This window comes from Hyla sarda, chromosome 2 (assembly GCF_029499605.1).
Source record: "Hyla sarda isolate aHylSar1 chromosome 2, aHylSar1.hap1, whole genome shotgun sequence".
Lineage (NCBI taxonomy): Eukaryota > Metazoa > Chordata > Amphibia > Anura > Hylidae > Hyla > Hyla sarda.
Window position 1 is genome coordinate 41,570,042 of NC_079190.1, and position 72,089 is coordinate 41,642,130.

At 44.9% G+C, this 72,089-nt stretch overlaps 1 long non-coding RNA gene across 2 annotated transcripts; it reads right to left on the minus strand.

Moving 5' to 3' along the window:
* Positions 1 to 12,809: 12,809 nt before the first annotated feature.
* Positions 12,810 to 50,056, minus strand: LOC130357607 (uncharacterized). Of its 2 annotated transcripts, XR_008889192.1 has the most exons (4): positions 49,843 to 50,056; positions 47,985 to 48,142; positions 45,229 to 45,289; positions 12,810 to 12,933 (listed from the first exon to the last, which is right to left on the minus strand). It is a non-coding gene; the product is annotated as an uncharacterized LOC130357607 (long non-coding RNA). The 2 variants fall into 2 exon arrangements; XR_008889193.1 differs by lacking the exon at positions 47,985 to 48,142.
* Between the last annotated feature and the right edge of the window lie 22,033 nt (positions 50,057 to 72,089).

Sequence of the window (72,089 nt, forward strand, 5' to 3'; positions counted from 1 at the left end):
GGAGCTCCGCCAGGAAAAGGACCTTGATCTCTGGGTACCTCTCTCCCAGAATCCTCTGCAATCTACTCATGTGCCTCCCGCCGAGGAGGCTATGCAAGTGGATCGGTCTCGCCTGACCCAAGAAGAGAGGTCTCGTCGCAGAGATGAAAATTTGTGCCTGTACTGCGCTAGTACCGAACATTTCCTAGTGGACTGCCCTATTCGTCCTCCACGTCTGGGAAATGCACGCACACACTCTGTTCACGTGGGAGTGGTGTCTCTTGGCATAAATTCTGCCCCTCCACGTCTGACTGTACCTGTGCGGATTTCTCCTTCCGCCAACTCCTCCTTCTCAGCAGTGGCCTTCTTGGACTCAGGTTCTGCAGGAAACTTTATTTTGGCCTCTTTCGTTAATAGGTTCAGTATCCCAGTAACCCGTCTCGTCAAACCGCTCTCTATCTCTTCTGTTAACAGAAAAAAATTGAACTGCACCGTGTGCTACCGCACTGAACCCCTGCCCATGAGCATTGGACTTCACCATGAAAAGATTGCATTTTTTGTTCTGCCCAACTGCACCTCTGAAGTTCTTCTCGGCTTGCCGTGGCTCCAACGTCATGCTCCTACCCTCGACTGGACCACCGGGGAGATCAAAAATTGGGGTCCTTCTTGTCACAAGCGATGCCTCACATCTGCTCCCACTTGTCTAACTCCTGAGGTTCCACCCTTACCTGGCCCTCCCAAGGCTTACCAGGACTTTTCTGATGTTTTCTGCAAAAAGCAAGCAGAGATCTTATCTCCTCATAGCCTCCTTCCTGGTACCACTCTGCCCCGTGGCAAGATTCACCCTCTGCCCCCCCTCCCCATTCCCACTTCTTCTGGAGTTCCTGCCGTAGATGAAGTAACCTGGGATTTCTCCGTTATCTGGAAGGAGACTCAAGAGTCGCTCCCACTGGCCTCGTCTCTTATGAAGGGACAAGCAGATAAAAAGAGGGGGAGACCTAAGGGGGGGGGGGGGGTACTGTTATGCTCCCTGCTCCTCCCCGGAGAACTCGCAGCGTTCTCCTCTCTGCAGCGCCCCGGTCGGACCCGCTGACCGGGAGCGCTGCACTGTCACTGTCCGCGGGATGCGATCCGCGTAGCGGGACGCGCCCGCCCACGGGTCGCATCCCAATTTACTCACCTGTCCCGTTCCCCGGCTGTCACGTCCTGGGGTGCTCGGCTCCGCTCTCTAGGGCGCGCGCTCGCCGGCTCTCTAAGATTTAAAGGGCCAGTGCACCACTAATTGGTGCCTCGCCCAATCAGTGTCAATTTGCTTCCCTGCTCCATCTGTATATAAACCCACTTCCCTTTCCTGTCCTTGCCGGATCTTGTTGCCTCAGTGCCTAGTGAAAGCATTTGTGAGTGCCCTTACCGGTGTTACCAGACCTTCTGCCGTTGCCCTTGACTACGAACCTTGCCGCCTGCCCTGACCTTCTGCTACGTCTGACCTTGCCTCTGTCTAGTCCTCCTGTACCACGCCAGTCTCAGCAGTCAGTGAGGTTGAGCCGCTACCGGTGGACACGACCTGGTTGCTACCGCCGCAGCAAGACCATCCCGCTTTGCGGCGGGCTCTGGTGAAAACCAGTAGCAACTTAGAACCGGTCCACCGGTACGGTCCACGCCAATCCCTCTCTGACACAGAGGATCCACCATCAGCCTGCCGAAACGTGACAGTGACATCACTGTGTATTATCCCTGTACAGTGATATCACTGTGTATTATCTCTGTACTGTGACATCACTGTGTATTTTCCTGTACTGTGAGATCACTGTCTATTATCCCTGTACTGTGACATCACTGTGTTTTACCATTGTACTGTGACATAACTGTGTTTTACCAATGTACTCTGACATCACTGTGTGTATTATCCCTGTACAGTGATATCACTGTGTGTATTATCCCTGTACTGTGACATCACTGTGTATTATCCCTGTACTGTGACATCACTGTATATATTAATTATCCCTGTACTGTGACATCACTGTGTGTATTATCCCTGTACTGTGACATCACTGTGTGTATTATCCCTGTACTGTGACATCACTGTGTGTATTATCCCTGTACTATGACATCACTGTGTGTATTATCCCTGTACTATGACATCACTGTGTGTATTATCCCTGTACTGTGACATCACTGTGTATTATCCCTGTACTGTGACATCACTGTATATATTAATTATCCCTGTACTGTAACATCACTGTGTGTATTATCCCTGTACTGTGACATCACTGTGTGTAGTATCCCTGTACTATGACATCACTGTGTGTATTATCCCTGTACTGTGACATCACTGTGTGTATTATCCCTGTACTGTGACATCACTGTGTGTATTATCCCTGTACTGTGACATCACTGTGTGTATTATCCCTGTACTGTGACATCACTGTGTGTATTATCCCTGTACTGTGACATCACTGTGTGTATTATCCCTGTACTATGACATCACTGTGTGTATTATCCCTGTACTATGACATCACTGTGTGTATTATCCCTGTACTATGACATCACTGTGTGTAGTATCCCTGTACTATGACAGCACTGTGTGTATTATCCCTGTACTGTGACATCACTGTGTGTATTATCCCTGTACTGTGACATCACTGTGTGTATTATCCCTGTACTGTGACATCACTGTGTGTATTATCCCTGTACTGTGACATCACTGTGTGTATTATCCCCGTACTGTGACATCACTGTGTGTATTATCCCTGTACTATGACATCACTGTGTGTATTATCCCTGTACTGTGACATCACTGTGTGTATTATCCCTGTACTGTGACATCACTGTGTGTATTATCCCTGTACTGTGATGTCCCAGTATTCATTACTTCTGTACCATGAAATCATTGTGCATTAGGATAAGTCCTATCACAGACACTATATTAACCATAAGCTTTTCATATTCTGAAATGGAATAATAGCCCATTCCATACCCTTAGGGCCTCATTATTAGTGGTTTCTCTCCTAGCAGACCTGCTGCTTTACATTACCAAATAAGTCCATGGAACCCTGCCGTGGAATACCCCTTTATGTATACTAATTTGTGAAATAGTCTCCTCGCTACCTATTGTTGTGCTTGAAGAAAAACCTTTTTGTGAGCATTATTTTCTATTTTAGAGACAATTAGCAAGATAAGTAATGACTTTATATTGTGAAGCACTATGGTAGTACCGCATGACTTCTGAGAGGCCCGCTATAAGCTTTCATTGACAACTCAAAGAGTCCCTTTTTAATCACAGCTCTTCAATAACCGTCAGTAACCGCGGTGGCACAGCGAAACCCTCGGCAATTACATGATGTTACCTGCTTTTTCACTAATATTTATTTTTCTGTTTCAGATACGTATCCCCGCGGGGCATATTACTCTGCATTACATCTGTTAGTGCCGCAGATGGCACCAGATGTAACTGGAGTGATGGCTCTTCTCCCTGAATTGTGTCTGGATGTGACGTGACATTCAGAAGCAACATTAACATTACTTCCTAGGAGAAATCAGGTGTTTGTTTAGGCTTTTAGATATATAGTCACACATCGTAATTTAGAGAACAGTAGTGACGGTACTTTATATTTTATGCAGATTAAAACAATTAATAAATAAATAAATAAATAATAATTATAGCCCTTAAGCACTTAAAGGGGTACTCTGCTGCTGGACATCTTATCCCCTATCCAAAGGATAAGATTTCTGATCATGGGGGTCCTGCTGCTGGGGCCCCCCTTAATCTCCCGTAGCATCCGACGTTCTAAACAAACAATAGGTTCCTGCAGAAGTGGTGGTGGTGATGTCATGGCCATACCCCCTTGTGGCATCATGCCACGCCCCCTCCATTCATGTCTATGGGAGGGGGCGAGTCTGCTGACACGCCCCCTCCCATAGAGATGAATGGAGGGGGCGTGGCATCATGATGGGGCGTGACGTCACGATCACGGCCTTCATCTCCGAGATTTCTGAACAAAATGTTCAGAACACTGGAGCACCGGAGTACCCCTTTAAGGTAGCAGGGATTTTCCATTATTGCACTTCCGTTTTTTCCTCCTTCCCTTCTAAAAATCGTAACGCTTACAATTTTCCACCTACAGACCCGTATGAGGGCTTGTTTTTTGAGCCACCAAATTTTACTTTGTAATGACATTAATCATGTCACCACAAAACCTTTGGTGAAACCAAAAAAAATAATTATAATAATTGTTGGGCAATATAAAAAAAATTATAACATTTTGTAACTTTTGGGGGTTTCCGCTTTTACGCAGTGCAATTTTCAGGAAACATTACACCTTACCTTTATTCTGTAGGTACATAAAAGTACAATGATACCCAAATTATTATTTTTTTAAATTATAACTTTTTGTGTATGAAAATTAGTATAAAGTTTAAAATTGGCCTCTTCTGACCCCTATAACTTTTTTTTTATTTTTTAGTATGAAGGGATGTGTGAGGTTTTTTTTGCACCATGATCTGTATTTTTTTTCGGTACCATTTTTGTTTTGATGGGACTTTTTATCGGGACTTTTTATTGTTTTGATGGGACATTTTTGTTTTGATGGGACTTTTACTTTTTTTAAACATTTTTAGGGTGTACAAAGTGACCAAAATACGCAATTTGGTATTTGTTTACCTATATAACCTTTACTATGCGGTTTAATTAACATTATTTTTTTTATAGCTTGGACATTTGCACACACGGCGACACCACATATCTTAATGTTTTTTATGTTTGTTTTTTGTTTCCATTATTTTTTTTTAAAAAGGGGGCTCATTCAAACTTTTATTAGGGAAGGTGTTAATTTGCATTTATTAACATTTTCTTACACTATTTTTCAGTCCCCGAAGAGGACTATTACATGTAATCCTTAGATTGCATACACTAAACAATGCTATGCCATAGCAAAGCATTGATCAGTGTTTTCGGCACTCCATTGCTCCAGCCTGTCATGGCTGACTAGAGCATTGGAGCACCGATCGGATGGCAAGGAGGCAGGTAATGGCCCTTTTACCATCCTCTTAGCTGATTGGGACACAGTGTTTTTACCCACCATGGTGGTACCAATCAGCTCCGCTGAACGGCTGGGATTAGTTTTTTGACATTTTAGATGCCGCAACCAACTGATCATGGCATCTAAAGGGTAAATGCCGGGCATCACAGCGATCGGTGATGTCCAGCATTGGCCATGGGACCATCCCCCTGTGATGTGTACTTAGCTCCTGAGCGCACAACATAGAAGGGAGCAGGTGCAAGGTGTATATGTACTCTCTGCGTCCTCTAGGAGTTAAAGTGGTACTCCCCTGGAAAACTTTTTTTTTTTAAATCAACTGGTGCCAGAAAGTTAAACAGATTTGTAAATTACTTCTATTTAAAAATCTTCATCCTTCTAGTACTTATCAGCTTCTATTTGCTCCCCACAAGTTATTTTCTTTTTGAATTTCCTTTTCAGTTTTACCACCGTGCTCTCTGCTGACACCTCTGTCCATTTTAGGAACTGTCTGGAGCAGGAGAGGTTTGCTATGGGGATTTGCTCCTACTCTGGACAGTCCCTAAAATGAACAGAGATGTCAGAAGAGAGCAGTGTGGTCAGACAGAAAGGAAATTTAAAAAGAAAAGAACTTCCTGTGGAGCAAGTAGAAGCTGATAAGTACTAGGAGGATTAAGATTTTTAAATAGAAGTCATTTACAAATCTGTTTAACTTTCTGGCACCAGTTGATTAAAAAAAATGGTTTTCCAGGGGAGTACCCCTTTAAAGGGCTTTACAGAAATTGCACCTATTTTTTACATAGTCCCTTCACTTTCAGACAACAGAATATGCTATAGTTATGTGTGAAGTACAAGTGACAAGAGATCGTTCTATCTGGGTCTCACATCCTCCATTTCTAATCCCTTCTGGCATTTTGGGGCTTATATTAAAAAGAAGAAAAATAAAGCCATTTCTAGCAGACTTCAACCAAGCTTGACCTTGGAGTTTGCAAACCTAAGATAATATTATTTTTTTTAACAACTAAAACAGAAATCTATTGAAGCAGACAGGATTTTAGTCTGTAAACCAGATGGGTCTGGGTTGGCTGACATATAATTTTGTTCTACCGTCAGGTTTAATATTGAAGACATTTATAGCTGTGTATATATAAATAGAACCTCTAGAGCAGATTTAACAGTAAGTCTGACATGTTGTCTTTATCCTGTGGGTCAATACGATTAAAATGATCCCCATGTTTACAGTACATGCTTTTCTATTATTGTACTGCTTTAAAAAAAAAAAAAAAAAAAACTAACTTTTTTGTCATAATTAGTATGTGTAAAATTGCCCTATTCTGACTCCTATAACTTTCTTATTTTTTGTATATGCAGCTGTTTGAGGGCTCATTTATTCGCCATGATCTGTAGTTTTTATTGGTACCACTTGCGTATATGTAACTTTCTGGTCACTTTTTATTTCTTTTTTTTTTTTCATGTTTTTGCACTATGGCTGCCTGATCCCATTCAATACCGCTTTTAAAAGCCCAAAAATAATGGGGCAGACTAACACATTTTTGGCCTCAATTCTAAGCGTCATGTCTGGAGAAAACTAGGTGCTGCTCATTAGCTGCCCAATACTATCACTACAGTCAAGCATAGTGGGGTTGAGGGAGAGCTGAAAGGAGTTCAGAGATATTTTTTATGAAAACCTGATCCAGAGCACTCTAGACCTCACTCTAAACCCAGTGGCAGATCCATGTTCTCCCACATTAGGTAGGCAGCAGTCCCCCACTGCCTATCTAATGTGGGGGAACTGTTGCCTACCTAATGTGGGGAACTGCTGCCTACCTAATGTAGGTAAACTGCTGCCTACCTAATGTGGGGAAACTTCTACCTACCTAATGTGGGGAAACCGCTGCCTACCTAATGTATGGGGAACTGCTGTCTACCTAATGTGGGGGAACTGCTGCCAACCTAATGTGGGGGACTTCTGCTGCCTACCTAATGTGCGGGACTTCTGATACCTTCCTAATGTGGGAGACTTCTGCTGCCTAGCTAATGTGGGGGAACTGCTGCCTACCTAATGTGGGGAATTTCTGCTGCCTACCTAATGTTGGGGATTTCTGCTGCCTAGCTAATGCCAAGCTAATGTGGGGGACTATCTACTACATTCCTGCCTAGCTAATATGAGGACTAACTACCAGGCTTATAGGAGAGCAACCTACTACTTACATAGCTTATATGGGGGTTTTCACACAGGGGACAGCTATCTGGGGGCATTACCTACATGAGGCACTACCTACCTTGGGACACTACCTACCTGGGGGCATTACCTTCCTGTAAGTAACACCTTATTTTCTGTCCACCAACACAAAATACTCTGATAGTGCCCCTCCCGAGACTAGACACTTCATCTGCCACCGCCATAGACTGGGCATACAGTTCACCTTCGAACAAGACAATAACCCTAAGTACACAGCCAAGACAACATAAGCGCGGCTTAGGGACAACTCTGTGAATGTCCTTGAGGGACCCAGCCAGTGCCCTGACTTGAAATCAGTCGAACATCTCCAGAGAGACCTGAAAATGGCTTTCACCAACAGTCCCCATCCTACCTGACAGAGCTTATGCCAATGCAACATTTTTTCCTTTTCAATAAATTGGCAAAGATTTACGGTATTCTTTTTTTTACCACATTATCATAATGAGGTATTAGAAGACTTTCTGAATGCATAGTATCTGTGCATATTAGTAAGTACTCCAATTTTTCCGCATATTTAATACATTTTTCATAACATTTTTCTAAAACCCATCTGGTAGAGTATCACAAAATAATTTCATCATCAGTCATCGCATTCATCTTTTCAGGATGTGTTGAGCCAAGAGGAAATGTAAGGAATCACATGTCTGTCTTCATTTACTCCTTCTACTACTACTACTAGTAACTTATGTACAGAATAGCCCCTACAAGAGTTCAGACAAGAAATGACTAGGCCCCATTTTAAATAATAGTGAGATAAAGACAAATGTTTGAGACAAAATAACTAGACAAAGCATTAGAGTGTCTAGGAGGTGATCTTCTGCATCAAATGCAACAGATAGATCCAGAAGAAGTGCCCCTCTCATTATAAAAAATAAACATTTGACATGTCACAGAGACATGTCAAAAACTCTGGTCGGTCAGAATCTCTATTATGACAGCCCCACCAACCTGTAGGAGTGGGGGGGAGAACGCACTTAAAAGGGTATTCTGGGATTTTTTATTTGACTGTGCTACAGGGGCTGTAAAGTTAGTGTAATTCCTAATATAGTGTCTGTACCTGTGTTTGATGGATGGCCTCGCAATTCTTGTGATTTTTGCCCCGATGTTCATTTTTCATTCTTCACAGGACTGCAGGGAATTGAAGTTAACAGCACAGCATACATGGAAGGGTACTCAGCTGTGTGTTAATGGGTGGGGTGACTGGTGTGTGGGAGGGAAAAAAGTGACCTCTTACTTGCAAACAAGGGATCCTGGGACTTGTAGTTGGAGGGAGGGAACTCCAACAGGAAATATCAATTTTACAAAAAGAAAGCAGCAGTTTTATGGTGGACTTACAACATAGCCATTTAGCCCCAAGGCAAGCATGGATCCTACCTAAGCATGTCCATTACTGTCTGGCAGGTAAGTACTAAAATCACCTTATGTTGGATAACCCTTCCTAATTCTATGTTTTCGTCTAAAGATGCTGCCAGTCAGGGAGTGAAACGCTTAAGAACATGCTTCTCCCTGCTCATTTAACTGATCGATGGAGGTCTCGGCACCCCAACCAATCAAAACTTTTGACGTCTCTGTATCATGTCAAAAGTTCTTTTTAAGGACAGGGACACTTTAAATGTATTGACCATTTGAGTTGACTGGTATGTAAAGTCAGATAGAAAGATGCAAAACGTATACACCAGGTGCGCTAGAAGTTTACAAGAAAAGGAAAGGTTATGTTTTGCATGGAACAAAGGGTCATGATATGAATTATTCAGAACTGGGGGAACCTATTCTTGAAGTGTTTTTTGAGAATACAGTGACCCCTCGACCTACGATGGCCCCAACATTCGATAATTTCAACATGCGATGGCCTCTCAGAGGCCATCGCATGTTGAAGGTAGCATCAACATACGATGCTTTTTTATGTCGGGGCCATCGCATAAACGGCTATCCGGCAGCGCAGACTGCTTCAGCTGCCGCCGGATAGCCGTTTACGGTGCCCCGTGAGCTCTGGTGATGTCTCTTACCTGTCCTCAGGGCTCCGGCGCATCCTCTTCGGGATCCTCTGCATCATTGGCACTCTCCATCGACGTCACCACGTCGCTGCGCACGCCGTCCCGTCATCCAATAGGAGCGGCGTGCGTAGCGACGTGATGGCAGTGACGGCGTGCGCGGATGCCGGGGAAGCAGAGGCCTTACCGGAGCATCGGGGACGCGGCGACAGCGATGGACGGCGACATCCCGGGCAGCGGTGATGAGCGGTGACGGTCCGGAGCGGTGGGGACAGGTGAGTACAACTTCCTCTAACAGTGGTTTTCAACCTGCGGACCTCCAGATGTTGCAAAACTACAACACCCAACATGCCCGGACAGCCAACGGCTGTCCGGGCATGCTGGGTGTTGTAGTTTTGCAACATCTGGAGGTCCGCAGGTTGTAGACCACTGTCCTATACTTTACATTGCACGGATCCTTCAACATGCGATGGTTTCAACAAACGATGGTCCATTTCGAACAGATTACCATCGTATGTTGAGGGACCACTGTACACATAGATGGCCTATTCTTTAGCTAGTCCATGAATTTGAGTTTGTTGGCTGTACGACCACCAAGGACTGCCACAACACCCCTGATTTTAGGATGGGTAAATCTCTGGTAACTTTGGTCTCACACATACAGTATATTTCAGGAACACTTCATGTTACCTCATCCTTCCTGCCAGGATTTACTGGTGACACCATGTTTTCTTACATAAAAGTGCAGTGAAGGCGCATACACCTCCATTAATGCATGAAATCAAGTCAACATAAGAAATATTGTAAAACAAGGTAAATACATCACTCAGAGGCAGATCATTTTTCTTCACTATCGAGACCCACGGGGGCTATCGTTTTCATCAAGTAAACCATTTCATTTCTTAACGCATGACTTGCCTCTCCAATTGCATTTAATGACTTGTATGTTACAAAAATAGACTTGATCAAGACTTCAATTACTGTATTTTCCTGAACAGCCTAAAAATGTATGATATCAAACATTGCCATACTGTAATGTATAATTTATGAAGGTATACCCCAATATAAGTCACTTGGTCCTACCCTTTAATTCTGGATGCTATATTTTACATTAAAGGCTATGGAAATCTTTAAAAAAAACATTTTTTTTATACTTTCTTTGTGTTTATTGTAACATGAAAAAAAAAACACTTTCTCTGTAGGTCTTTGTTAAATGTTTTACTTAGTTTCTTTTCTACAGCCTCTACAGTTTGCTGTGGGTGCTCTGCTTTCTCTCTGTACTTGTACAGCGCCTATAGATTTATTCCTTGCAAACTGCCTTTTGTGTGGTCTTCTCTCTCTTTCCATCCTGTGGGAACTGTCCTTCAAAGCTTCTTTCCCCTTCCCACACTTTCTGGTATTTAATGGATAGCTCCCACCATCACTTTTTTTTCTTTTTTCTGTCCCTGCCTATTACCCATCTATCCCTAACCCCCTCCCTGCCTTAAATTTTTTTTTTACGTATTAAAAAATGCCTGCTGGGGCCGACACTGGGGCCGTCACTGATGCCTGCTGGGGCCGACACTTCCGCCCGTAGTTCACCTATACAGGGTGCCTCCAGCTGTTTCCCCACTGCAACTCCCAGCTTGCCCTGACATCTATTGACTGTCAGGACATGCTGGGAGTTGTAGTGGGGAAACAACTGGAGGCATACTGTATAGCTGAAAACAGTATCTATGATCGCTGTGCACATCCCGCTCCCCGCCGCGCAGCCCGCAAACCCCCCCCCCCCCGTCGCGCCGCTCAACTCACTCCCCACCCTCCTTAGTTCAGCTATTCAGTGTCCCTCCAGCTGTTTCCCCACTACAACTCCCAGTTTGCCCTGACATCTATTGGCTGTCAGGGCATGCTGGGAGTTGTAGTGGGGAAACAACTGGAGGCATACTGTATAGGGGAATGGCCGCACATCCCGCTCCCGCCGCGCAGCCCGCAACCAGGGGGGCCTCGCTGCGCCGCTCAACCCATTACCCCCCCTCCCCCCCAAAAGCACAAAAACACATTGAAAACAGACACAATGTGTCTGAGCCGGGCCTGCCAGGGAGCCTGCGCGCGTCCTCTTCTTTCAAAGCGCTCGCTCCCACCTGTCTGATTGACAGGCGGGAGCGAGCAACTCAGTGAATGAATTCCGACTCATTGCCAGGCTTTAACGAGCCAAAATTCATTAGTGACGTCACTGCCTAATGCATTCGGCCACTAGGAGGGCGACCCCTAGTGGCCGAATTTTAAAGTTATTTTAAACGTTTTTAAAATCACTTTTTTTAATTAAAGTATATTAGAAATATGTTGTAGTACTTAAGTACTACATATCAATTTTTTTATTTTTTTATTTCATGACAGTGCATATTTAACCCCTTCCCCGGACCTGCTGGGGATAGCCGAGTACAGCATTTTGTGAGAGAGTGGAATGAAGAGAGTGGTGGTGGACTTGCTGCTCCATTCTAACAGGAGACTCAGGTCCCTGTTCTCAAGATGGTGGGGATCCCAAGAGGAGAGACCCCCCCAATGATCAGATAGATAGGGGATAACTTTCCAAGATGGAATTACTTTTCAGTTACTTTTACTCTATATGGTATTACACGAATTCAACTCCATTAAAATACTTTGTTCAGCACTGTCTGAATTTTTTTTGTTACCCTCATGCAGCTTTTAACCTGTTTTGACATTTGTGCAGATAGTTTTGTTGTTGCCAGGGGCAAAGTTTTCAGGGTATAGTTATGTAAATGAATCACCGGCAAAGGAAATCTACTGAAATAATGCATAGTGGAGTCAGTTTTAATGTACTACAAGGAAAATGTTAAATACATTTCTGATGTCCTTTGAAATACATATGCCAATTCCAATGTCCCTCCTAGGAGAGAACTTAGAAGCAGCGGCAGGACAAGCTATTTTAGTGCCGAAGGCAAAGTAACTAAACTGTGGCCTCTCACGGGCAATGAGAACACATCCTGCTGATATTACTGATCACTGACTACTTACAGCAAATAACCTTTGTGCAGAATGTCCTGAAGGGGTCCTCTGAAGCTCCTAGACCCAATGCAAAATCTGTAACAGGTTCCTTCACCTACCCTTTGCCCTATATAATACTCCTGTCGTCTTACGTGGCTGAGGGACCTATTGTCCCTATTGGACACCATGTCCCAGGTGAGGCTGCTACCTCTGCACCTTAAAGGGGTACTCCGCAGCTAGACATCTTATCCTCCAAAGTATTGGGGATAAGATTTCTGATCACTGTGGTCCGTCTGCTGTGCCCCACTGTGTCCCCCCCCCCCCCACTGTCTTTGCAGATTTGGGAACATTAGGTAAATAATAGGGGGACTGGGAGAATTGTAGAATATCCAGATACTAGTACATTTAGTCTGTAAGTACCATATTCTAGATAAAATAGTTTCTCTGCTGAGCATTCTGCCTGTCACAGACTTGTATCTGTACGCTGTATGTCGCAGTGCAGAGCTCTAATCATAGTAACAGTCTTGGCCTTGATGATATACACAGCCGCCTGATATCTCGCTCATCCCCGACTGTGAGGACAACACAACATGGAAGCAGCAGATGAGTTTTTATTCCAAGCCGGTTCCCGACGTGTTTCCTAAACTGCTTCATTTATAAGCTAGAGGCAAACTGAGTTTTTCCTTAAAGGAATGTATCATCTGGCTCTGTTTTATCAGATCTGTAAAAAAAAAAATTAGTTTTTACTTATTTCAGTTATAAAATTATTCAGAGTATAAAAAGTTATTATAGCCAAGCTGATATACCAGAGTTGGGTAAAATAAAACTATAGTCCTAAATCGGAAATATTTATCCTAGCTGGAACTCTCGTTTCTAAATGAGGACCCTATGACAAATGGTTTCTGTGGCCAATGGAAGGCATGGGTGGTGCCCATTCAAACAAATTGGTGACTGTGAAATACATGATCACAGTGAGTCTTCTTGACTCTTACTTACAGATGATTTATCTTTCTTCTGTCTATATGCCCTTTGAAGGCCATCTTTCTCCCCAATAAATCCCCTATCACTTTAATGATGTCAAAGAGGTGTGGCACAGTGGTCCACTGTGCCCCTATGATGTCACACCCACTCCCTATTAATTGGGCTCCAAAAGGAAATCCCCTTCAGCAGGCAAGGCATGGAGCCAGCTAATGTGACACGCAGTATGTCTGACAGGTAAGGAATTTGATTCACAGACTCACCGCGTATGCGCTGTGTAAGATTTTTACAAAGGTTGGCATTGACAGGAGAGTCCGGTGTGTCAAACAAGACGTCGGCGGGATATCACAGGGGAAAGGTGTTGTGGCCTGGGGGCACATCAGATGGACTGGCCACGCCTCCTTGACACTCTGGAACCCTATAAAAAAGCTATATTTTTCAAAGGAATAAATCCACCAACAGTTCATATAAATACATAATATAAATCCTGCCACTAATAGCTATTACACTGTGTCAGTGCTTTTATGCACTCAGACTAAGTGACAGATGCATTTTAAAATGGTTGTTGCTATGAGCAGGGCCTAATAATATCATTGTTTTATAGCATCTGCTAGTTTCAATGAAGTTGTCTCGAAATCTGCCTAAGAATTAACCAATCTTCCAGTAATCCTCTCTTTCTTCTCATAATCCCTTTTCATCCTCCCAAAAATCTCTCCCGTCAGTCTTGGAGATGTGCTGAAGTCTCCATACAAGACATTAGCATAATGTAATAATCCCTTCATACTAAGTCTATCACTCTTATTTTATGTGTGTTTTTTTTACTCTATCAGCATTTTCAATGGTTTAACTCATGGCAATAGAAGTGTTACATCCGTCATAGAAACTGCAATGGAAAAAACTTACAAATTGACGTAAAAGTGTTATAGATCCACCAAAGAGTCCACAAACAAGTCATACAACCCATGAAACGTTGCAGATTTTGGAATAGTCCTCGGGAAGGCCCATTGCAAAAAGCTCTGCCTTGCATTATTATTATTATTTTATTGTATTGTTAGTATTAGAATTGACAGTGAACGATTGGGCAATGAGTATTTTGGTCACATCTTTTCCTAGGATCTGTAGCAGTCGTGTGGCATTATCCTTTGACCACTGCTCTAGATATAAATATTAAATATAGGAAAATGACCTGAAATAAATTATGTTAATTGACTGTTGGCAGGTCTATGGTTCCATCCTCTACTTATTTAGGCAATTCATAAAGCTCCAACATATACATAAGTCTGGATACATCCAATGACTCCTAAATAAGCCAAGAAACTAGGCAAATGCCAGTATGGCCCAAAGTAGGCTCATGTGGTTGTGATCATGTAAAGTTTTCTGACGTGTTGAGGGCCTATGTTTCTATATTTCTTTATTAGTTCCATTGCACTGTATTTCTATATGCATACAACAGGGGGTAACTTTTGCTGGATTAGGATGAATTACCTTGTCAAAAGATGTAAGAACACAGAACATGGTCACATGCCTGCCCTTAGCCAATTACAGTAATGCTCCTGCCCTTTGCCAGGGATAGGAGGAGGAGGTACTTCCCTTTAGCAGTGTAGTGTGGTTCTGACAACAGTCAGAGGAGCAGAGAGTGCTCAGCAGCTCATGTTACCTCATAAGGAGTTTGCCACATGGCAAGACCCAGGTGTAGCTACCATCAAGCACATCTCTACAGTCAGGTCACCATTTCCCCGAGCAATGTCCCGCTGTAAGGATACCTATCTCCAAAAGAAACATAAAGAAGTGAAGGGAAAAGTACTCATGTTCTTCACTTCCAAAATCCATTGGGCGACATCTATCTTTAGGCTGTGGTCCAGTGCCACAGTGGGATGACTTCTCCTGGATGCATCTGCTAGAATATGTCACAGCAATGCCCATAACTAAAGTAAGTAAAGGGAAGTTGGAATAGCCACAACATGTTCTCTGTGAAGATCCCTACCGTTGCTACTGTTAGCGAAATACTAAATTTGAGTCGTACTACAAGGTCCAGCATAACACTTATATGCCAGGGATTAAGACTGTCACCCCTTTTTTTTTGCCCTCAAGTAGAGATCGGCAAACCCGAATCCGATCCAAACGTTTTTTCCGGCTCGGCGAACACTCAAGCTTTTACCAGTTCGGCTCACGCAAGCCGGTAAATATCGCGAAAAAACAGAAAGGATGTTTTTTTGGCGGGCGAAACAAGCAGGGCTGGCAGGGGGTAGGGAGATGACATAAGGAAAGCAGATCACATGATAACCCAGATGTATCATGTGATTTGATGCTTACTGTGTCAATGAAGCACAAAGGCCAATAGGCCAGGGACACAAATAAAAAGGCAGTTACCTCACCCACAGCGTTCAGAGCACTCTGAACTGCAGAGAGGAGAAAGAAAGAGGGAGAGAGCTAGACATAGAGTCAGTTAGTGGTTAGAAAGATAGAGATACAGATTAGAAACAGGGAGAAAGATAGATGGATACAGATTAGAAAGAGAGACCTTTTGTGTGTGAGTAACAGTCAATCCCTATTCAGCAGATAAGGGAACATGCTTCTCACAGCCTCTGAAGGACTTATCTTTTTCCACCACAAATCCAAACCTTTTTCAAGGCTCATACCTGCAAATACCTGAATAGAATAGTGTTCCCCAACCAGCTACAGGCCTCTACTAAAGGCAACACATTTTCAGGATTTGCCTCATCTGTGTCATGCCCTCCTCCTTCCCGATCCCATTAGTTATCAATTGGGGAATCCATGTCCTCCAGTCAACAGTATTATCCCAGTCACCCTGTTATAGTGCTCCTAAATTCCTACCTGGCCAAGTTGTTGGTGGCACAGGCCCTGCCATACCATCTTGTGGACTCCACGGCCTTCAGGCAACTAAAAAGGTGTGCCCAGCCAAGGTTGTGTGTACCTAGTGGCCATTATTTTGCTGAGACAGCCGTACCATGCATGCCACGGTTGATATGTGGAGTAGTACCTACGGCCAGGTGCAATACATGGCCGAAAAAAGTTTATTCCATTTCTGTTGCCTCAGCGGGATTTCCCAGCCAGGCCTGGGCTGCCTGGCTGGGGCAAAATTCTAATTTATTGCGTTCGCTTTGGCAAACACCCTGCAGCCAGCCAGGGCTGCTGGCCAAAATAAGTACCTAGTCACCATTATTTTACTGGAACAGCCATACGCTGCATGCCATACAAATAATTGAATAAAAAAAACAGTGCTGGCAGCTGCAGGCCCCAAACCTGTCAGTCCGCCCCTGAGACATTCGGGGCACCTGGCTTTATATTCAGAGCCTATTAGTTATATTCAGAGTATTAGCCTAGTGATGCCCCTGCCATCACCCCTGCTGGATGCTAGTGACATCAGTCAGCTATCTCATGCTGTACGCTAGTGACATCAGTCTGCCATCTAATGCTTTATAATAGTAACATCAGTTAGCCACCAGCTTCCTGCCACTACCAGTCCACCCTCTTGTGCTGTACGCTATAAACATCTGTTTTCCATCTCATGCTGTATGCTATTAACATCAGTCAGCCACCACCTGCTGTACGTGGGCTACTACTAGTAACACCAATCCATCATCACCCTACTTCGACCAGGCCTACACATACACAACTCATAATCCCAAGAAAAGGAATAAATTTTTTCGGCTTTTCATACAAGAGCTATTTCTTCTTCAGTCTTCATTATTTTTGAAAGCCAATTCTGTTACTTCTCCAAAAAAAGGGATCATTTTTGGCATGCTGGGATAAAGTCACAGCATCTTCCCATGCCTCCGTGTGCATATTAACACTGGCAGGCATCTACCGAAAACCAGGGATACTTTATGCCTTTTATTTTGGTGTGGATAAGCCTAAAAAATGGACAAGCTGGAATAGTTACCATGTGTTACCGCATGTCACCATAACTGAGCCTAACAACACTTTAAAACTACTTGAATACATTCCTTATAGTGTAAGACAGGGGTTTAGAGGTGTTAGGCAGTGTTATACATGTGTTTAGGGGATAATTTCATTGCCGGTTTGAGCCAAACCGAAATTTCAATTTTTGAAAAGTTCGACGAGACCGGTTGAGACTTTTCAAAAGTTCGCTCAACTCTACTCTCAAGTAACCATGTATCACCAAGGACTGAATAGTTTGCAAGAAGTTGAAGTAAAGTTTACGGTTGTTACCTGAACCTAGCTGTCAGAAGTCTTTCCTGGGCTTTGAAAGAGGGGAACACCTACCCTTCACTCAAGGCTGGGGGTCAGGGTTAACATGGGACTGTTCACCACTTGTAGAACTGTTGACATGACCACTAGTCACATCTGTGTAGTACTACAAGTTCCAGCCAACCAAGTGTCACAACATCACCTGGCTCGGCACATCAATTACCACAAACCAGGAGGGAAAATTCCTGACATTATATATATAGCAACCAGATCAAATCTTGGATCAATGTCCCACCTTCCTACCTAAACCTTGTGGGAGAGAAAAAGCAACAATGACGCTGTTGTCTCATATCCCCACCTCATATATGTCCTCATATCCCGATCTCATATCTATCCTCATATCCTGATCTTAGATACCATTCTTATATCCCTTCCTCATATTCCAACCTCATACTCCATCCCTTACCCCATCCTCAGGTTTTGCTAAGCTTCAATGAAAAGAGTGTAGAAAATAGAAGGGGCTGTGTCTTTGTGGGATGGGGCACGGCTTGTAAGCCAGACCAACTCAAAATAAAGGATGGGGGGGTTGTTGCTTCCAGGAGGGGGCGTGATTACGTAATATTATGTAGGTGAGTTAACTTATATAGATTAAGTTTCTATAACACCAAATGCTTTGGATAGGGGATAAGATGAATGAATTACGCCTTTAACATTGTTATCTTGCAGCATTTGGGTCCCAGGTTCAAATCTGACTGAAGACAAAATCTCTGTTGATTATGTAGTTTCCATTAAATTCGCAACTGTGTTGTGTGTATTATCCTGCCGAAAGAGTCATCCGCCTTGAGGTGTAGATAATCTGTATACAGTATTTAGCTCGGTAGTACAGGTCAAAGTAACCTTTGCATGAAGGTTTTCAGCAGATCATTGCCCAGATCCAGAGGCGTAATTTATAGCTTCTGGTCCCCGATGCTAAGTCGGCAACAGGGCCCCATGTGCCAATTATAATACTGGTGTCACGATACCGGCTGGCAGGAGGTGGATCCTCTGTGCCAGAGAGGGATTGGCGTGGACCGTGCTAGTGGACCGGTTCTAAGTCACTACAGGTTTTCACCAGAGCCCGCCGCAAAGCGGGATGGTCTTGCTGCGGCGGTAGTGACCAGGTCGTATCCACTAGCAACGGCTCAACCTCTCTGGCTGCTGAAGATAGGCGCGGTACAAGGGAGTAGACAGAAGCAAGGTCGGACGTAGCAGAAGGTCGGGGCAGGCAGCAAGGTTCGTAGTCAGGGTGGATAGCAGAAGTTCTGGTACACAGGCTTTGGACACACAAAACGCTTTCACTAGGCACAAGGGCAACAAGATCCGGCAAGGGAGTGCATGGGAGGAGGTCAGATATAGTCAGGGACCAGGTGGAAGCCAATTAAGCTAATTGGGCCAGGCACCAATCATTGGTGCACTGGCCCTTTAAGTCTCAGGGAGCTGGCGCGCGCGCGCCCTAGAGAGCGGAGCCGCGCGCGCTAGCACATGACAGCAGGGGACGGGAACGGGTAAGTGACCTGGGATGCGATTCGCGAGCGGGCGCGTCCCGCTGTGCGAATCGCATCCCCGACGGCCATGACAGTGCAGCGCTCCCGGTCAGCGGGACCGACCGGGGCGCTGCGGAGAGAGAGACGTCGTACGCGCTCCGGGGAGGAGCGGGGACCCGGAGCGCTAGGCGTAACAGTACCCCCCCCCTTAGGTCTCCCCTTCTCTTTGTCCGGTAACTGCCCCCCCTGGGATGAGGACACCGGGAAAGGATGGAGGGATTCCTCAACGGCAGGCAGTACAGCAGGAGTGGGAATGGGGAGGGAGGGCAGAGGGCGAGGCCTGGCACGGGGCAGTGTGACACCAGGACGAGGGCCACGAGGAGGCACCGAGGCTTGCCTGACTGGACTGGGAGGGGGGGAGAGGCACTTCTTAAGGCGGGCAGAGTCCATAACGACCTTAGGGAGACCGGATACAGGAGGAACCACAGGGTCACGGCAGGGAGTACTGGGAACCGGTTTAAGGCAGTCCTTGAAGCAAGAGGTACCCCAGCTCTTGATCTCCCCTGAGGACCAATCCAGGGTTGGGGAATGGTGTTGAAGCCAGGGTAGTCCAAGGAGAATTTCAGAAGTGCAATTGGAGAGGACCAAAAACTCAATTTTCTCATGATGAGGTCCGATGCACATTAGGAGGGGCTCCGTGCGGAAACGCACGGTGCAATCCAACCTGGCTCCGTTGACCGCGGAAATGTGGAGTGGCTTGACAAGACGGGTCACCGGGATGCGGAATTTATTCACCAAGGACTCCCGAATAAAATTCCCAGAGGCACCAGAGTCCAGGCAGGCCACGGCTGAGAGGGAAGAGCTGGCTGAAGAAGAAATCCGTACAGGCACCGTGAGACGTGGAGAAGCCGACTTAGCATCAAGAGACGCCACACCCACGAGAGCTGGGTGCGAGCGTGCGTTTCCCAGACGTGGAGGACGGATAGGGCAATCCACCAAAAAATGTTCGGTACTGGCACAGTACAGACAAAGATTCTCTTCCTTACGGCGATTCCTCTCTTCCAGGGTCAGGCGAGACCGATCCACTTGCATGGCCTCCTCGGCGGGAGGCCTAGGCGCAGATTGCAATGGAGACTGTGGGAGAGGTGTCCAGAGATCTAAGTCTTTTTCCTGGCGGAGCTCTTGATGCCTCTCAGAAAAACGCATGTCAATGCGAGTGGCTAGACGAATGAGTTCATGCAGATTAACAGGAGTATCTCGTGCGGCCAGAACATCTTTAATGTTGCTGGATAGGCCTTTTTTAAAGGTCGCGCAGAGGGCCTCATTATTCCAGGAAAGTTCAGAAGCAAGAGTACGGAATTGTATGGCGTACTCGCCAACGGAAGAATTACCCTGGACCAGGTTCAGCAGGGCAGTCTCAGCAGAAGAGGCTCGGGCAGGTTCCTCAAAGACACTTCGAATTTCCGAGAAGAAGGAGTGTACAGAGGCAGTGACGGGGTCATTGCGGTCCCAGAGCGGTGTGGCCCATGACAGGGCTTTTCCAGACAGAAGGCTGACTACGAAAGCCACCTTAGACCTTTCAGTAGGAAACTGGTCCGACATCATATCCAAGTGCAGGGAACATTGCGAAAGAAAGCCACGGCAAAACTTAGAGTCCCCATTAAATTTGTCCGGCAAGGACAGGCGGAGGCTAGGAGTGGCCACTCGCTGCGGAAGGGGTGCAGAAGCTGGCGGAGGAGATGATTGCTGCTGAAGTTGCGACTGAAGTTGCTGCACAATGGTGGACACTTCCGACAGCTGGTGGGTTAGATGGGCGATCTGTCGGGATTGCTGGGCGACCACCGTGGTGATATCAGAGATATAAGGCAGAGGAACTTCAGCGGGATCCATGGCCGGATCTACTGTCACGATGCCGGCTGGCAGGAGGTGGATCCTCTGTGCCAGAGAGGGATTGGCGTGGACCGTGCTAGTGGACCGGTTCTAAGTCACTACAGGTTTTCACCAGAGCCCGCCGCAAAGCGGGATGGTCTTGCTGCGGCGGTAGTGACCAGGTCGTATCCACTAGCAACGGCTCAACCTCTCTGGCTGCTGAAGATAGGCGCGGTTCAAGGGAGTAGACAGAAGCAAGGTCGGACGTAGCAGAAGGTCGGGGCAGGCAGCAAGGTTCGTAGTCAGGGTGGATAGCAGAAGTTCTGGTACACAGGCTTTGGACACACAAAACGCTTTCACTAGGCACAAGGGCAACAAGATCCGGCAAGGGAGTGCATGGGAGGAGGTCAGATATAGTCAGGGACCAGGTGGAAGCCAATTAAGCTAATTGGGCCAGGCACCAATCATTGGTGCACTGGCCCTTTAAGTCTCAGGGAGCTGGCGCGCGCGCGCCCTAGAGAGCGGAGCCGCGCGCGCCAGCACATGACAGCAGGGGACGGGAACGGGTAAGTGACCTGGGATGCGATTCGCGAGCGGGCGCGTCCCGCTGTGCGAATCGCATCCCCGACGGCCATGACAGTGCAGCGCTCCCGGTCAGCGGGACCGACCGGGGCGCTGCGGAGAGAGAGACGCCGTACGCGCTCCGGGGAGGAGCGGGGACCCGGAGCGCTAGGCGTAACAACTGGTCTCTTATGGGCAGATGTCCTTTGGGGCCCCGAGGCAACTGCTACCTCTGCACCCCCTATAGCTAGGCCCTTGTCATAGATAGTTTAGCCAAATGACACACTTGGCTCTGCCGTATTCCACTATTTATATCAATTTAATATAATTTTTTTTAAAATATTAAATAAATACATTTTGCTCCCCAAGTGTGAAAAGTCAAAGTTTCTGTATTTTTTCAACAATATATTTTTGTCTTTAGCTTCTATTCTTTTGTCTATGCTTCACCTTTTGTTTCACTGAATACTGTATTAATATTACATAATAGTAATGTAATGATTTCCCGGTGATTAGATAAAGCGCATCTTTTAAGTAACATATCAGCATCACTAGCTACGAAGCTCCGTTTTCTATGGCAATGACAGCTAAATATAGGTTGTCTTGGGAATCAACAGGTTACTTCGGTATCCATGGTGAAAATGTAAAAATATCAACACCGCCGCAGAAATCCGGAAAATCAGCAGTCTCTGGTATCATCAAATCCCTTATGCAACTGCTCACCTGCTACAGCAAGAAATGATGTATTTCTACATTTTATGAATGTACATTTTGTCTGCTAGATGCATAAATTATCGTGTTTTGTACAAACAATGTGTAGAATATATGTAAAACAAAAAACAAAAAACTCCCTGAAGTCTTTCTTCTTCCAAATGTCAGGATTGGAATACATTTATTAATCTTAATTTCTTATTCCGACACGCTATCAGGGTACTTAAAAGACAGGAATGGTGGTAAAACAAAGCCACCTAAAAGAAGGTGCCAAGTTAGACTAGACAGAGTAATGATGCACCACATTTTCACAGCAGTTGTGTATCTCTGGAGCTTCCATAGAGAATGCATGGACCGTGTGCACACCCTGCACTCCATGCAGCAGAGAAATTCAAGCCTCGTTTTTCAGGAAGCTACCATGGGTCATACCCGCTACATTAACCCCTCACCCCTCCCATCAAGCACTTATCCTATGTCCTTGGGAATTGTCACGATTCGGCTGGCTGGAGGTGGATCCTCTGTGCCAGAGAGGGATTGGCGTGGACCGTGTTGGTGGACCGGTTCTAAGTTGCTACTGGTATTCACCAGAGCCCGCCGCAAAGCGGGATGGTCTTGCAGCGGCGGTAGCAACCAGGTCGTATCCACCAGCAACGGCTCAACCTCTCTGACTGCTCAAGATAGGCGCGGTACAAGGGAGTAGACAATAGCAAGGTCGGACGTAGCAGAAGGTCAGGGCAGGCAGCAAGGATCGTAGTCAGGGGCAACGGCAGGAGGTCTGGAACACAGGCTAGGAACACACAAGGGAACGCTTTCACTGGCACAATGGCAACAAGATCCGGCGAGGGAGTGCAGGGGAAGTGAGGTATAAGTAGGGAGTGCACAGGTGATAACACTGATTAGGCCTGCTGCGCCAATCAGTGGCACAGTGGCCCTTTAAATTGCAGAGACCCGGCGCGCGCGCGCCCTAAGGAGCGGGGCCGCGCGCGCCGGGACAAGACAGACGGGGAACGGGTGAGGTACAGGAGCCGGGACGCTCATCGCGAGCGGGCGCCTCCCGCGTCGCGAATCGCATCCCGGCTGGGAGAGATATTGCAGCGCACCCGGTCAGCAGGTCTGACCGGGGCGCTGCGAATGAGAGGATGCTGCGAGCGCTCCGGGGAGGAGCGGGGACCCAGAGCGCTCGGCGAAACAGTATCCCCCCCCCCTTGGGTCTCCCCCTCTTCTTAGAGCCTGAGAACCTGAGGATAAGACTTTTGTCTAGGATGTTGTCCTCAGGTTCCCAAGATCTCTCCTCTGGGCCACAGTTCTCCCAATCCACCCAAATTTTTTTTTTACCTCTGACAATCTTGGAGGCTAGAATCTCCTTCACAGAGAAGACGTCAGATGAACCGGAAACAGGAGTAGGAGAAACAACTTTGGGAGAGAAGCGGTTAAGGAGAGAAACATGGAAGGCATTGGGAATACGGAGAGAAGGAGGAAGAAGAAGTTTGTAAGAGACAGGGTTAATCTGGCACAAAATTTTAAAAGGACCAAGATAGCGTGGTCCCAGTTTTTAACTGGGGACACAAAAGCGGACATACTTAGCGGAGAGCCATACCTTGTCTCCGGGAGCAAAAATGGGGGGAGTTCTTCTTTTTTTATCAGCAAATTTTTTCATCCGGGATGAAGCCTGTAAAAGAGAATTTTGGGTCTCTTTCCATATGGTGGAAAGATCACGAGTCACTTCATCCACAGCGGGCAAACCAGAGGGCAAGGGAGTAGGGAGGGGAGGAAGAGGGTGACGGCCGTACACCACGAAAAATGGGGATTTAGCAGAAGATTCGGAAACTCTGAAGTTGTATGAGAATTCGGCCCATGGTAGAAGATCTGCCCAGTCATCCTGGCGGGAGGAAACAAAATGCCGTAAATAGTCACCCAGGACCTGATTAATTCTTTCTACTTGCCCATTGGATTGGGGATGATAAGAAGAAGAGAAGTTTAATTTGATCTTGAGCTGTTTACAGAGGGCCCTCCAGAATTTAGACACGAATTGGACGCCTCTATCCGAGACGATATGCGTGGGCAAACCGTGAAGGCGAAAAATGTGTATAAAAAATTGCTTTGCCAACTGAGGCGCTGAAGGAAGGCCAGGAAGAGGAATAAAATGTGCCATCTTGGAGAATCGATCAACGACCACCCAAACAACGGTGTTGCCACGGGATGAGGGCAAGTCCGTAATAAAGTCCATACCAATCTGTGACCAGGGCTGTTCAGGAACAGGCAGAGGATGAAGGAGACCAGCAGGCTTCTGGCGAGGAGTCTTATCCCGGGCACAGACAGTACAGGCCCGCACAAAATCAACAACATCAGTCTCCAGAGTCGGCCACCAATAAAATCGAGAGATGAGTTGAAAGGATTTTTTGATGCCCGCATGGCCTGCGAGGTGGGAGGAGTGTCCCCACTTGAGAATCCCGAGACACTGGCGTGGAGAAACGAAGGTCTTCCCTGGAGGAGTTTGCCTGATGGAAGCTGGAGAAGTGGAGATCAGACAGTCCGGAGGAATGATGTGTTGCGGAGAGGCTTCTACTTCAGAGGCATCAGAACAACGAGAGAGGGCATCGGCCCTAATGTTCTTGTCAGCAGGGCGAAAATGGATTTCAAAGTTAAAACGGGCAAAGAACAACGACCACCTAGCCTGGCGAGGGTTCAGTCGTTGGGCAGACTGGAGATAGGAGAGATTCTTGTGGTCAGTGTATATAGTAACTGAATATTTTGATCCCTCCAGCAGGTGCCTCCATTCCTCAAGCGCCAATTTAATGGCCAGTAGTTCTCGATCACCAATGGAATAGTTTTTCTCCGCCGGAGAGAAGGTCGTAGAAAAAAAACCACAAGTAACAGCATGCCCGGAAGAATTTTTTTTTGTAGAAGAACTGCTCCAGCTCCCACTGAGGAGGCATCTACCTCCAATAGGAAGGGTTTAGATGGGTCAGGTCTGGAGAGCACGGGAGCAGAAGAAAAGGCAGACTTGAGATGTTTAAATGCGTCTTCCGCTTGGGGAGACCAGGACTTAGAATTGGCATTTTTCTTGGTTAAAGCCACGATAGGGGCCACAATAGTGGAGAAGTGTGGAATTAATTGTCTGTAATAATTGGCAAACCCCAAAAAACGTTGGATAGCACAGAGTCCGGAGGGGCGTGGCCAATCTAACACGGCAGATAGTTTATCTGGGTCCATTTGTAGTCCCTGGCCAGAGACCAAGTATCCTAGGAAAGGAAGGGATTGACATTCAAAAAGACATTTTTCCATTTTGGCATAAAGTTGATTGTCCCGAAGTCTCTGAAGAACCATGCGGACATGCTGGCGGTGTTCTTCTAAGTTGGCAGAAAAAATCAGAATATCGTCCAGGTAAACCACAACACAGGTATATAGGAGATCACGAAAAATTTCATTAACAAAGTCTTGGAAGACGGCAGGGGCGTTGCACAGGCCAAAGGGAATGACCAGATACTCAAAGTGTCCATCTCTGGTGTTAAATGCAGTCTTCCATTCGTCCCCCTCCCTGATGCGAATGAGATTATAAGCACCTCTTAAGTCCAGCTTGGTAAAGATGTGGGCGCCTTGTAGACGATCAAAGAGTTCCGAGATAAGGGGTAAGGGGTAGCGGTTTTTTACCGTGATTTTATTAAGTCCGCGGTAATCAATGCAAGGGCGTAGGGAGCCATCTTTTTTGGACACAAACAGGAACGGATTGCAGAGGACCAGAGGAGAGAGGAGCCGGGGAGAGAAACCGCCTCGTGCGAACAAAGTCCATATCCTGGCGGAGCTCCTGACGCCTTTCGGAAAAACGCATGTCAATGCGGGTGGCAAGATGAATAAGTTCATGCAGGTTAGCAGGAATTTCTCGTGCGGCCAGCACATCTTTGATGTTACTGGATAGGCCTTTTTTAAAGGTCGCGCAGAGGGCCTCATTATTCCAGGATAACTCGGAGGCAAGAGTACGGAATTGGATGGCGTACTCGCCAACAGAAGAATTACCCTGGACCAGGTTCAGCAGGGCAATCTCAGCAGAAGAGGCTCGGGCAGGTTCCTCAAAGACACTTCGAATCTCCGTGAAGAAGGAGTGTACAGAGGCAGTGACAGGGTCATTGCGGTCCCAGAGCGGTGTGGCCCATGACAGAGCTTTCCCAGACAGAAGGCTGACTACGAAAGCCACCTTAGACCTTTCAGTAGGAAACTGGTCCGACATCATCTCCAAGTGCAGGGAACATTGCGAAAGAAAGCCACGGCAAATTTATCCGGCAAGGATAATCGAAGGCTGGAAGCGGCCACTCGCTGCGGAGGAGGTGCAGGAGCTGGCAGAGGAGAAGCTTGCTGGAGCTGTGGTAATAGCTGCTGTAGCATCACGGTCAGTTGAGATAGCTGGCGGCCTTGTTGCGCTATCTGTTGCGACTGCTGGGCGACCACCGTGGTGAGGTCGGCGACAACTGGCAGCGGGACTTCAGCGGAATCCATGGCCGGATCTACTGTCACGATTCGGCTGGCTGGAGGTGGATCCTCTGTGCCAGAGAGGGATTGGCGTGGACCGTGTTGGTGGACCGGTTCTAAGTTGCTACTGGTATTCACCAGAGCCCGCCGCAAAGCGGGATGGTCTTGCAGCGGCGGTAGCAACCAGATCGTATCCACCAGCAACGGCTCAACCTCTCTGACTGCTGAAGATAGGCGCGGTACAAGGGAGTAGACAATAGCAAGGTCGGACGTAGCAGAAGGTCAGGGCAGGCAGCAAGGATCGTAGTCAGGGGCAACGGCAGGAGGTCTGGAACACAGGCTAGGAACACACAAGGGAACGCTTTCACTGGCACAATGGCAACAAGATCCGGCGAGGGAGTGCAGGGGAAGTGAGGTATATGTAGGGAGTGCACAGGTGATAACACTGATTAGGCCTGCTGCGCCAATCAGTGGCGCAGTGGCCCTTTAAATTGCAGAGACCCGGCGCGCGCGCGCCCTAAGGAGCGGGGCCGCGCGCGCCGGGACAAGACAGACGGGGAACGGGTCAGGTACGGGAGCCGGGACGCGCATCGCGAGCGGGCGCCTCCCGCGTCGCGAATCGCATCCCGGCTGGGAGAGATATTGCAGCGCACCCGGTCAGCAGGTCTGACCGGGGCGCTGCGAATGAGAGGATGCTGCGAGCGCTCCGGGGAGGAGTGGGGACCCGGAGCGCTCGGCGTAACAGGAAGGAGTTGTTAAACATTTGAGTACTAGTGTTGAGCGGCATAGGCCATATTCGAATTCGCGAATATTCGCGAATATATGGACGAATATTCGTCATATATTCGCGAATATTCGCATATTCGTAATATTCACGTTTTATTTTCGCATATGCGAAAATGCGCGTATGCGTAAATTAGCATACGCGAAAAGTAGCATATAAAAAAATTTGCATAAGCAAATATTCGCATATGCGAAAAGTAGTATATGCTAATTTTCGCATATGCGAAAATTCGCACACCAGTCTCACACAGTAATATTAGAGCCTTCTTTACACCACACAAGCTGAAAAGCAGAGAGGGATGATCACTGTGATGTGTACTGTGAAAAAAAAAAATAAAATACGAATATTCGTAATTACGAATATATAAAGCTATATTCGCGAATATGCGATATTCGCGAATAAAATTCGCATTGCGAATATTCGCGAGCAACACTATTGAGTACCCCTTTAACAATATCTACGCTTCTTATTCTTAAAGATTTACAGCGGCTGGAGGTGGTCAGGAAAGCTGAAAGCAGCTTAAGTGGGGAAGTTACGGCCAAACTCTGTAAGTTATGTAAACAGTGTGGCTTGTGGGGCTACGCCGCTTGTTTAACGTCTATAAAAGTCAATGGGAGTTACGCAAATTGTGTAACTTCCCCGCTTTGGCTGCTTTCGGCTTGCCCGACCACCGCCGGCCGCTGTAAACAGGAAAAGCCGGAAGAAAGGAGGTGGGACAACACCTCCAAGCTGACCATACTCACTAAATGATTTTGGTTAACCTCTTAAGGACCCAGACATTTTACACCTTAGGACCCGGCCATTTTTTGAACATCTGACCACTGTCACTTTAAACATTAATAACTCTGGAATGCTTTTAGTTATCATTCTGATCCTGAGATTGTTTTTTCGTGACATATTCTACTTTAACATAGTGGTAAAAATTTTTGGTAACTTGCATCCTTTCTTGGTGAAAAATCCCAAAATTCGATGAAAAATCTGAAAATTTAGCATTTTTCTAACTTTGAAGCTCTCTGCTTGTAAGGAAAATGGATATTCAAAATGAATTTTTTTTTTCACATATACAATATGTCCACCTTATGTTTACATCATAAAATTAACAAGTTTTTACTTATGGAAGACACCAGAGGGCTTCAAAGTTCAGCAGCAATTTTTCAATTTTTCACAAAATTTCCAAACTCACTATTTTTCAGGGACCAGTTAAAGTTGGAAGTGGATTTGAAGGGTCTTCATCTTAGAAATACCCCACAAATGACCCCATTATAAAAACTGCACCCCCCAAAGTATTCAAAATAACATTCGGTCAGCCTTTTAACCCTTTAGGTGTTTCACAGGAATAGCAGCAAAGTGAAGGAGAAAATTCACAATCTTCCTTTTTTTACACTCGCATGTTCTTGCAGACCCAATTTTAGAATTTTTACATGGGGTAAAAGGAGAAAATGTATACTTATATTTGTAGCCCAATTTCTCTCGAGTAAGCACATACCTCCTATGTCTATGTAAAGTGTTCGGCGGGCGCAGTAGAGGGCTCAGAAGCGAAGGAGCGACAAGGGGATTTTGGAGAGTACGTTTTTCTGAAATGGTTTTTGGGGGGCATGTTGCATTTAGAAAGCCCCTATGGTGCCAGAACAGCAAAAAAAACAAAAAAACACATGCCATACCATTTTGGAAACAAGACCCCTTGAGGAACGTAACAAGGAATTAAGTGAGCCTTAATACCCCACAGGTGTTTCATGACTTTTGCATATGTAAAAAAAATAAAAAATGCATTCACTAAAATGTGTGTTTCCCCCCAAATTTAACATTTTTGCAAGGGTTAATAGCAGAAAATACCCCCCAAAATGTGTAACCCCATCTCTTCTGAGTATTGAGGTACCCCAACAGTTGACCAGAAGTGCACTACGGGCGAACTACAATGCTCAGAAGACAAGGAGTCATATTTGGCTTTTTGAGAGCAAATTTTGCTCGGGGGCATGTCGCATTTAGGAAGCCCCTATGGTGCCAGGACAGCAAAAAAAAAAAAAAACACATGGCATACCATTTTGGAAACTAAACCCCTTGAGGAATGTAACAAGGAATAAAGTGAGCCTTAATACCCCACAGGGGTTTCACGACTTTTGCATACATAAAAAAAAATAATAATAATTCACTAAAACGTGTGTTTCCCCCCAAATTTAACATTTTTGCAAGGGTTAATAGCAGAAAATACACCCCAAAATTTGTAACCCCATCTCTTCTGAGTATTGAGGTACCCCAAAAGTTGACCAGAAGTGCACTACGGGCGAACTACAATGCTCAGAAGAGAAAGAGTCATATTTGGCTTTTTGAGAGCAAATTTTGCTCGGGGGCATGTCGCATTTAGGAAGCCCCTATGGTGCCAGGACAGCAAAAAAAAAAACACATGGCATATCATTTTGGAAACTAGACCCCTCACAGAATGTAATGAGGGGTACAGTGAGCATTTACCCCCCACTGGTGTCTGACAGATCTTTGGAACAGTCTTTTGCATATGTAAAAAAATTAAAAATGCATTCACTAAAATGTGTGTTTCCCCCCAAATTTAACATTTTTGCAAGGGTTAATAGCAGAGAATACCCCCCAAAATTTGTAACCCCATCTCTTCTGAGTATTGAGGTACCCCAACAGTTGACCAGAAGTGCACTACGGGCGAACTACAATGCTCAGAAGAGAAAGAGTCATATTTGGCTTTTTGAAAGCAAATTTTGCTCGGGGGCATGTCGCATTTAGGAAGCCCCTATGGTGCCAGGACAGCAAAAAAAAAAAAAACACATGGCATACCATTTTGGAAACTAAACCCCTTGAGGAATGTAACAAGGAATAAAGTGAGCCTTAATACCCCACAGGGGTTTCACGACTTTTGCATACATAAAAAAAAAAAAAAAATTCACTAAAACGTGTGTTTCCCCCCAAATTTAACATTTTTGCAAGGGTTAATAGCAGAAAATACCCCCCAAAATTTGTAACCCCATCTCTTCTGAGTATTGAGGTACCCCAACAGTTGACCAGAAGTGCACTACGGGCGAACTACAATGCTCAGAAGAGAAAGAGTCATATTTGGCTTTTTGAGAGCAAATTTTGCTCGGGGGCATGTCGCATTTAGGAAGCCCCTATGGTGCCAGGACAGCAAAAAAAAAAACACATGGCATACCATTTTGGAAACTAGACCCCTCACAGAATGTAATGAGGGGTACAGTGAGCATTTACCCCCCACTGGTGTCTGACAGATCTTTGGAACAGTGGGCTGTACAACATTTTTAATTTGCACAGCCCACTGTTCCAAAGATCTGTCAGACACCAGTGGGGTGTCAATTCTCACTGCCCCCCTCAATACATTCCATGAGGGGTGTAGTTTCCGAAATGGGGTCACATGTGTTTTTTGTTTTTTTTTTGCGTTTGTCAAAACCGCTGTAACAATCAGTCACCCCTGTACAAATCACCTCAAATGTACACTCTCCCTTCTGGGCCTTGTTGTGCGCCCCCAGAACACTTTGCGCCCACATATGGGGTATCTCCGTAGTTGGGGGAAATTGCATTACAAATTTTGGGGGGCTTTTTTCCCCTTTTACCTCTTGTCAAAATGAAAAGTATAGGGCAACACCAGCATGTTAGTGTAAACAATTTTTTTTTTTACACTAACATGCTGTTGTAGACCCCAACTTCACATTTTCATAAGGAGTGAAAGGAGAAAAAGCCCACTAAAATTTGTTAGGCAATTTCTCCCGAGTACGGAGATACCCCATATGTGGCCCTAAACCTTTGCCTTGAAATACGACAGGGCTCCAAAGTGAGAGCGCCATGCGCATTTGAGGCCTAAAGTGAGAGCGCCATGCGCATTTGAGGCATTAGGGATTTGCATAGGGGTGGACATAGGGGTTTTCTACGCCAGTTATTCCCAAACAGGGTGCCTCCAGCTGTTGCAAAACTCCCAGCATGCTTGGACAGTCAACGGCTGTCCGGCAATATTGAGAGTTGTTGTTTTGCAACAGCTGGAGGCTCCATTTTGGAAACAGTGGCATACCAGACATTTTTCATTTTTATTGGGGAGGGGGGCTGGGTAGGGGTATGTGTAGTGTTTTTTTTACTTTTTATTTTATTTTGTGTTAGTGTAGTGTAGTGTTTTTAGGGTACAGTCACACGGGCGGGGGATTACAGTGAGTTTCCCGCTGCGAGTTTGAGCTGCTGCGCAAAATTTGCTGCATTGCAAACTTGCAGCCTGATACTCACTGTAAGCCCCCTGCCCATGTGAATGTACCCTGTACATTCACAGGGGGGGGACCTCCAGCTGTTGCAAAACTACAACTCCCAGCATGCACAGTCTATCAGTGAATGCTGGTAGTTATAGTTTTGCAACAGCTGGAGGCACACGGGTTGGGAAACACTGAGTTAGGAAACAGACAATGTTTCCCAACCAGTGTGCCTCCAGTTGTTGCAAAACCACTTCTCCCAAACATTCTCCGGCATGCTGGAAGTAGTAGTTCGGCAACATCTTTAGAGCCAGATGTTGTCGAACTACAACTCCCAGCATGCTTGGAGTTGTAGTTTTGCAACATCTGGAGGACTACAGTTTGCAGACCACTAATACAGTGGTTCCCAATCTGTGCCCTTCCAGATGTTGCAAAACTACAACTCCCAGTATGCCAAAATTGTCCAGGCATGCTGGGAGTTGTAGTTCTGCAGCATTTGAAGGGCCAGATGTTACAGAACTACAACTCCCAGCATGCCTGGACAGTAAGGGCATGCTGAGGATGTGTAGTTTTGCAACATCTGGAAGGGCACAGTGGTCTCCAAACTGTGGACCTCCAGATGTTGCAAAACTGCAACTCCCAGCATGCCTGGACGCCAAGAGCTGGCTGGGCATTCTGGGAGTTGTAGTGTAAGGGGACCAGATGGAGCAGTCCAGATCGCTTTACGGCGGTCTGGACTGCTGCAAAGGTCCCGCGCCGCCGCCGAAGATCAACTCACCTGTCGCCACCGCCGCCATCTCCGCCACCGGGATCCGGGTCTTCAGGGATGAGGTAAGTACCAGGGTCGGTCCCCAGCACTCCCCCGTCCCCCGCCGCGTTCTCCGGTCTTCCTCCCGTCCTCTCCGAACTTCCAGGGGCCGGGCAGGGCGGGAGGAAGTAACCGCCCCCCCCCCCCCCCTGTGATTGGTTGGTTAGCTAACCTAAGAATCGCAGGGGATAGGAGGAGGTGGCCGGCTTGCCACCTCGCTCCTATACTTCAGCATGGTCCTGGCTGTCTGTGACAACCGGGATCATGCAAAATTACTGGGCGGTCGGGTCCCAGAGACCTGATCAGCCCGGTATCGCCGCAGATCGCACGGGCGATTTCCTTCGCGATTTGCAGACATGGCCCCCCTCGGCGTTTGCCCTGGATGCCTGCTGAAGCATTTCCAATCTCTGCCCGGCGCGCGGCAGAGACCGGAAAACGCCAGGGCGTATGGATATGCCCTGGGTCCTTAAGGCCCAGGGTGTCAGGGCGTATCCATAGGCCCTGGGTCCTTAAGAGGTTAAACAAGTCGATTTCTATGGCATTGGTCAAACTGTGAGCAGCTCAAATAGCCTCTTATATCAGTTCAGTCTGTTGCATTGTGACCATTGAAAAAGGGGACCCAGCTCCCCGAAACGCGTCTGGTTTAGACTGCTATAATCTGCACTTTGATCGGGACACCTATCGGGCTATCCTCACCTCTACATCTGACCTCCGTGCCGTCAGGGCATAGAGGCACTTCACAGCGCTGCCAGACGCTGTTAAACTCATCTTCAACACTGGACCCCTCTCTCATCTGCTCCCGTGCTACCGGGACTGAGAGGCATCCAGGACACCACTATCACCGGACTCCGTGCGTCTCTCTTACATCTTCCCATGCCGTCGTATCAAAGGGGACGTACCACAAATAGAGATGTCGCGAATTGTTCGACGGCGAACAGTTCCCGGGGAACTTAACATGTTCGCGTTCGCATCGCCAGGCAAACATATGTGAAGTTCGATTCGCCGCCTATATTTTAACATTGCGGTAAACTTTGTCCCTGTGAGTCAGAGTCAGCAGACACATTACAGCCAATCAGCAGCAGTCCCTCCCTTCCAGACCCTCCTACCTCCTGCACGGACGCCATTTTACCTTCATTCGGCATGCTGCAGGCTTAGAAAGTGGAGGGTCAGAGAAGCTGCTCCTGCTGTATAGGGAAAGCGATATCTAGGTTGCTGCTAGGTGGTGTATTCAGGGTCCACTTTACTCCTAAAGCCCTAGTGTAACATCTGCTTTAAGGACAGCACCCAAAAAAGCCCTTTTTAGGGCTCAAATATCAGTCCATGTGTCTTGCAACAGATGGAGGCACCCTGGTTGGGAGGGAACCGCTGGTTAAAAGGGGTACTCCAGTATAAAACTTAAGTTCCTTCAAGCAACTAACTACAGTATTAAAAGGGCTATAAATGCAGTCCGTGTGTCTTGCAACTGCTGGAGGCACCCTGGTTGGGGACCTCTGCTTAAAAGGGGAACTCCGCTGGCAACCTTTTTTGCTCATTGCCACACTAGTGCAAATCACATTTGGTGTGACAGTTGTTAAAATAAAATAAAAAATGCCTTTTTTGACTGTGAAATAAAACCAGTGCTGCCTAAAGGGGGGCTCTACCTATGTGCTGCCTAAAATGGGGGGATCTATGTGCTGCCTAAAGGGTGAATCTAAATATATGCTGCCTAAAGGGGGCTCTATGTGCTGCCTAAAGGGAGGCTCTAACTATGTGCTGCCTAATATGGGGGAATCTATGTGCTGCCTAAAGGGGGATCTAACTATGTGCTGCCTAACATGGGGGAATCTATGTGCTGCCTAAAGGGGGATCTAACTATGTGATACCTAAAGGGGGGATCACACTATGTGCTGCCTAAAGGGGGCTCTATGTGCTGCCTAAAGGGAGGCTCTACCTATGTGCTGCCTAAAGGGGGGCTCTAACCATGTGCTGCCTAATATGGGGGAATCTATGTGCTGTTTAAAGGGGGGATCTAAATATGTGCTGCCTAAAGGGGGCTCTATGTACTGCCTAAAGAGAAGCTCTAACTATGTGCTGCCTAATATGGGGGAATCTATGTGCTGCCTAAAGCGGGGCTCTATGTGCTGCCTAAAGGGGGGCTCTAACTATGTGCTGCCTAACATGGGGGAATCTATGTGCTGCCTAAAGGGGGGATCTAACTATGTGCTGCCTAAAGGGGGCTATATGTGCTGCCTAAAGGGAGGCTCTACCTATGAGCTGCCTAAAGGGGGGCTCTAACTATGTGCTGCCTAACATGGGGGAATCTATGTGCTGCCTAAAGGGGGGATCTAACTATGTGATGCCTAAAGGGGGACTCTATGTGCTGCCTAAAGGGGGCTAAAGCATGTTATTCCAAACCATTTAGGAATAATAGGTGATTTATGCCCTTTATGGATTAAAACCAGACTCTGGATCAACTATGTAATTTTCCATGGGAGTTTTGCCATGGATCCCCCTCCAGCACGCCACAGTCCAGGTGTTAGTCCCCTTGAAACAACTTTTTAATCACTATTGTGGCCAGAAAGAGTCCCTGTGGGTTTTCAAATTCGCCTGCCCATTGAAGCCAATGGCGGTTCGCCCGGTTCGCCGGTTCACGAACATTTGCGAAAGTTTGCGTTCGCCGTTCGCGAACCGAAAATTTTATGTTCGCGACATCACTAACCACAAATACATCTACAAACGCTGCCGTATTCCGGAAATCGTCCTCCGCCAGGAGCCGGTAAGAGGCACTAAGTGCCTGATCTTCTAACTTTGTTCCTCATTTACCCGGTCTCTGTGCTGTCAGCGCTAATACACGCACAAACTGTTACAGTGGGCATCTACTTAGGAGCCTCCAGCGCTCCCAAAACTGCTATTTGACCTTGTTAACCCACTAGCCCGAATATATTTTATTCTCAAGACTTTTTAACAATCAACAGTGCAAATTTTATGTATCTTTTATGTACAATACATGTCTTAATATTCTTTTAATACATTTTGTTCAGTCTGTTGCAAGGGCCCTGCCCAGACTATAGAACACCATTGAGACTATTACTCAATAAATACAATTTATTTATTTATTTATGTTTTAGACACTTGTTCTTATTCCTTCTATTTTTTCCTGTTTCCCCTATACCTGGTAGGACTGCATCTTTTTCTGTTTTACTAAAGCCTCTTATATCAGGCAAGTTAGATTTCAACTTGATTGATCCCTTATTCCTTAGTAGACAGGGGCTGCCGTAAGTGTCTGGCTGTAGCGCAACCACTATCCTATTAACATAAACATTCATGTTATACTGATTGTAAAGGGGTACTCCGCTGCTCTGCGTTTGGAACAAACTGTTCTGAACGCTGGAGCCGGCATCGGGAGCTTGTGAGGTCATAGTCCCGCCCCCTCACGACATCACGCCCCGCCCCCTCAATGCAAGTCTATGTGAGGGGGCGTGAGTCACGCCCCCTTTCATAAACTTGCATTGAGGGGGGAGGGGTGTGACCTCATGAGGGGGCGGGACTATGACCTCTCGAGCTCCTGGCGCCGGCTCCAGCATTCGGAACAGTGTGTTCCAAATGCTGAGCAGTGGAGTACCCCTTTAACATGTACCGTATGTTTATGAAAGGAAGGATACTTTATCCTACAGCTATCTTCTCTGTGCGGCCTATGTAAGAGACAGTATTCTATACTTCCCAGATCTAGCGCTATCTTTGTTTTTAAAACACTTAATTCTCTCAGGTTGGGTTGGGATGGTGGTGACCAGGGCTCAAGTCCAGCAGGAATGCATGGGAATGGAGTTCCTGCACTTTTTCCACAGCAGGAGCACTGTTCCCATCAGCAGGAGTCCTGCAGAACCAGCTCTTGAGTGGAAATCTTGGGTGAGTGCCCATACGTTTTTCCCAGGACTTGACCCCTGGTGGTGACTCCTGTGTATACGCATGTAAAGCTCTGTCTTTTTCATACATTTCCTGCATATGTCTCATTACCAGGTTTTACTAACTTTTCAACCACATTGCAAGTTCTATAAAAATACAGTAACAGCAAAAATAAGTGTCGGGAAGGGAAACTACAGACACTTTCCTTCAGAGTACAAATTGTACATTATGCTGCATAACATAAAGAAAAAATATTGTCATTGCGCTAAAGATTATCATTACTATATCCATTGGCTGCTAGTCAGAGGAATCCAAATTTGAAACCTCAGTAAGAGGGCTGTGGTCTTTTAGAACAGAACTCAATTGGATGTAAGTCAAGGGGTACTCCAGTGGAAAACATGTATTTTTTTTTATTTTTTTTTATCAACTGATGCCACAAAGTTAAACAGTTTTGAAAATTACTTCTATTTAAAAATCTTAATCCTTCCAGTACTTATCAGCTGCTGTATGCTCCAGAGGAAGTTGTGTAATTCTTTTCAGTCTGACCACGGTGCTCTCTGCTGACACCTCTGTTCATATCAGGAACTGTCCAGAGCAGGATAGGTTTGTAATTTACAAATCTGTTGAACTTTCTGGCACCAATTGGTAAATTTTTTTCCACTAGAGTACCCCTTTAATCCCTTAAGGACATGCGCCGTAAATGTACGACATTGCTAAGAAGTACTTAGTGCACAGCACCGTAAATTTACGGCACATTTTTCCTGGATCACCGCATCTCCAGACGCGGTGATCGGAACAGGATGACTGCTGATAACTATCAGAAGCCATCCCAAGACATTGACTAGGGGGTCCTGACCCCCCCCCCCCTTGTCGGCGATCGCCTTGATTCACCGATCAATTCTGACCGGCGAATCATGGCTTTTCTGGGCTGATCGGGTCTCTGGGGACCCAATCGCTTGGAAAATAGTGGTTATCGGGGCTGTCAGAGACAGGGACCAGCGGCGGGAAGGAACGGTGGCAGCAGAATGCAGGCAGCGGCGGAGACAGAGGCAGCAGTGAAGATCTGGTAAGTGATCTTCACTGCTGCCTTGTAGTTTCACAACTACAACTCCCAGCATGCCCAGACAGCCAAAGGCTGTGTGGGAATGCTGGGAGTTGTAGTTTTGCAACATCTGGAGGGCTACAATTTGGACATCACTGTATAGTCGTTGACAGCGAGTACCCCGGGTTAAATTTGAGCTAAAACTCCCAGCGGGAAACTCGCTGTAAACCCCCATACCCTAAAAACACTAAACTATATGACAATACACAAAATAAAGGGTAAAAAAAAACACTACATACCCATGCCCTTACACTGCCCCCCCCCCCCCAAATAAAAATTAAAAACGTCTCGTATGACACGGTTTCCAAAATGGAGCCTCCAGCTATTGCAAATTAACTCCCAGTATTGTCGGACAGCCATGGGCTCTTCAGGCATGCTGGGAGTTTTGCAACAGCTGGAGGCACCCTGTTTGGTAAACACTTCCATACAGTATTTTTGGTGGAGGAGGCAAGCGCCATGCCTGCATCCGGGTCCGTCCCTATGCAAGTCCCTAATTTAGGCCTCAAATGCGCATGGCGCTCTCTCACTCCGGAGCCCTGTGGTATTTCAAGACAACAGTTTAGGGCCACATATGGGGTATTTCCGTACTCTGGAAAAATTGCGCTACAAATTTTGGGGGGGCTTTTTCTCCTTTTACCCCTCATAAAAAGGTAATGTTGGGTTTTACACCAGAATGTTATTGCAATTAATTTTTATTTTTTGCACTAACATTCTGCTGTTGCTCCACATTTTTCCTTTTCACAAGAGGTAAATAGGAAAAAAAGACCCCCAAAATTTGTAACCCAATTTCTCCTGAGTACGGAAATACCTCATATGTGGACGTAAAATGCTCTGAAAATGCACAACAGGGCTCAGGAGTGAGAGAGCACCATGTACAATTGGTGATTTGAGCAAGGGTGGCTGATTTTACAGCGGTTCTGACATAAACGCAAAAAGTAAATACCCACATGTGACCCCATTTTGGAAGCTACACCCCTCACAGAATGTAACAAGGGGTATAGTGAGCATTAACACCCCACAGGTGTTTGTCAAATATTTTGTTAAAGTTGGATGTGAAAATGAGAAAAAATTTATTTTTCATTTTCACAAGGGAAAATAGGGAAAAAGTCTTCCAAAATTTGTAACCCCATTTCTATATGGAAGTACCATAGATGTGTATGTAAAGTGCTCTGCGGGCGCACTACAATGCTCAGAAGAGAAGGAGCGCCATTGGGCTTTTGGAGAGAGAATGTGTCCGGAATTGAAGGCCATGTGTGTTTACAAAAGCCCCCATGGTGCCAGAACAGTAGACACCCCACACATGTGACCCAATTTTGGAAACTACACCCCTCACAGAATGTAATAATGGGTACAATGAAACTGCATTTTAGTGAAAAAAAATAATCATTTATACATCCGACTTTACCGAAAAGTCGTCAAACACCTGTGGGTTGTTAAGGCTCAATGTACCCCTTGTTATGTTCCTTGAGGGGTGTAGTTTCCAAAATAGTATGCCATGTGTTTTTTTTTTTTTTTTTTTGCTGTTCTGGCACCATAGGGGCTTCCTAAATGTGACATGCTCCCCGAAAAATTGGAAAATTTCTGCTGAACTTTAAAGCCCTCTGATGTCTTCCAAAAGTAAAAGCATGTCAACTTTATGATGTCAACATAAAGTAGACATATTGTATATGTGAATCAATATATAATTTATTTGGAATGCCTATTTTCCTTATAAGCAGAGAGCTTCAAAGTTGGAAAAATGCTAAACTTTCCAATTTTTCATTTGGACATTTTTCACCAAGAAATGATGTAAGCATTGACCAAAATTTACCACTATGTTAAAGTAGAATATGTCATAAAAAAAATATTCTCGGGAATCAGAATGATTAGAATAAGCATCCCAGAGTTATTAATGCTGAAAGTGATAGTGGTCAGATGTGCAAAAAATGCTCTGGTCCATAACCCCTTAAGGATGCCGGGCGTATCCATACACCCCCGTTTTAAAGTCCTTAAGGACTAAGGGCATAGGGAATTCCAGTCCCCACCGCTCGCCGGGGGGGGGACCGGACCGGGGTGACTGCTGGTATCTATCAGAAGGCACCCCGTGCAAACCCCTGGATGGTTCAGACAGGCGATTTGCGGCGATTCCGGGTCAATTGGGTCTCTGGTGACCCGGTGACTCGGAAAAAAGGGTGAATGGGGCTGTCCGAGACAGCCCCATTCATTCTTACCCAGCAGGAGTGAGGTGCCACCTCACGATCACGTGATTGATCGGTCGGAACGACCGACCAATCACGACCCTGGTGATCGGGATGGCGATCATGGCAGTGATCAGGGCCGGAGGGGTTCTCCTACCTTGCCCTGGTCTGGCAGGGGTCCCCTCGTGTGCGGTGGTGGCGACAGGAGCAGCAGGATCAGTGGCAGCAGCGGCGGCGATCCTGGCGGCAGAATACAGCAGGTGGTGAAGCCTGTTCACCTCCTGCTGTTGCTTAGCAACAACTCGCAGCATGCAAAGCCAAGGGGCATGCTGGGAGTTGTAGTTCTGCAACAGCTGAAGTTCCAACTACAACTCCCAGCATGCCCTTTGGTAGTCTGTGCATGCTGGGGGTTGTAGTTATGCCACTGCTGGAGGCACATTTTTTCTATGAAAAAGTGTACATCCAGCTGTTGCATAACTACAACTCCCAACATGCACAGACTACCAAAGGGCATGCTGGGAGTTGTAGCAGTGTGCCTCCAGCTGTTGCAAAACAACAACTCTCAGCATGCCCTTTGACTGTCAATGCATGCTGATTGTTGCAGTTTTGCAACAGCTGGAGACACATTGGTTTTGAAACCGAGTTTGCTACCTAACTCAGTGTTTCGCCACCAGTGTGCCTCCAGCTGTTGTAAAAATACAACTCCCAGCATGCACTGAGAGAGTGTAAATGCTGGGAGTTGTAGTTTTGCAACAGCTGGAGGCACACTGGTTGTGAAACACTGAGTAAAGTAACAAACTCTCAATGTTTTGCAACCAATGTGCCTCCAGCTGTTGCATAACTACAACTCCCAGCATGTATGGTATGTCAGTGCTTGCTGGGAGTTGTAGTTTTGCAACAGCTGGAGGTTTGCACACTCACATGGGTGGGTCTACAGCGAGTTTTCCGTTGCAAGTTTGAGATGCTGCAAATTTTCCGCCGCAGCTCAAACTCCCAGCGAGAAACTTGCTGTAAACCCACCCGTGTGAATGTACCCTAAAAACACTACAATACACTACACTACAAAAAATGAAAAGTAAAACACTACATATACAAATACCCTTACACAGCCCCCCCCCCCCCGCCCCATAAAACAACATCTTGGATGGCACTGTTTTCAAAACAGAGCCTCCAGCTGTTGCAAATCATCAACTCCCATTATTGCCGGACATCCACTGACTGTCCAGGCATGCTGGGAGTTTTTCAACAGCTGGAGACACCCTGTTTGGGAAACGCTGGGGTAAAGTTTTTTTGTGGCGGATTCAAATCCCCAATTTAATCCTCAAATGCGCATGGCGCTCTCTCGCTTTGGAGCCCTGTCGTATTTCAAGGAAACAGTTTAGGGCCACATTTGGGGTATCTCTGTACTCGGGAGAAATTGCCTAACAAATTTTGGGGGGCTTTTTCTCCTTTTACGCCTTATGAAAAGGGAAAGTTGGCGTCTACACCAGCATGTTAGTGTAAAAAAAAATTTTTTACACTAACATGCTGGTGTTGCCCCATACTTAGAATTTTCACAAGCGGTAAAAGAAAAAAAAGACCCCAAAAATTTGTAACGTAATTTTTCCTGAGTACAGAAATACCTCATATCTGGGCGTAAAGTGCTCTGCGGGCGCACAACATGGCTCAGAAGTGAGAGCGTGCCATGTACATTTGATGTCTAAATTGGTGATTTGCACAGGGGTGGCTTATTTTATCCCTGAGTTCTGACATTAACGCAAAACACCCAGATATAACCCCATTTTGGAAACTACACCCCTCATGGAATTTAACAAGGGGTATAGTGAGCCTTAACACCCCACAGTTGTTTGACGAGTTTTAGTTAAAGTTGGATGTGAAAATTAAAAAAAAAAATTTTCACTAAAATACTAGTGTTACCCTACATTTTTCATTTTCACAAGAGAGAATAGGAAAAAAGCCCCCCAAAATTTGTAACCCCATTTCTTCTGAGTAAGAACATACCCCATATGTGGATGTAAAGTGTTCTGCGGGCGAACTACAATGCTCAGAAGAGAAGGAGCTCCATTGGGCTTTAGGAGAGAGAATGTGTCCAAAATTGAAGGCCATGTGTGTTTATAAAGCCCCCATAGTGCCAGAACAGTGGACCCCCCCACATGTGTCCCCATTTTGGAAACTACACCCCTCAAGGAATATAATAAGGGGTACACTGAGCATTTATACCCCACAGGTGTCTGACAGATTTTTGGAACAGTGGTCCGTGAAAATGAAACATTTTATTTTTCATTTGCACAGCCCACTTTTCCAAAGATCTGTCAAACGCCAGTGGGGTGTAAATGTTCACTGCACCTCTTATTCAATTCTGTGAGGGGTGTAGTTTCCAAAATGGGGTCACATATGGGGGGGGGGGTCCACTGTTCTGGCACCACAGGGGGCCCCCCTAATGCAAAAAAATTTCACTAAAATGCTGGTTTTCCCCCAAATTTTACATATTTACAAGGGGTAATAGGAAAAAATGCCCACCAAAATTTGTAACCGCATCTCTTCTGAATATGGAAATACCTCATGTGTGGATGTCAAGTGTACTGCGGGTGAACTACAATGCTCAAGAGAAGGAGCCATATTTGGCTTTTGGAAAGCAAATTTTGCTGAAATGGTTTGGGGGGGGGGGGCATGTCGCATTTAGGAAGCACCTATGGTGCCAGAAAAGAAAAAAAAAGCCCCACATGGCACACTATTTTGGAAACAACACCCCTTTAAGGAACGTACACAGGTGTTTGACAAATATCCGCTATAGTTGGACGTGAAAATGAAAAATTAGATTTTTTTCACTAAAATGCTGATGCTACCCCAGGAAAAAAGCCCCCCAAAATTTGTAACACCAGTTCTGCTGAGTATATAAATACCCCATGTGTGGACGTAAAGTGCTCTGATGGTGCACTACAATGCTTTTTTTTGCATTTATGTCAGAACTGCTGTAACGATCAGCCACCCCTGTGCAAATAACCTCAAATGTACATAATGCACTCTCACTCCTGAGCCTTGTTGTGCGCCCGCAGAGCATTTTACGTCCACATTTTACGTCCACATTTTACGTCTCCCAAGTATTTCTGTACTCGGGAGAAATTGCTTTGCAAATTTAGGGGGGCTTTTTTCCCTTTTACCTCTTGTGAAAATGAAAAGTATGGGGCAACACCAGCATGTTAGTGTAAACATAACATTTTTTTTACAATAACATGCTGGAGTAGATCCCAACTTTACCTATTCATAAGGGGTAAAAGGATAAAAAGCCCCCCAAAATTTGTTAGACAATTTCTCCGGAAAAACCGCATATGTGGCCCTAAACTGTTGCCTTGAGATACGACAGGGCACCGAAGTGAGAGAGCGCCATGCGCATTTGAGGCCTAAATTAGGGATTTGCATGGGACAGACCCAGATGCAAGAATGATACTTGCCTCCAATATGAAAATTACCCTACGGCAGTGTTTCCCAAACACGGGGCCTCCAGCTTTAACAAAAATCCCAGCAGCATTCACATGGGGTGGGGCAAACCTCCAGCTGTTGCAAAACAACAACTCCCAGCATGCCCTTAGGCTGTCCGTGCATGCTGGGGGTTGTAGTTATGCAACAACTGGAGGCACACTGGTTGCAAAACACTGAGAGTTTGTTACTTAACTCAGAGTTTTGCAACCAGTGTGCCTCCAGTTTTTGCAAAACTACAACTCCCAGCATGTACAGTCCATCAGTGCATGCTGGGAGTTGCAGTTTTTCAACATCTGGAGAACAGTTTGGAGACTACTGTGTAGTGGTGTCCAAACTGTGGCCCTCCAGATTTTTTAAAACTACAACTTCCAGCATGCCCAGACAGCCAAAGGCTGTCTGGGCATGCTGGGAGTTGTAGTTTTGAAACTCCTAGAAGCAGCAGTGAAGATCCCTTTACAGCGATCTTCACTGCTGCCTCTGATGTCGCCACCGCTGCATCCACTTGCCTGTGTCTCCTTTCTTCTGTCCTGCAGGTATCTGCCGCCGGTCCCCCTGGCATCAACGGCCTCTACAGCTGTCGCCGCCATCTTTCCCCACTCTGCCCCGACTTCTAGTCCTGACCGGCCAATCGCAGAGCATAGGAGGAGGTGACACCCGTGCCACCTCACTCCTATCTATTAGGATGATAATTTTTTGGGCGATCGGGTCGCCAGAGACCCGATCAGCCCGGAATCACCACAAATCTCCGATATGCATTGATCAGCGATTTGCGGCAATCGCCGACATGGGGGGGGGGTCTCAGGAACCCCCAGGGGTTTGCACGGGTTGTCTGCTGAACTTCTGGGGACCAGAATTTCCACGGGCGTACAGGTATGCTCTGGGGTTAAAGGAGAACTCCGGAATATAAAAATTGTCCCCCATACTGCCGGCAGTAAAAAAAATTAAGATTTACATACCTTCCTCCGCTCCCCCGGGGCCTCCGGTAACCGGCTCCAATCTCCGCCGTGATCCTCTTCCTGGTTGCCGGTGGTCGGAGAATCATACTGCGCTCAGCCAATCACCAGCCGCAGCTCGGCCGGCGATAGGCTGAGCGGCAGTGTGAGAACGCTTCAGGACACAAAATTCTTCACTACACCGGCACCTGCTGCCGGGGCCGAAAACGTCACACTGCCGCTCAGCCTATCGCCGGCCGAGCGCAGTAAAACCAGGAAGAGGACCGTGGCGGACACCGGAGCCGGTTACCGGAGGCATGTACATCTTTATTTTTTTTTACTGCTGGCAGTATGGGGGACAATTTTTATATTCTGGAGTTCTCCTTTAAGATCTAAAACATGAGCTGTGATTGGTTGCTTGGGAAAATCACTCCAGTTTCTGACTCAGGGTCATTGTGTCCTGAGCTAATCCCTGACTTTTGTACTGTTTTGCTTTATTACTGCTTGGCTTGTTCTCTTACTACTCATTTTGGCTTACTGTTTCTGTACCACACTGCTATCTATGTTACCGACCCAGCTAGTTTGACATTGCTTATACGTTTAGTTTGTCCTGTTGTACTGTGTTGTTTTATTACTTTGGCATAAGTCAAAATCAACACAAGTGAAAAAAAAAAAAAACTATACATCTTAAAAAAAAAAATGTAAAACAGTTGGTACCAGTCCATCCAAAATAAATATTTCCAGGTTATGGAATATATAAATATATATATATATATATATATATATATATATATATATATATATATCAAAGGAACATACTATACATGATATCCAAGTAGATGAGATGACCGAACAACCTCACTTGTACTGGAGGTGTTTCATTATAATAATAAAAGTTTTACCGCTCAGTTTTAATTACTTTGTGATTGTCATGAGTTTTTTTTCATTTGCGCCCCAAAAGCTTTGTTCTAGCTGTCAGCTTCTAATCATTTCTAGCTTTCTTCTCCCTTGAAAGGTTTATAGTTTCCAAATACTGATTTATTAATGCTGGCAAGATAATGTAATGCGTTCAGTCAACAGGACTGGTGTACTCCAAAATATTAACCGCTCAATGGACGCACGTGAGGGATCGAGAATGCAAATGTAATGCTGAATTTATCAACTTCCAAATTTACAATGTGTCTAGAAGCAAAGCAGATTAACCAGCAAAGACATGTCATTAATGGGCAATCACTGCCAACTGTTCTGCCAGTCACCAGATACCGGGAGACAATGTAATTGGAAACAAATACTTAAAATAATATTTCAGGGCTGCGTCAGTGCTGTGACGGCGACAAATATTCAGACCGGTTTACAGGTTAAAAATGTACCTTTTGCTTTCAATCATGGAAGGCAGCTATGGAAGGCATCTGCTGTTCTCAAAGGGGTACTCTGGAGAGAAAAAAAGAAATTCAAATCAACTGGTGCCAGAAAGTTAGACAGATTTTTAAATTCCTTCTATTTAAAAATCTGAATCCTTCCAGTACTTATCACCTGCTGTATGCTCCACAGGAATGTAGTTCTTTTCAGGCTGACCACAGTGCTCTCTGCTGACACCTCTGTGCCTGCAAGGAACTGTCCAGAGCAGGAGCAAATTCTCATAGTGAACCTCCCCTGCTCTGGACAGTTCCTGAAACGGACAGAGGTGGCAGCAGAGAGCACTGTGGTCAGACTGGAAAGAACTACACAACTTCCTGTGGAGCATACATCAGCTGATTAGTACTGGAAGGATTCAGATTTTTAAATAGAAGTAAATTACAAATCTGTATAACTTTCTGGCACCAGTTGATTTGAAAAAAATAAAATAAAATAAAATAAATAAATAAATTCCCTCCCGAGTACAGCCTTTGGCTGTCCGGGCATGCTGAAAGTTGTAGTTTTGCAACAGCTGGAGGCCCACTGGTTAAAAATGGACCTATGGAAGGCAGCTATGGAAGGCACATGCTGTTCTTAAAGGGGTACTCCACTGGAAAACATGTTTTTTTTTAAATCAACTGGTGCCAGAAAGTTTAAAAAGATTTGTAATTTACCTCTATTTAAAAATCTTAATCCTTCCAGTACTAATCAGCTGATGTATGCTCCACAGGAAGTTCTTTTCTATTTGGATTTACTTTATGCCTGACCACAGTGCTCCCTGCTGACACCTCTGTCAATTTTAACCCCTTAAGGACTCAGGGTTTTTCCGTTTTTGCACTTCGTTTTTTCCTCCTTACCTTTTAAAAATCATAACCCTTTCAATTTTCCACCTAAAAATCCATATTATGGCTTATTTTTTGCGTCGCCAATTCTACTTTGCAGTGACATTAGTCATTTTACCCAAAAATGCACGGCGAAACGGAAAAAAAAATCATTGTGCGACAAAATTGAAAAAAAAACGCCATTTTGTAACTTTTGGGGGCTTTCGTTTCTACACAGTGCATATTTCGGTAAAAATTACACCTTATCATTATTCTGTAGGTCAATACGGTTAAAATGGTACCCTACTTATATAGGTTTGATTTTGTCGCACTTCTGGAAAAAATCATAACTACATGCAGGAAAATGTATACGTTTAAAAATGTCATCTTCTGACCCCTATAACTTTTTTATTTTTCCACGTACAGGGTGGTATGAGGACTCATTTTTTGCGCCATGATCTGAAGTTTTTATCGGTATGATTTTTGTTTTGATCGGACTTTTTGATCACTTTTTATTCATTTTTTAATGATATAAAAAGTGACCAAAATACGCTTTTTTGGACTTTGGAATTTTTTTGCGCGTACGCCATTGACCGTACGGCTTAATTAATGATATATTTTTATAGTTCGGACATTTACGCACGCGGCGATACCACATATGTTTATTTTTTATTTTTTTTACACTGTTTTATTTTTTTTATGGGAAAAGGCGGGTGATTCAAACTTTTATTAGGGAAGGGGTTAAATGACCTTTATTAACACTTTTTTTTTTACATTTTTTTTGCAGTGTTATAGGTCCCATAGGGACCTATAACACTGCACACACTGATCTCTAATGCTGATCACTGGCGTGCATTAACACGCCTGTGATCAGCATTATCGGCGCTTGACTGCTCCTGCCTGGATCTCAGGCACGGAGCAGTCATTCGTCGATCGGACACCGAGGAGGCAGGTAAGAGCCCTCCCGGTGTCCGATCAGCTGTTCGGGACGCCGCGATTTCACCGCGGCGGTCCCGAACAGCCCGACTGAGCAGCCGGGTCACTTTCACTTTCACTTTAGAAGCGGCGGTCAGCTTTGACCGCCGCTTCTAAAGGGTTAATACCGCACATCGCCGCGATCGGCGATGTGTGGTATTAGCCGCGGGTCCCGGCCGTTGATTAGCGCCGGGACCGACGCGATATGATGCGGGATCGCAGCGCGATCCCGCTTCATATCGCGGGAGCCGGCGCAGGACGTAAATATACGTCCTGCGTCGTTAAGGGGTTAAGAACTGTGCGGAGCAGCATATGTTTGCTATGGGGATTTGCTCCTACTCTGGAGAGTTCCTAAAAGGTGTCAGCAGAGAGCACTGTGGTCAGACAGAAAAGAAATTCAAAAAGAAAAGACCTTCCTGTGTATCATACTGCAGCTGATAAGTACTGGAAGGATTAAGATTTTTTAATAGAAATAATTTACAAATCTGTTTAACTTGGCACCAGTTGATTAAAATAACAAACAAACATGTTTTCCAGTGGAATACCTCGTTAAGAACAGCAGATGCCTTCCATAGGTCCATTTTTAACCAGTGGGCCTCCAGCTGTTGCAAAACTACAACTCCCAGCATGCCCGGACAGCAAAAGGCTGTCCGGGCATGCTGGAAGTTGTAGTTTTGCGACAATATCTCACATTTTACATAGAATCGAGCTGGGAAAGATTGTCAGAAAATTGGTATTTCACTCGGTCAGTAAATATTTCAGAATATTTCACATAGTGAAGACTATTTTTAGATGGTACTTTGCTACGTCACGCCTATGTCACATTGATCGGCAGAGCTCTAGTCTATGTAGCTTCATCGAGGTGGGCTCACTCCTGCACATATAGAGGAACTTTCCACCCATTAAATCACTATGGACTAGTCTGCAGACCATACTTCTCTCTGCGATTACTATAACCCCCAAGCCGGTCCGACTGCTAGTAGATCTGACCTCCTTCCCTATTAATCGCAGACAGTCAGGGATTGTCACCCACTGGTTGATGGCAACTTAATTGGTCAGAACCAGACACTGGAGGGTTGTGCTCACCCTGTATCTACAAGAGAGTATTGTTAATATGACATACAGTATGTTTAAGAATAGAGTTGAGCAAACTTTTTGAAAGTTCGATTTTACTGGTTTGCCAAAGTCTGGCAAAAAGTTCTGGATACATAGTTACATAGTACGGTCGAAAAAAGACATATGTCCATCAAGTTCAACCAGGGAATTGAAGGGTAGGGGTGTGGCGCGATATTGGGGAAGGGATGGGATTTTATATTTCTTCATAAGCATTAATGTTATTTTGTTCCAGCAATGTATCTAATCCTGTTTTAAAGCTGTTAATTTTTCCTGCTGTGACCAGTTCCTGAGGTAGACTGTTCCATAAGTTCACAGTCCTCACGGTAAAGAAGGCGTGTCGCCCCTTGAGACTAAACTTTTTCTTCTTCAGACGGAGGGAGTGCCCCCTTGTCCTTTGGCGGGGTTTAACCTGGAACAGTTTTTCTCCATATTTTTTGTATGGGCCATTAATATACTTATATACGTTTATCATATCCCCCCTTAAACATCTCTTCTCAAGACTAAACAATTGTAACTCCTTTAATCGCTCCTCATAGCTAAGATGTTCCATGCCCCATATTAGTTTGGTTCTAACTGAACTAGTTGTGTCCGAACCTGTATTTCACCAATAGCCCAAAAACAGGTGTATAGCACGGTCTAAGAGCCCTTAAAGCCACGTATAACAATGTTAGGTCACCTAGGAATGTATCTATGGACGTCTGAGCTGTTTTGAAGGCAAAGTTAAAGGGGTTATCCAAGAAAAAACTTTTTTTTTATATGTCAACTGGCTCCAGAAAGTTAAACAGATTTGTAAATTACTTCTATTAAAAATTGTAATCCTTTCAGTACTTATGAGCTGCTGAAGTTGAGTTGTTATTTTCTAAGTGCTTTCTGATGACACCTGTCTCAGAAACTGTCTAGAGCAGAAGCAAATCCCCATAGCAAACCTATTCTACTCTGTGCAGTTCCCAAGACAAGCAGAGATGTCAGCAGAGAGCACGGTTTCCAGACAGAAAAGAACAACTCAACTTCAGCAGCTGATAATTATTGGAAGGATTAAGATTTTTTCATAGAAGTAATTTAAAAATCTGTTTAACTTTCTGGAGCCAGTTGATAAAAAATTTTTTTTTCCTGGAATACCCTTTTAATTTCAAGGTGACGGCAACATGTATGGCCATAGGTAAGCAGATGGTATCTGGTGGTAACTAACAGGTTGAATAAAAACATGTTGCACTAGTGGATTGTTTATGCTTTGTAAAATTAGTATCCAAAAATTATACTTACTTCCTATCTACACAGAGATATCGGAGGAAGTAATGGCTTTTTCCAAGTGATCCAAAAATTATCAATTTTTGGGAGTAGCAATAGGTTTCGTGCCTGGAAGTGATTCCTATTTTAGGACAAAGAAACAGGATTGGCATACTAGAAAGTGCACAAGTAGGAAGCCTTCAGGCTGAATTTATGCGAAGGGGCGTGAATTCCCACGCCCCCCCCCCCGCACCTACAGGCGGGGTCATGCAGGAGGCACCACTATAAAACGGCCCCGCAACATACAGGCGGGGCGTACGTGGTTTTTCAGGTCGGAAGGAGTGCAACAGCGCGAGGTCCCATGTCTACAGGAACTTTTACTAGGATCTGGTAACCCGGGTTCCCCGGGCCCCCTTAACCCCCCCCTTACATAGCACTTATCACCGTCACCTTATTCCCGGTCTGGCTGTGGTTCTCCAGCTGCGATCCCGGAGCCGGGTGGGTGACGTCACTCCCCCACGCCATGAGGTACTTTTCATCCAGGACGCTCGCTTCTAGCATGGCATGCGGCATGGTCACAATTCTCGGGCGGCGGACGGGGGTTGTCCACCGACCCTGGGACCCACTTTGGCTCCCGTTCGCCGGCTGCCCGTGAGTCTGTCGGTGTGCCCGGCGTGCTGGGTTGCCTGGGTAACACTGCCGAGCCACACAGTGGATGGAGAGCCGGAATCTCTGCCACAGCTGGCTCCCTGGCAACCACCACGCAGCAAAGCAGTGGCAACGGCCCCCTGGGACCCCGGGGCTAATGCCGAGGCGGGTTTCACCCCACGCGGCCAATGCGGGGTGAGGCACATGCAGGTCAATATAAGTAACCTGCTAAGGAAACGGTGCTGTCACCAGGCACCAAGGCTATAAAATCACAGTAGTTTGAATCCCTATCCTCCACATCATGCATGCAGTCACTATAACTTGTACTGCAGTCACCCAGCACTCACACTGTGCAGTCACTCATAGCTTCCATACTGTGCAGTCACTCATAGCTACCATACTGTGCAGTCACTCATAGCTTCCATACTGGGCAGTCACTCGTAGCTTTCACTCCGTACAGTCACTCATAGCTATCACTAAGTGCAGTCACTCATAGCTTCACACCATGCAGTCACTCATAGCTTCCATACTGTGCAGTCACTCATAGCTTTCATACCGTGCAGTCACTCATAGCGTTCATACTGCGCAGTCACTCACAGTGTTTCATTTTTACAGTCACTAGAAGCGTTCGTGCCGTACAGTCACTCATCAATGTTTCATACTCTGCAGCCACTCTTAGCTTCATACCGTACAGTCACGCATGGCATTCATACCATGCAGCCGCTCACAGCATCCATACCGTGCAGTCACTCGTAGCATCATACAGTCCGCTCACTCATAGCGTCATACTGCGCAGTTACTCATGTCATTTATACTGTGCAAGTCGTCCGGCACCCCTACCGGGCAGTCACCCATACCATTTATACTGTGCAGTCTCCTAGCGTCTATACCATGCAACTACTCGCAGCACTCATACCATGCCGTCACTCATGGAATGTTTTCCACACGTAGCTTCACACGATACTTAACTCATGGCTTTCACACCGCACGCAACACGTATACGGTACATACACTCATAACATTTACTGCTCTTACGTTATGTCAGTACTATACCGCTCACCACTTTATACTGCACATACGCTCAAGCATTTACACTGCATATAAACATTCATAATATTTATCCTGCATAACAGGCGCTCTTAGTGGCACATGCAGGGCATACAGTTACAGTGTTGTATAGAGCACACACGTCATAGTGTTTCATGCAGTGGGTTCAGCACGTCGTTTACAGCACACACGTGTTCAGGGTCACATGCAGCAAGTACAGTCACGTCATTATATAGAATACACGCTCACGGTGTCACTTTACAGTGGGTACAGCTGTGGTATCGTGTACGGTCCGTGCGCTCTTGGTGTCACTTACAGTGGATACAGTTAGCTGTTGCATTCAATACACACGCTCAGTTGCACACAGTGGATACACTTATAGTATCACACACAGTACACACGCTCATACTCTTACATACAGGGAGTACAGTCACATTATCGTATACAGCACACACGCTCATAATGTTATATGCAGTGAGTACAGCTATAGTATTGTTTCAGTTCATATGATAACAGTTTCCATGCAGTGGGTACAGTTCCATTAAATGCACACAGTACATACGCTTATCACGCCACATACTGTGAGTACAGTCATAGTGCCGAACGCTCATACCACCTAGCACCGCATTGTGCCCGTCATGGTCATACTGCACTCACGTGTGCCGTTGCATCCACACATGTGTGCATACGGGTTGCACTGTACGTATGCTCATAACTGTTGTCGCATCTAGCTCCTCGCTGGGTTACCACACACATGCTCATAGTTAGTACTGTTCATACACATAACCTTACTCGGCATACCTTACACACGCTCGCAGCTGCTTACTGTACAGATATTCCCAAGTTGTACGGTACAATCACAAAAAGTCACTCTGCACACACGTCGGTACCGGCTATTGGTCCCCGTAGCTGACATACCACACTCTCGTTACCATAGTAACTGCTCAGTTACAGATCAAGCATCCGTATCTCATCATACGTTCACCACTTACCTTCTTACCTGGTCCTACAGCATGCACTAAAATTGTGGTCGCTGACATGTTATTCTGCACATTCATACCATGACACAAGTGGTCTACACCCACTTCACCTGCCATGTTCTGCAGGGAGACGCGCTACTTATTTAATGTTTTGACGTGTCTTCTGAATAACAACTTCACGACACATAGGTGGTTTCCCTGTTATACCTGCCACGTCTGCAGGGGGCAGCACTGCATAGTGGCTGTTACTGACACTTCTTCAGAGCACGACATCACGAAACACAGATGGTTGGCATACCTCATATGCCATGCCCACAGGGGGTTACACCGAGTAACGGTGGCTGTAGACTCCTATCAGATCTCACACTTCAAAAAAAAAAAAAAGAAGGTAAATATGTATACTCTTATGTATGCACTTCACAACTCGTACCCACTGATCCATGTTACTTTCACCACTCTTGTTTGCTTGCCCCAGTTACTCGCTTCACACACTGACGCTGCTACTGACATGTCTTCAGAACCTCGCGCATCCTCTCACCCACCAATTTCCTCAGGTCTGACTCGCTTCAGTCGGGGTCCTGGTGAATCTGTTGTTCCTGACTCTGCTTCAGTGGAATATGACTCTACACACATAGGCAGCGGGTCAACCGTCTGGCTGACACGTCTTCAGTGAGGGCCCCTGCGTATGCTGTTCTGACTCTTCTTCAGCGCAACAGCATACACTTAGTCTCATCTCACTACACCAGGCATATATCATGTCAGGCACCCAGCTACCATTTCACTCCTGCTTTTATATATAAAAAAAAAATATATATATATATATATATATATATATATATATATATATATATATGAAAGAAAATATGTACACTTTTATGTAGGTACTTTACAACACGTACCCACTGATCCATGTTGCTTTCACCACTCTTGTTTGCTTACCACAGTCACTCGCTTCACATACTGACGCTGCTACTGACACGTCTTCAGAGCCTCGCGCGTCCTCTCGCCCGCCAAGTTCCTCAGGTCTAACTCCCTTCAGTCGGGGTCCTGGTGAAGTCTGTTGTTCCTGACTCTGCTTCAGTGCAATATGACACGATACACATAGGTAGTGGGTCAACCATCTGGCTGACACGTCTTCAGTAGGGGCCCCAGCGTATGCTGTACTGACTCTTCTTCAGCGCAACAGCATACACTTAGTCTCATCTCACTACACCATGCATACATCATGTCAAGCACTCAGCTGCCATTCACTCCGGCATTACAGAAATAGAAAAAAGGAAGAAAAAAAGATGAACCCAGGGGTTGCATACCATCTCCACCTGCCACGCAAAAAAAAAACTATCACACTTAATTTCCAATGAAACCAGACTTTGTGCTAACAGAACAGATGCAGTACGCTCGCTGTTGTTTTATTACAATTATTATATATGTGTAATCGTACTGTGTTGTTTACTGCTCCCTGTCCCTAACCGAGATCTTCACCTAACACCTCTTATCTCTAAACTGTCTGCTGAAGCTATGTGCATAGGCTTTAATAGTGACTTTGATATTATACTATACTGCCTCCTGATTGGCTGGGAGAGCTGTTTTAAAGGCATTGTGGGATTTCCTGGGGTCATGTCATTCTTTCGCTTTCTCCTTTCTGCCATGTGGCTGATGTTTTCTTTGCAGATTCTGCTAAACCAAACTGCCCAATGTTTGTGTTCTAGCCAAACTTTTAGCAAAGTTCTCACCGAACTCGGGTTCTACAGGTTTAGTCCGCTTATCTCTACTTATCAACAAACATTTGCAATCGCCAACTTGACGTATATGCGATATAACGGCCACTGGGACTGCTAGGCTTGTAACCCACATAAGTCTTCTTCACTCTGCACTTAATTTTCATCCAATATCCTTCCCTGGGGGGGCCTCCTTGACATCCTCTAATTGATACTATCATCCATGCTGCGAAACTCATATTGAATTTATTGGGTAAAGAGGCTATAGTACTGTTTCCTGGAATTATTATTATTATTATTATTATTATTTTTTTTTTTATCAATGATCCCTTGTTGTTCTACTTGTTGTCTATCTATCTTTACGATTAATGTTTTGGCTGGACCGTTGCCCTACAATTGCCTGGACTCCTGTGTGTAACCCCATATGTTATGTATGCATAAGTGCTAAAATTGAATAAAAATACTTTGAAAAAAAGTGGCAGAAATAAATACTATTATACGTACGACAGATTGCTTCTCAGTCTCCGATGTAAAGCTTGTTTAATTGAACGCAGAGAACGCGAAAAAAAGAGAGAATCAATACACAACTGAGAGCTCACAATCTGCACGCCAGGAATACGGGGGCTTCTGAAGCAATGAAATATAGATGAGACAGTGGGATGGAGTTGAGGCAGACAGGATTATATATCCATAGGGAAAAGAAGAGTTTATGCAAACACTAGACATGGAGAAAACACTAGACACTATAGAGCATTGTCTTTAAACTGTCGTCCTCCAGATGTTGCAAAACTACAACTCCCAGCATGCCCGGACAGCCAAGGGCTGTCCGGGCATGCTAGGAGTTGTAGTTTTGCAACATCTGTAGGGCCACAGTTTGGAGACCACTGCTATAGAATTCAGAGAATACCTATAGCACTGTTAAATGAAACAGAGCCCCGTGGCTAGGGCAAAATTTGTCAGGTAGCATACAGACATGGACAAAATTGTTGTTCCCCTTCCATTAAAGACAGAAAAACCCACAATGCTTCCCGAAATAACTCGAAACTGAGACAAGTACAAAATGAATAAAAATTTACTGAAATTTAGTGAAAAACAGACATTGTTTTTGAATTGTGGATCTTCAATAAAAGCAAAGGATCAAATTTGTCATTTAAAATAGTTTTTTTTTAAGAAACATAGAATGTGTCGGCAGATAAGAACCATTTGGCCCATCTAGTCTGCCCAATAATCTGAATACTTGAATAGTCCCTGGCCCCTCTTATATGAAGGATAGCCTTATAAATATCTCTAGAAACCATATATATGGAGAGTATATAGTACTTTTTTATTTGACTTTGTTGCTTCTTTTATATCCATGACATGGTTGCTTGTGGAACTGCAGGTCCAGGGTTCAGTGGGTGTTCGCTATGTTTTCTCTGTTCCACCAATTTTTAATGGCCTACCCCCTGTTACTTTATAGTGTTAGGCGCGAATATTCACATTTCTAATTTTTATCGCGAATATCGCAAATTCGCTATATATTCAAAATTACGAATATTTTCTTATTATCTTTTTTTTCGCATATGCGCATATTCGCATATTCCTTGTTTTAACTTGTGGGCCAATTAGAATGATGCAAATACACTTGTCAGAGGTTATCAACAACATCCCTAGCAACTAATAGTAAAGTTGCCCACCCCCCACTGTTTTCTTTCTCGAATACACGACTATGCGAATATAACGAATAAGCAAAATTCGCGAATATAGCACGAATATTCATTCATCAACTTCACTCCTCAGCCTTATATTGATCTCTGGTGCATTAGGCAACACAACACATTACTTTGTTGGGTTAACACACAGAAAATAAAAGAGATCTCTGGCGAGAAAAAACTTATCCCGTATCCAGGATAAGTAGCTGATCGCGGGGGGGGGTGATCTGCACCATTCATTGTGGAACAACTATGTCCCAGTTTTCGGCATTGGCGAGAGGTTCCTAGTGATTGTCCCAGAGATATCTGCCTATCCTGTGTATTATGTGTTTTAGACACTTTTTACAGCGCGTCCACAAAAGAGGCATGTCTTCCTGTAGATGGGCATGGATTTGAGGGAGGAGGTGTGGCCTAAATGTGACACAATCTAGCAAAACTTTACCAAAATTTGGGGCGAAGATGAGAACAAAAGGATCATGCATTTAAAATCCCACGCATCCAATCCTCTACTTCAACAGTCATCATTTATCAGCGAGAATCATGCTGAAATCAGACAATTTTAAGAAGTAGTGCAGCAAACAATAACTTACCCCCTATATATCCCCAAAGGATAGGGGATAAGGTATACATCGCGGAGGGTCTGAGTGCTGGGACCCCCTGCGATCTCCTGAACGGGGCCCTGGCAGTCTGCCGGAAGTGGCCGTTTTGACCCCCACAGCCCACGCAGTCCCCGGCCGCAGCCGACACATCCCATGTATTTCTATAGAATATGTGGAGGGGCGTGTAAGCCTCCGTTCCGTGCGGGGGTCAACACGCCCCTTCCAACAGACTGCTGTGGCCCCATTCAGGAGATCGCGGGGGGACCCAGCACTCAGACCCCCCATGATCTATAATTTCTTTGAATCATATTCTTTGGATAGGGGATAAGTTATTTTTCACCACAAAACTCCTTTAATAAATCTACCCCATAGGGTTTGTCTGTAATCTGTAACCATGTTGCGTCAACCTTAGTCCAGTTTCACATGAGCATATTACTGGCACATTTGTGGACCCATTTCATGGCTGAGCATCCCTATAAAGCCTATTGAACCCACTGTCAGCCATAATGCTTCAGGGTGCAATAATGTGCTTTAAAACTGTTAAGATGGCCAGACCTGCTTTATGTGATGCTACGGATGGTACTACACAGGAAATATAGCAGTTTGAGAGTTGATGCCCCGGGATCATAGTACTGTGACTGCAATAAATAAGCAGCAGCACCCTGGGGGCACCGAGATATATGAAAGAAATGAATATTTAAATAGTTTTAAATTGTATTAGTTCTAGAAATTGCCTTACTTCACTTCCCAATGTCATGCTGCTTCATTAGTGTATGTGCCAGTGGCCAAGCCTTCTTATATATTTATCACAAAAAGTGAGCACACCTAAACTGGTGGGTTGGGGAGGAAGGGGCTAGCTGTACAGATGGACAGCAAGGACCAGGTGTGGAGAAAACTGTTTAATCCTTCTTATGCTACTATTGACATCTTCACCAGGTGCTCAGGGGAATGCTCTGTAAAAGTTGTAAAAGGCAGAGTGTAGAGAACAGTACAGTATATAGATCTATATAGTCTATACGAATTTCTGAAATAGACCTGTGGAGCACATCCACAGCTTATTTCACGATGCGGATGCGCAGGTGGCAGTCACACGAGCGAGCTCCCTCCTGCTGCCCGGAAACTCTATGGCCCTCATTTACTATTGCAAACCCGACATGTTTTGTCAGGTTGTGCGCCAGATTCTGGTGCATTGCGCCAGACATTCTGTCTGCGCCAGAATTTACACAGAAATTTGCACCAGAATTGAAAAACCCCGACTAGCTCTCCATTTTGCTAAGAAAATCCGATAAAAGGGCGTGACTGTCGGTAAAAAGGGGCGTGGTCTCCGAAACGAGGTGTGTTCCGGACATTTTCACAAAAACCCAACATATTTACTAAGGTTTCCACATAAAGGGGAAGATTTATCAAAACCTGAGCAGAGGCAAAGTTGCCCAGTTGCCTATAGGAACCAATCAGCTTACTTCTTACATTCTTAACAAGGCCTCTGAAAAATGAAAAGAGCGATCTGATTGGTTGCAATGGGCAACTGGGCAACTTTGCCTCTGCACAGGTTTTGATAAATCTCCCACAAAATGTGATGGATTTGAGCTGAGGAAAACCCTACAGATCAGAGCATGTGTAAAAAAAAGCAAAGTGTAGGGAAAGTGGAAGCTGTAGGGAAACCTTAGTAAATACCGTGGAAAATATATTGTAGGAATTAAAACACGCAAAGAAACCTACACAACACTCTTAGTAAATAAGGGCCTGTGTGTCCGATATGAGCGGATACACAGAGCTACCCAGAAGCTGCAAGGAGTTCACTCTAGTGACTGCTGTTGGCGCATCTGTAGCGTAGGGTCACAGATATCCGCTGCTACAAGCGTTCACACAGAACTACCCGACCGAAGCCGGGAGCTCCCCCTGAGGTCCCTCTGTGACTGCTGTCGGCCCATCTGTAGCTTGAAATATGCTTCTGATGCCCCCGTGTGACCCCGCCCTAAATATGTAGTAAAAAAAAAAAACACTTCATTGTCCCAAAATGTCGGAGTGCTGATGCCTCGGTTCAAGGTTGAAAACTTTTCATGTGGAACAGAAGCGCAGCCTCACACCGACCAATTCGGGACTCGTCATAGATTAAATGAATCTCCATGTAAATCTCATTTGCCAGAGGTTTGTTCTCTTGATCTAAGGTGTCTTCACAGTTTTCATAAACTCTTCTCCTTGTTTGAAGCACAATCCACACAGATGAACATTCTCCCTTGTCTATCACTGAGCCCCCAGCACTTGCAGGCATTGTATTATATTACATAGAGTGCGCCATAATGACATTTCCTGCACATAGTAATCAGTATAAATTGCACTTCAGATTAATATGACACCGAACTATGTAAATTCTAATGATTTCAATTAAAACTGATGTCGGACGTGTAATGAGTTTATGAACTTTACTTCAGTCATTAGAAGCTCAAGGAGTTTTTAATTCCCCTTCATTAATCTGTCGGCCTGGAATCTATTCTCCAACAGAGGAGGAGAACTGATCTATCAGGGGGTGTGAGGAGGTAATGTGATTGCCTAAATGTAGAACTACACCCCACTTTTATCAAAACTTATCATCATTGCTAGAAGTTATATGATGGCACTTCATGACTGCTGATAAAACCAGATCAAGTTTTTGGATGGCCGTGTATGATATGGTGTCCTTCCTTTTATGTTTGGGTCATCGTAGGGGAGGCATTTGACTAGACTACGGGTGGTCCATTGACTTTTAATGTAGAAGCATATGTTCGACCACCTCTGCATTCAATTTCCTACCTACTGCATTACCAATCAGGATGTCAGGATCACCCATGCATAGATCGATGATACATATTTTTGTAAAGAAACCCCTTTAAAATCAAGTTAGGCTAAGTCCACATTGGCATTATGTATTGTACTGTTCCGCTCTTTTTTTTGTGCTGAAGCCAGAATAAGTTGAAGTTCACTGACCCCACTGTGTCCTGCCGATTTCCATTGACTTCAATAGAGTCCGTCAGGGAGCTGATATTTTCCTGGAGTTGAGTTAAGAAAAAAAATAGAACATGCATAATTTTTTTTTCTCTGTTTAAAGGTGTACTCTGCCCCTAGACATCTTATCCCCTATTCATAGGATAGGGGATAAGATGTCGGATCTCAATGCTGCACCCGGCATTCGTTTAGAGCATTGGGTGCAGCTCCAGAGGCTCATGACGTTACGGCCGTGCCCCGCTCATAGACTTGCATTGAGGGAGTGTGGCTGTGACGTCATGAGTGGGGCGTGACCGTGACGTCACCAGCCTCTGCCCTGCATCACCAGTCATCCGGCTCAAAGTGAAGTGTGCTCTGCGCACCGGATGTCTGAGGTGCCGCAGCCGCGGGACCCCCGCAATCAGACATCTTATCCCCTATCCTTTGGATAGGAGATAAGATGTCTTGGGGCAGAGTACCTCTTTAACTCCTGTCGTTCCTTACATTCCCTATGTAAAAGGTGCAGGGACAAGATCCCAAAACATTAGGCATTTCAGAGAAATTGTAGTTTGAAGAGGAGGACCAGTGGCCTGGGGATTGTAGTTGGAGAGAGAGAACACAAACAAAAAATAGCCAGTTCACACAAACAAAGCAGCAGCGTTATGGGGGACTCAGGACATGACCATTTACCACCAACACAAGCACAGATCCTTCCTAAGCATGTCCTTTATTGTCTGGCAGGTAAGTACTAAAGTCACTTTATGTTGGATAACTAAAGGTCCCTTCATCCTACTTTGGCATATATTTTGACTGGTTGGGAAAATATCCTTTTGCAGCTTTACATTAAATAAACATGAAACAATTTCTCTATGTCATGTGAATCTTAGCTGCCTCGCATTCCCCTAAATAATGTATACTGCAACTAATAGTAAAAGAGAGTAGATGCTACATGATGATGTGTTTCCCTCTTTATGCACTGAAGCTGTCACGTTCCCTGAGTTTTTCCACCAAGATGGTGACCACTACATTATGGGTGTCAGGTCCGAGCATTCCTAGATGAACAGTTTCCTGGAAAGTGGATTGGTCGTCGTGGGCCAGTTGAATGGCCCCCAAGGTCTCCCGATCTGACCCCCTTAGACTTTTATCTTTGGGGTCATCTGAAGGCAATTGTCTATGCTGTGAAGATACGAGATGTGCAGCACCTGAAACTACGGATACTGGAAGCCTGTGCTAGCATTTCTCCTGCGGTGTATATAGTAGTATATAGCAGTGTATACGGATACTGGAAGCCTGTGCTAGCATTTCTCCTGCGGTGTATATAGTAGTATATAGCAGTGTATACGGATACTGGAAGCCTGTGCTAGCATTTCTCCTGCGGTGTTGCTATCAGTGTGTGAAGAGTGGGAGAAGAGGGTTGCATTGGCAATCCATCACAATGGGCAGCACATTGAACACATTTTATAAGTGGTCAGAAACTTGTAAATAACTCATGAAAGAATAAAGTTATGTTAAAACCAAGCACATCATTGTTTTTCTTTTGAAATTCCCAATAAGTTTGATGTGTCACATGACCCTCTTCCTATTGAAAAAACAAAAGTTGAATTCAAAATGGCCGACTTCAAAATGGCCCCCATGGTCACCACCCCTCTTGAAAAGTTTCCCCCCTCACATATACTAATGTTCCACAAACAGGAAGTTAATATCACCGACCATTCCCGTTTTATTAAGGTGTATCCATATAAATGGCCCAACCTGTAGATCTCCCACAAACACATCTGTGGCCTACCCAAATTTTTACCTTATTGACCATTGGGTACCTTCAGATAGTGCACATAAAATAGATGGGGCTGATATACAATCCTGCTTAACAGTGTTACTTGGAGTAGGCTGAAACTCTCAAAATATCAACACATGGATCTCAAGTTTTTTTTACTGGTATGTAAGTTCAGGGTGCCCTGTTGTGGGACAGGGAAGAAGACTTTCAGGCTTACCGCCACCTAGACTTTAACCCCTTAAGGACCAGGCCCATTTTGGTCTTAAAGCGTACCCGTCAGATCCAACAAAAAACATTTTTTTTTTTATATATCACTCAGTACCTAATCCTGACCATGTACATTTAATTTTTATGTGTCTAGCACCTTTATTTATTTTTGTATTACACTTTTAATTTAGCTCACTAGTCTAAATTCCTCTCAGAGAGGGGGCGTGGCCTCACTGTGCAGGTCTCCGCCCCCTCCCTCAGTATGCTGTCTGCTCACATCTCCCCTTGCATTAGCAAAACTGCAACTCTCAGCTTGTCCTCACTGACACAAGCTGACAGTGGGAGGATTTTTCCCTGCGCTCACAAATGTCAATCAAGGAAGTGTGTCCATGACATAGGTGATGATGCATGGATACCGCAGGACTAGTATGTGTCCAAGCAGGCAGGATGGCAGTTGTTTGACTGGCTTTTTCAGTATGAAATACTGAAAATTTGCTAAAGAAAGCAATTGCAAAACCTATTGGTTATACATGCTTTACAACATATCAAAAGTTTTCGTATCTGACAGTGCCCATTTAAGGACCAGGCCAATTTTATTTTTGTTTTCGTTTTTTCCTCCTCACATTCTAAAAATCATAACCCTTTTATATTTCCATCTACAGACCCACACGAGGGCTTGTTTTTTGCGTCACCAATTTTACTTTGTAATGACATTACTTATTTTACCATAAAATGTATGGTGCAAACCCAAAAATATTATTTATGTGGGAAAATTGAAGAAAGAAAAACGCAATTTAGCAAATTTTGGAAGGTTTTGTTTTCACGGTGTACACTTTATGGTAAAAATGACATGTTCTCTGTATTCCGTGGGTTAATATGATTAAAATGATACCTATGATATTTGCTTTTCTATAATTGCTTTAAAAATCTCAAACTATTTTAACAAAATTAGTATGTTTGAAATTGCCCTATTTTGACCACCTATAACTTTCAAATTTTTCCATAAACGGGGCGGCATGAGGGCTCATTTTTTGCGCTGTGATCTGTAGTTTTTATCGGTACCACTTTTGCTTAGGTTTAATTAATTACACTTTTTTGTAAATTTTTTTGGGAATAAAATGTGACAAAAATGCAGCAATTTTTTTTTCTTTTTTAAATTTACACCATTCACTGTATGGGATAATTAACCACATAGTTCAGACTTTTATGCACATGGTGATACCAAATATGTTTATAAATTGTTTTTTTTTACGCTTTTTTGGAGGTAAAATTGAAAAAACTGATGATTTACATTTTTATTGGGGGAGGGGATTTTTCAAATGTTTCAACTTTTTTATTTTTTACTTTTTTTTTTACACTTTAATAGTCCCCATAGGGGACTCTTTATAGCAATCATTTGATTGCTAATACTGTCCATTGCTATGCATAGGGAGTAGCACTGATCAGTATTATCGGTGATCTTCTGCTCTGGTCTGCTCAATCTCAGACCAGAGTAGAAGACCCCTAAAGATGGACAGAGGCAGGTGAGGGGACCTCCATCCGCCATTATGGATGATCGGATCCCAGCGGCAGCGCTGCAGGCGATCATCCATTTAACCCCATAAGGACCCATGACGTACCGGTACGTCATGAGTCCGCTCCCGTTCTATAACGCAGGGCCATGCCATAGCGGGTCGGGCATGGCCGCTAACAACGGTAAGGACCCGTGGCTAATAGCGTGTGTCATTGATCGCGGTGCCGCACGCTATTAACCCTTTAGACGCCGCGTCTAAAGTGAAAGTAAAACAATGCCGGTTAGCTCAGGGAGCTGTTCGGGATCGCCGCGGCAAAATCGCGGCATTCCCGAACAGCTTACATGAGAGCCGGAGGATCCCTACCTGCCTCCTCGCTGTCCGATCGCCGAATGACTGCTCAGTGCCTGAGATCCAGGCATGAGCAGTCAAGTGGCAGAATCATCAATCAGTGGTTTCTTATGAGAAACCAGTGATCAGTGTAAAAGATCAGTGTAAAAGATCAGTGTGTGCAGTGTTATAGATCCCTATGGGAGCTATAACACTGCAAAAAAAAGTGAAAAAAAAGAAAATAAAGATCACTTAACCCCTCCCCTAATAAAAGTTTGAATCACCCCCCTTTTCCCTTAAAAAAAAAAACAGTGTAAACAAAAATAAACATATATGGTATCGCCGCGTGCGGAAATGTCCGAATTTTAAAAATATATTGTTAATTAAACCGCACGGTCAATGGCGTACACGCAAAAAAATTCCCAAAAATAGCGATCAAAACATCTGATAAATACAAAAATGGTACCGCAAAAAAAAATTAGCCCTCATTCCGCCCCATAAGCGGTAAAATAAAAAAGTTATAGGGGTCAGAAGATGACAATTTTAAACGTATACATTTTCCTGCATGTAGTTATGATTTTTTCCAGAAGTACGACAAAATCAAACCTATATAAGTAGGATATCATTTTAACCGTATGGACCTACCGAATAAAGAGAAGGTGTCATTTTTACCAAAAATTGTACTGTGTACAAACGGAAGTTACAAAATGGGTTGTTTTTTTTCAAATTTTGTCTCACAATTATTATTCTTTTTTCCGGTGCACCGTAGATTTTGGGGTAAAGTGACTGACGTTATTACAAAGTAGAATTGGTGGTGCAAAAAAATAGGTGCAAAATTGAAAGAGTTATCATTTTTTAAAGGTAAGGAGGAAAAAACGAAAATGCAAAAATGGAAAAACTCAGGTCCTTAAGGGGTTAAAGTACTGCACTGCTGCAGATACCATGATCTGTATTGATCGAGGCATCTGAGGGGTTAATGGCAGACATCCACATGATTGTGGATGTCAGCTATTAGCGGCTGGTCCCTGGTTGCTGTTAGCAGCCGGGACCTGCCGTGCATGGCGCGAACACCGGTCCGGTGCTCACGGTCATGGCAGAGCGCAAATGTACGTCATGGTGCGTTAAGTATCACGGCACCATGACGTACATTTACATCCATTGTCGTTGAGGGGTTAAATCAGGTCAGTCCAGCTTCAAGTTCTTTTTACTGCTTACAGAGGTTCTCCTGCTATCAGCACTGAGTCTTGTCCAACCTTCTACCAGATTCCTCTTAGCTACTGCAGGTCATCTTTGAACCAGAATCCCTCGCAGGCGGTCCCCCTGTGTCCTCTCTCTCTCTCTCTCTCTCTCTCTCTGCTTGCTCTGTTGGAGCTATAAAAAAAAAAAAAAATGAAATAAAAAAAAATATGTTGGAGTATGTATACAGTGGGTTTCAAGCATTATACGTGGCAGGTATTTTCTGTACTTTGGCTTTTCTTTAGGAGAATTAGTCCCCTATTACTTTTGTTAAGGGCCATGTTTTTGTTTAGTTTTTCTCTTTAGTGCATTTCTTGTCTGCTTATCTTGTAATACTATGTTATACCATTGTTAGCCATGGTTTATTTGCCCCACCTACTTTGAGTATGTTATTGTGTCTATATGTTTTTCTCTGTCTTTCTTTTCTAATACCGTATTTTTCGCCTTATAAGACGCACTTTTTCTTCCCCAAAACTGGGGGGAAAAAGTTGGTGCGTCTTATACGGCGAATACACCCCTATCGCGGTGGTCCCTGCGGCCATCAACTGCCGGGACCCGCAGCTAATACAGGACATCACCGATCGCGGTGATGCCCTGTATTAACCCTTCAGACGCGGCGATCAAAGCTGACTGCCGCGTCTGAAGGGAAAGTGAAACTAACCAGGCTGTTCAGTCGGGCTGTTCGGGACCGCCGCGATTTCACCGCGGCGGTCCCGAACAGCCCGACTGAATAGCCGGGTTAGTGCTTACAGGACACACGGGGGGGGGGGGGGGACCTTACCTGCCTCCTCGGTGTCTTCTCCGTTCAGGAATCCCCTGTATGCCGGCGCTCTCCTTCCTCGTCATCACGTCGTCGCGTACGTGCGTCAGCGTGCGTAACGACGTGATGGTGGCGACAGAGAGCGAGGATACCCGGCCGGCAGCAGAGACGTTCCAGAGCGACGGGGACACGGCGACAGCGATGGAGCGACATCCAGGGCAGCGGTGACGGGTCCGGAGCGGCGGGGACACGTGAGTATTACCTCCTCCTGCAGTGGTCTTCAATCTGCGGACCTCCAGATATTGAAAAACTACAACTCCCAGCATGCTGGGAGTTGTAATTTTGCAACATCTGGAGGTCCGCAGGTTGAAGACCACTATTGGGTTCAAAATCTTTATTTTTTTAGATTTTGCCCCTAAAAATTGGGTGTGTCTTATACGCCGGTGCGTCCTATAGGACGAAAAATACGGTATATATATTTGTTTTACACAGTTGCTTGTTATTTAATCGAGCTTTATACAGTACATTTGTACCTTTTTTTTATTGGTGTCTTCAAATTTTGGGATTCTTATTCTCTTCAGTATATTATATTAGCTGTCCTGGAGCAGTTAAGATCCCTGCCAGTCTCATTGCAATGGTGGCTGGCAGAATAGATGATGGTAGATGGCAGCAGGATAGGTATTCTATAACATTAATACTGCAGCCAGACAAAAAGGACAAAATACAAGTCTATGTAGTACAATAAATCCACAAGGGGAATTATACTGTACATTATAGTCACATAGTTCATAAGGTTGAAAAAAGACCAGAGTCCATCAAGTTCAACCTATATCCTTAATGAGTCCCTATTGAGTTGATCCAGAGGAAGGCAAAAAAAAGAAAAACTCATACTAGCATCCTTCCCGGTTCCAAATATGGCATCAGAATAAATCCCTGGATCAATGTTCTGTGCCTCTAAATCCAGCATACTATATAATGTAGTTTGCCTTCCTGGCTTTGTCTTTTATAATACAATCTTTTAACCATTTTCCTGACAATTATTTATGAATACTGTTCTGTACTTCCCATTGCCATGTGCTTTATTGTGAAGAAATTCGTTCAGTATAGTAGACAATGGAACAGGAGCTGTCAAATAGCAGCTGCTCATGGCTGACAGGTGATGCCTCCACTGTGCAACAAGTGATAAATGGGGTTATTAAAAATCTATCTCATAAATACCTGGAAAATGTCAGATCTCGTGATGGAGAGCTCCACATTGCAAGTGGCTTATAATTTATCTGTCCCACCTATGTAGCTGATCCCATTTGTGCCGGTTTTACTGTCAATTGCTTGTTGTGTTTACTCCCTATGTGATCCTAGATTTCATATATTGTTTTGCGACATACTATTACTGATCAGGATCAGAGAGGATCACCAGATGAACTTTTAATAAGGCTAAGTTTACACTGTGATTTTGGTCACAATAGGGATCGCTCGACCAAAGATTAAAGGAAAACTGTTACCTTGCTCTCCCCGGACTAACCAACAGTACTGGCTGGTAGTGTGGGTGGCGCTGATCAGTTTGATGCAGACCATGTCAGGATCCGCCGCACCATTCGCCCATTATCTTCTTTCTTCTTGATATGCAAATTAGCTGCTAACTGGCTGGGTTACTGCCTTCATCTGGCACTGTGACGTAACCGCCGCCCGGCCTGCAGCACCGCCCGGCTTATGAATATTCATGTTCTCCCTCATCGTCTCCCTCTCCTCCCCGCTGATTTTAGGACTCCACTGCACATGTGCTGGCTTCCTGTCTACACCCGGAAGCCCCTTCAGCACAGTGGAGTCCTGAAATCAGCGGGGAGGAGAGGAAGGTGATGAGGGAGAACATGAATATTCATAAGCCAGGCAGTGCACTACCTGCACTACCAGCCAGTACAGTTGGTTGGTGTGGGGGGGAGCAAGCTGACAGTTTTCCTTTAAATGGAGTTACTTTTTGACCCACAACTGTGGGTCTCGGTCAATTGTAGGTCACATCATGACCCCATTTATCCAGGATGCAACACAATCCATGTAGAGTGGGCAATTTTTGTTCCACCACCCCATTTTCATGGGCAAAAAAGCCCCCAAAGATCAAGGAGAAGACTAAGCAATTTGGGGCTGACATCAGGGACAGTGTGTACAATGATCCCAAAATGTATGACCCATATAAAACTGTGAGTTATTTTTACAAGCAGGGTGGACTTGGACAGGATGACAGAAGCATGCTTAAGAAGCTTAAAAAAAAATGATTCCGTCACACCATGACCACATATTATCATCATCCTGTTACAAAATAAAAAAGGACTATTACAGATCAATATCCCCCATGTGGTAGATATAATATCCCTCATACTGTGGTAGATACCAGCTCTACTGTCTCTGAAGACAATATAACTGTACTACCCCAACTGGTGTGAACCCACTGTACCACTTACTGGTGTGGCTTTGGGCCAAACTTTTGAGCGGAATCTAAGTATTCCCCTGGGTTTTACCCTTCATCTCACTCCAGGATATGGAAGCTGGATTTCTACTGCAGGGGAGATACCAGGTCGCAAGAGTGGCTGGCCAAGCATCAGGGATACAGACAGAATATTTTCCCCCAATTTTACAGAGCTGAGTAGGTTTTAATAGCAGAGCTGAGTAACTCAAAAGCAGTAAGGTGGTGTTATCTTGCTCAGAATACAGAGGTGTGGTCAACAGTCCAGGTCATGCACTGGAGAATCAACAAGCTACAACAGTATCAGACAGAGTCAGGTAACTGTCCCCTTTACTCTCATTAGTAAAAGGGGCAATATAAAATAAAGGGCTTTCCTTTAATTACAACTTATCTCCTATCCACAGGATATGTGATATGTGTCTGAATGGTCACCAATCATTGGTGGGTGCTCCTGTGTGGAGTGGTGGTCAAGTTTTTAAGACAGGCAAGTACAACAGTGTGTACTTGACTGCCACCCACTTCAACCAGGGGCCTTCAGGCCTTTTGTTCTTATGATGAGTAAAAGCCCATTGTACAATCTATGTCACTGCAGCTGAGGTACTAGGTAATGCCCTCTGACAGCTACAGCAGGCCAGCATAAGCAAAGCTACTATAAGGACTTCACATTACTAGTTGAAATCAGGCAAATACAGTGCAAACCAATCTCCTCTCGGTGCAGTCACCTCCATTCAGTCACACAGGAGTCTGACTCCATTTACTACCCAAGGAAGTCTACAGTAAACCCAACTCTTGCTACTATCACAGGGTCTCCTCCACCTTGTCATCATTTACAAACAATGCAAACCCTGCTCTTAGCAGAATGCACAGCATGGTCAGACACTTATGCCATATGATAGACATAATTTGCTCTCATTCCTCTCGTTCGACTCAGTATTACATTATTCAGTATTGCTAAACACAATATGACTTTGGTTTAGGTTGATAGAACTAGCGCTTCCTCCCATGAGGAGAATGAATGCAGATCAATGGGAGGAGGTGCCAGAAGACAGGCTGGAGACTAAAAAAAACATAAGTTTTTCTTGTCTGAAAGTTACTTCTGAAGAAGGTTGTGGTATAGCGGAGCCCTGTGCCATACTACGGGATGTTACTCCACTGGCCACAACACTAAACCAAGGGGATGGTAGACTCAAAATATATCCCATGCAGGTTGATGCCGTGGGGAGATGTTGTGCACGGCCACCCTTCTCCTCCCAAAACTTTTAATACTTAAAGAATATTTAATTCTGATTTGTTTTAAGTTTCCAAAACAGTGGATAATAAATGGAAGTAATTTCATGTCTTATCCTTCCTTCTGCATCCAATGAATTATTGATGTTCTCCCCGTCCATGACAAACTCGATTGTATTCCTTCTCTGGCACCTGCTGCATGCAGTTCTTTATTTATTTGTTGGCTCTTCAGTACACAAGTTCTCAGCAGGTAGTAAAGAACACAATGAGGCTTTTGTATACTTTATACTATTCTAGTTCTGCTTCACCGATTAATGTAGTTTCCATTGGGGAAAATGGATCATGGCAAACAATGCACCGTAATACCGTCGTTTACTGGCCAGACGAATGCCGCATCTGAGGGATAGCGACAGATCTGCTCACTAAGTTACACATTTTCCTAAACTAAAGCTACAGTTTTGCACATTGTAAACTAATGTTATCTAGGTTACAATTATTGAATTAAGCAACATTATAGATGGATGGGTAATAAACACAGCAGTGTTTCCCAACCAGGGTTCCTCAAAACTACAACTCCTAGCATACTCAAACAGCCTTTGGTATGCTGGGAGTTGTAGTTTTGCAACATTGATGTTTGAAATTATAGCACCCTTGATATCCATAACATTTCATAATTTTAAAGCAGTTAATCTTGAACAGGAAAATCATTAGAGCTGCAGACGGCACAGAGAAGATATTTATTACCATCGGGCAGAAGGGTATCTCTGTAGGGTATCTCATCGGATGCAGATGTGCTTACAGCTATAAGCTTCCTCTCACTGTGAACCCCAGGACCTGCGGCCTACACGAAAAGGAAACCGTAAACTGTGACCCCCGCCCCCATGCAGTGCAGGCGACGTCACTCATCGGCGTCTGCACTGTGGAGGAAGGAAGACTTGGCCAGGCTGTGCTGCGGATATTGCTGCGTAGGACATGAGGTGACTATATGGTTTTTTGTTTTTGTTTATTTTCAGCCTGGGGGTGGTGAGTTAGTGGCTTCCGACCTAGCTACCTACTTACATAGCAACTTACCTAGCTACCTGGCTACCTACCTACATAGCTACCTACTTACTTATCTACCTTCCTATATAGGAGTAGTGAAAAAAGTGTGAGATAGCTTTATTCCAGAAATACCATGGTACAACATTTCTATGGTCTCACACCACCACTTGCAAGCCTTGCTTGAAAATGGTGGTGTGAGACTACAGAAACATTGTACCATGGTATTTCTTGAATACAGCTACCTCACGCTTTCTTCACTACTCATGTGTGCTGCAGTCACCTATTTTTTTGGACTACATGTTTTGAGCCCAGGACCGGGGTCCCATAGACCGCTTGCACCTACGCATTAATTGAAAGCCCTTGGTGTGCTGCTCCATCTGTATTGTGCTACCTGTAGAGCTAACTACCTACTTAGAGCAAAAGACGACCATAGCACTCACAGATGAGGTGAAGGAGTAGCTTTATTCCATCACAACATGGCATGAGACATTTCGGCTATGCAATTGCAGACATTATCACGTTCGATAATGGCTGCAATTGCGCAGCCGAAACATCGCCAGCCGTGTTGTGATGGAATAAAGCTACTCCACCTCATCTGTGAGTGCTATGGTCGTCTTTTGCTCTACACTTCGTCTGACCCTCAAACGGGGTCCGTGTACCTACAGCACCCGAATGCCGTTTATACTGTGCAGAGTGTTGCTGCTTCTCCTTCTACAGTTTACCTACCTACTTATCTACCTAGCTATTTGTCCACCTACCTATTTACCTAGCTAGCTGTCTACATACCTGCCTACCTACAATGCTAGCTACCTACTTGGCTACCTACCTTCCAACATATTTACCTACTTGGGGGTGGGGGGGGGGGGGTTCAATCTACCTACCTAAGGTTATATTTACCTACTTGCTTATATACCTGCCTATGGGGGGACTACCTAATAAGGGAATTAACTGCTGTGGGACATACCTACTGGTCTACTGGGGGGGATATACACCGCTTTTACTATGTGGGGCACAGTTTAGAGCCTATAGATGGAAAGATTGTCTAGAGGAAGAGAGGGCACTAGAAAAATGTTGATGTTTGTCCTGCAGATGCTGAAGAGATCATATTTTGGCTGGAAGAAGTCATCTCATGGCGTTCTGAGCCAGATAGAGAAGAAGAAAAGGAATGAGGATGACACCAATCAGAAAAGACGTCACCTTTGAGTCACTTATTTTAACTGTATAATAAAAGGGGGGGGGGACGCTGATAAAGATCCTCAGCAAAGATGTAAGGGGCACTAGATATGCCTCTGACAACAACAACAACTAATATAATTATGTAATAATATATTTATCTAATTATGTATACTTTCAATTAACACATATTACCTATTCATCTGAAATATTTCTTCCTCTCCATAAAAATCTTCATATTGTCTGCACTTCTTCCTCCCCAACCCCTTTTCCGGGGATTTTTTTTCCCATCATATTGATTCATTTTCTCTTACTCCCAACAACACAGTCCACAATATGGTTATAGACATCTGCAGTACCGGCTTTGTTCATATTACATCAAAGATTATCTGCCGTATACCCCAGATAACATGAACTGACATTGATATACTAACATTTATCATTTATAATATACGGATGTTTTTGATGGGATTTTTATTTATATTACACATTTTCTTATTGCCTGTATTGATTCTTTTGATAATGTATGATGAATTTTACCGAACATGCATTGATGTGTTATCTACATTTCTTTCTATGCGTCTCGTATGCATTGATGTTTGATTTATGTTTTCTGGGATCTCGCTTAAGGTAACACTGCAGTTACACTTGTTTGATGGATGTGCATCTCCAATATTGCTGGACTGTATGTTCATTATTCATGCTGCAAGTTTTTACTTTTACATCTTCATAAACAAGAGCAGGAGATAAGGAGTTTGGAAGTGTTCAATGTAAAGACCCCAGGACACTTCATAGTAGGGGAACATACGGGGGACTCTGCATCACAGGGCAAGGAAGATTAAAGGAGTACTCTGCTCCAGACTATCCTTTAGATATGGGATAAGATGTCTGATCACAGGGGGTCTGGCCACTGGGACCCCCCCCCCAATCTCCTATGTTCATAACGCAGGCTGTATAAGGCTTCTGGTGGCCCTGATCGTCACCCCCCCCCCCCCTCCATTAATGTCCATAGGAGATATACAGAGGGGTGTGGTAGCTGTGGTTATTCATAGTCCGGCACAGATTGGAGTTTGCTATGTACATGCAAATAACGGGCTGGTTAGTCAGAGGTCGGACCCCCTGCAATCAGACTTCTTATCCTTTTGATATGAGTTAAAATGTCTAGGAGCAGACTACCCCTGTAGGGGTATGTTCACACTACTTAAAGGGTCACTCCGGTGAAAACCTTTTTTCTTTTAAATCAACTGGTGGCAGAAAGTTAAACATATTTGTAAATTACTTCTATTAAAAAATCTTAATCCCTCCAGTACTTATTAGCTGCTAAATGCTACAGAGG